Source organism: Macadamia integrifolia, chromosome 14 (assembly GCF_013358625.1).
Source record: "Macadamia integrifolia cultivar HAES 741 chromosome 14, SCU_Mint_v3, whole genome shotgun sequence".
Taxonomy (NCBI): Eukaryota; Viridiplantae; Streptophyta; class Magnoliopsida; order Proteales; family Proteaceae; genus Macadamia; species Macadamia integrifolia.
Window position 1 is genome coordinate 10,213,486 of NC_056570.1, and position 64,607 is coordinate 10,278,092.

Below are 64,607 nucleotides of genomic sequence, written 5' to 3' on the forward strand. Positions count from 1 at the left end.
ATTGATACGACAAATTCAGACATGCACTCTATTATGAAAGAAGTTGACGAACTCCCATAGAGAGAATTAGCCAACAAAGGGCAACGGGTTTTTCCGGTGTTATAATCCTTTGATGGTAAAGTTACAACCACGCAACAATAAATCTTTTTTTTCTATTCTCTAAAATCCGGTCCCCTGTCTCAGAGGCTTACCTTTGATATTTATAAGGGTCACCTTCTTCGTGACCCTTGTTTCCACATTTTCCCTGGACTCCTACGGGAGTGGGGGGAATATTCTGAATATTTCCAGCTTTTCAGGTGTTGGAGGGCGTCAAGACTCCCAACATTGTGCTTTCGTGGCACTCTTGGAGGGCTAAGAACGAGGCTTCCTGCTCTTTTCAGCATCCACTACCTCATTGGGCCATCCCCCTAGAGTCCTGGCTAAACAGGTCTCCTAGCTGGGGTGGCGTGAATTTCTTCCCCTGGTAGATCCCATGAACTAATACAGGTCGGTAGAGAGCCCAATCGAGGCATCGGCTCGCCACTCTTTGGCCGAGGTGAGTGCTTGGCGAGGCTGAGACAAGGCGGAAGCTCAGTCCCCAGTGGCCGAGGTGATGGCTCGGCAGAACTGGCGCATCACTTTTGGGGCCTGCAACACTTATTGGCACATCAAGAATCTAAATTTTGGAATCGATTGATAAATAGAATTGCCTACGATGGATCTCTTAATGATTTTTGTTCATAATCTAAATTCTCGAAGTGATTAATAAATGCAACTAAATGGTTTTGTGATGGATCTCCTCATTGATGATTTCCGTTTAGAATCTAAATTTATTGGAATCGGTTAACAAATAGAACTGACTACAATGGATCTCATAATGATTTTTGTTCACAATCCAAATTCTCAAATCGATTAATAAATGTAATTGAGCTGTTTTGTGATGGATCTCCTAATGATTTTTGTTTAGAATCTAAATTCTCAAATCAATTAATAAATGTAATTGAGCGGTTTTGTGATGGATCTCCTAATGATTTTTGTTTAGAATCTAAATTCTCAAATCGATTAATAAATGTAACTCAGTGGTTTTGTGATGGATCTCCTAATGATTATAGTTTGTAGTGACAATTTTGGAATCTACCATATTTCGGACCCTTTGAAACATGTTTTAAACTCGCATTAAATTATATATGAAAAAAGGACTTTGTTGGGGTTTGTGGTGCTTGCACCCAGACTCAGGAGGTGCCGAAAATGACCATTTTTTACTCAATGAAAGGCAAAAATTCTGTTCCTATTAATGTTTTCCCGTGCACTCCCATTGATCACTGTGTTAGTGCAATGCCCACGCTTCCGAAGAGAAAACTCTCCCCCTAATTATATATTTAGTGTTGGTGATGTAGATTTTTTATTTATTGATATATTAATGAAGATTTCATTTTGAACATTTTAGTTGATATTTATATTTGTATGCTTGTAAATGGATATTTAGTTATTTCTGTTTTTCTCTTAAATTTAGATTCTCTACCCACGTGGGGTGCCTCCCCACATGGGAGAGCACCTTCCAAAGCCCTTAGAATCAGCTGCCCTGGAACGTTAGAATCAAGATCAATGATGGCCAATCTGATCCCCGAAACGGTGATCCAATTCTGAGTTTTTTAAAAGAAGATAGTGACGAACTGATGGACGAGGATGAGACCCACCGGGTCGGGTCTTGCTTGGCAATGCACAAATCAAATCTTCTATAGATCAGAATCGGGGTCTGAGATTCTGAATCAATCCCAGGAGATCTCAAGATTAGTTTCCGTACATGGATATACCAATTCGAATCGGGTAGAATCGGGTCTCAATTTTGGACCGATTCCAATCCAAATTGACAATTCTAATCAGTTCAATTCCAAAATTTAAGAGAGAGAAAATAGAATACTCCATATCTCGCTCTATCAGTCAAAAAAACCGGAAGACAACTTTCATTTAGGAAGAGTCACCTCACCACCATGGACGCACTTTCCTCGGTTGGTTCGCGAGATTAGACGTGAGAGATACGAAATGAAAAAAGGAAGGGAGAAGAAGAAAAGAGCCGCATATGATAATATATGAGTTGGCATCACGGGTTGGCTCAAGTCTCTAACTAAGGCAGGCTCAACCTCATTAGAAAGGCCGCCTGAGCCCTCAATGAGGCTTGCAGTCAAAGGACAACAACCCCACCGTCACTTAACAAAATCCAAGACCCAAGACCCAAGACCCAAGACCTAAAGGTCGAGAGAAGTCTATTAGGGTTTCATGCGTGTTTAATTGATATCGGTTGATTCATTGATCTTAAGTAATTATAGATTTATTTTATTTAAAAAATTTCTAGTTCAATTCATTTCATTGTGGGAGTCGAATATTATTTTAAGAATTATATCATAAATAAAAATTAATGATCACTACAGTCATTACTTAATACCTTTATGATTTGGTGAAATTTTATATTATACCCAAGTATTTAATTAGTGTCAAACACTCATATAAGATAGATACCTGCGTATGGGACAAAGAAGTGAAAAAAGTGTCCTTTTTCAGCTGGAATCTAACAACTATGTTAGAGAGAGAAGACTTTAGACTCTAGAGAGATTCCATATATGAGCTATGATGATGTAAGCAAATACGTAACTAAATGTATCCACATATCCAACTGGAACCCAAAGGAAGGGACTTTTGGACTATGTCAATTTGGTAGGGACCGAAGAAAACATTTCCTCTTTTACCCGGAACTCAATTCATTATCCGACTGGGACTTGAAGCCTCAACTCTCATAGTGTGAACACCGGAAATTCTACTCTCTCTCAATAAATCGATATCGGATCATTCAAGATTGGGGATCAGTCTTAGTCAATACTGATTCGATCCAGGTAATTTTGATAAATTCGATCCAATTTTTAAACTGTGATTCCAACTGAACCAAATAGGACAGAGCCCAATTGAACTGGTAATCTCTAACATGTATAGGTTGATTTTAGGTTTAAGCTGGCTGATTCTAATAGATCAGATTGGAATCAGAATCAGCTAGGACTGATTTCTAGATCCATCAGAATTGTTATAGAATCAGTTTAAATCTATCAATCAATTCCAATCAAGATTGGCTTCGAAATCGGCCAAAATTGATATAAAACCATCCTAAGCCTAGTCTTATGCTGGATCGACTAGAAGTTGGAGCAATCTAGAGTCTCCACCATGGTTAGAGAACTTGGTATTAAAAATGCGATCAGTCATTGCAATGGATCACCTTGGATTCAATAAAAATAGTCATAATTTTATGTTTAAAATTATTATTATTAATTTTTTTTATCATTTTAGCCTTTATCCATATAAATCCATTGATATGGCATCCACTAAAAATCGAGATCAGTTAAGCCCAATGGCAATTCGATCCAATTGATTTCAATTGATCAGATTCAATCATATTCTTAGGGAATTATTCTTTGACAGACTCCTTAGCTCGAAAGGCATTGTCTATAAGGCAATTTGGCCGAACACTTTCCGTCATTGAAGGAAAATTGTAACGATTTTACTAACACGTTTTTCCGAATTAGCAAAAAAAAAAAAAAAAGTGGAAATGTACTAACTTCAGTTGACTGTTGACTACACGAGTTTCGCAACTCTTGCTTCTTCTAATCGAGCTACCGTTTCTTTATCCCACGTGGGTTATTAAGGGCTTTCCCAGGAAAAGAGAAGGTGGACCCAACCGGTTGAGGTGAGAATCACGTTCGACCGTCCATCCGATGTGACTGACGGTTTTATAGCCTTTTTTTCAGCTCCAAACGGCGGGCAAACGGATAAGATTATAAGAAAAGAGTCTTCAGAATGCGTGAGGAAGAGAGAAGGGGAGACTATTGAATTATTAAAAAAAGAAAAATGGATATGTGGAATCATCTCGTGCTTAGATACAACACGTTATACATGGACACATGAGCCCCAGCCTTAAGGATTTTGCTACCCTCACTGCCGCACACGGATTTAGGTATCTATACTCTCTTTGTCTCTAGGTCGCACCTACAATCATAGATTTAGGTATTGATAACATGTCGGTTGATATCATTCTAAATTGAAATGAATAAAGTTTGAAAAAAACTGAAGTGGAGAAAATAGGGTTTAAAACTCAGATTCAAACCTCTTTGGTCGTTAGGATGTTCAACGAGGCATCCAACGGCTGAGAAGATCTGGGCATACATTCAAATGGTCAAATGCATGGGCATGCACTTTCAGATCCTTTCATCCATTGGATCTATCTAGGAATCCAAAATTGAGATACTGATTGAATTGATGAGGAATTGATCTTTTTTTTTTTTTTAATTTGAATATTATCTGGGATCGGGTAAGCCCCTAAAATTTTATTAAATAAGAGAAACAAAATAATGAAGAAATAAAATGGGATACAGCACGCCTTATCTCAACCCATAAGATATAAATCACTCTGACACTAGCAAAATCCAAAAGGAAAACATGCAAAAGATGAAAGATTACCTTCTAAAGATTGATAATCCTGTTTTATCTTCCCGAATGATGTAACTAATATTAGATTGAAGAGCATTATCACCATAGAAAATCGAATATATAGTAAATTCACATGAAAAGTTGGCTAACCAATCCGCTATGCAATTGCTTTTCAAAAATGAAAATGAGATCCGTGCTCTAAGAGAATCGCAGAGATTGATTACTTCCTGAAACTAATACCAACAACTCCACAAGATACAAGATCTTTGAATGATAGATGAGGAATCGATCCAAACTTGTCTTAATCCTAGATTTTGGAATGAGATCAACTAATCCGGATTAACTAGAATTGGAATAAGATGCTTTTCCAGGCTTATGAATTGGTTGTAGACATGGGAAAATAAGGTTGTCTGACAAAAAATATAGAGTAGATGATCTCACTAGGGCTATTAATATCGGTATCAGATTAGGCATGTCAGCCTCTTTGTATCGATATTTGCCAAACCTGATATCAGTGCGATCCTGTACTGGTGGAACAACACTTATTAAGGGTAAATTTGTCCAAAAAATAAGATTTTTACTTAAAACTGTGATATGTATCGATATTGATTCGGCCGATACCGATAAGGATCTAATACCGTTATTGATAGTCATGGTCTCATGGATCTGTACCCCCAACCGATTTTTGAAACCCTGCCACCCGTCAACGGTTGGGCGGGCGGTGGGACATCACCTGGATTCTCCTCTTTCTTGGCTCTTTCAAGACCGTTGGACTTGATTTATAAAAAAAAAAAAAAAAAGAACGTTGAACTTGAAACGTGATAGATTCCGTGGAGATAATGCCTGTTCATTTATCTATTCAAATTTCTGCCCGGAAAACTCTACACTTCTCATTTTTCTCTTTGTTTGGTTCTATGGTTGTCTTTTCTGTCACAAGTTCTCATTGTATATGGATGATTTTTTTATTCCACATGTTATGTATTGAATGATTGAATTGAAAAAACAAAAAAATGTAACCAATGCATGAGGCTCCTGACATGAGTGGTTATTCTCTCCAACAAGTGTGACTACGCGATGAGCATCAGATGGCCGAGAGCATCCGGGCTCGTGTCCTAAGGTACTCTCAGCCATCCGATGCTCACCGCGTAGCCACACTCACTGCAAATGATGTTTTCACTCCTACCATTACAAGGTCTAGGAGGGTCATAATGTATGCAGTTATACAGTCTGTTTCCAATTGAACGCGTGCCCACTAGATAGTAACATTATTTGTAATTTTTAATGACATAGGGAATTGTGAAGACGGTTTCACAAGAATGTTGGCTGTGTCTTAAAATAAATTTTTGAGTTATTTCCACTTAATGCCTTAAAGTTTTGAATTAGATCCTGGAGGGGTTTAAGAATTGGGATCGGATTGGGCAAGAAGGCTTATACGTACATTATAAGGAAACTAGGGTTAGGGCATGTTTTGGTTGATTCTGGCGGATTTCTCGCCGATCCTACCACAACCAATCCAAATCCTTATTTCAAATTTTTAAACCCTAATTGAAACCCAAATGATATTTCGTGGGTTATCTCACTTTATTTACAGTAGTATCAAAGTCATGCCCATTATTTGTTATCTTCCTTACGATATGTATATATATCTACGTGTTAAAAAATGCTTCGATCTCACACGAATCAAGATCAATATAGGAATGACAAAACAAGACAACCATTGAAGGAAACATAAGAGCACTTAAGGAAGATCTTTGCCTGTTGAAGGAGATCTACAATCAATATCACTTGGTGTACTTGAATTATGATTCACTATGCCTTTAAATCAAAAACTAAGAATCAAATATGAAATGGGAAGTGAAGTATGAACCTGTGGCTGTTGTAACTTGTAAGTGGGCTTTTGGCATATGCAAGTTGATGGATGGAAAGTTGATTATGTAATAGGTCTTTTAAAGGTAAATGGAGTAACCTAAAGACAAGTTCACCAAAAGTCTAAAACACTGGTAGTGATAATATATCAATCTAGGGATTGTGGTTCAGAACAATATTCTATTTTCTCTTTTCGCTTTAGCTTATGTCACAAACCTTACTTCAGTTAATAAAATAAGGGAAGATAAGATACAAAAAAAATGCTATTTGTTTTGTTTATTCTACAAACCCATTCCTTTGAAGTGGATCCTCAAGAAAAGTACAAGGATGGGTAATTTTAAATTTTGCAATTTAGAGCCAATCAGGAGAAGCAGAGTACTTCTCAAGACCTAATAACTAAAAAGATACCTAATTTGAGATGCTTAGAAGTGTTTCTTGATGCATCAATGGCGAGGTTGTGGCTGCACGGTGGCCATAGGAGAAAGATTGGATAGAAAGTAGAAACGATAAGGCATAATCTCTCTCTCTCTCTCTCTCTCTCTCTCTCTCTCTCTCTCTCTCTCTCTCTCTCTCTCAGCAAAGCCCTTATAGGGATTTTGCGATCCATTCATTTGGTCATTCCTCTATTAATTTTAAGTGGCTTTTATATTTTTCCATGTCCACACACTTAAGAGTCTAGACTATTCTAGTCAAGGTTTAAAAGCTTGGAATTGGGTATGAGATTGGTTTTCAGTGATTCTAATTCAATTTTGATTGAATCGTCACAAAGCATTCGTAATTTTCTGGAATTGGCCAAACACAATCAGACTCGATACATTAAGAATTAGGTTAAGTCGATTAGAATAATTCGTTCAATTCCAGGCCTTCGAGGATTCTTTTGGCTTCTAGAATTCCAAGATTCCTTTGGGTTTGGACTCAGTGATGAGAATTGTGTTTGAGTGTCGAGAGGGTTATATTTTGATCCCATCGTCGTGATCCAGAATGTGCAAAGCAAAATTTTCTCTTTCTTTTCCTAATTTCTTAGTTTGGCTCAAAAATCAGTTTTATGTCAAATGCAATTCTGTTCCCAAATTGCTGCTGAAGAATATAAGATTAATAGAATCACTTCCTTAGAGTAATACCAAACGGAGCCTGAATCCATGACATTGGTCTCGGGACTCTCAAAAAAGAAAGATCATGGCTTGTCTTGACCGATAAGATGATGCCAAGTCAATAAAAAAAAACAGTCAACAGACCAAGTTAGATGTTGACGCGTGGATAATGCTTATCTTTAAAACGAGAGGGAATCAATTCCACACGTGGCACTTCAAACGTGGAACACATCCAATGGCACATCCTCCTTCCCATTTTGGAATCTAACATTGATTCGTGAAGGAAGGCAAGCGGGGCTTTTGCAAGGCCAATGGACAATAGTGGGGTATGTCAAGAGACTCGAACCCACGATCAGCTAACTCAAGCGGTGATGGATTAAGGGCATTTTCACCACTAGGCTACCAACCCCATTGATGGTAAAATATTTGGAGTTAAGGGTGTCAAAAATGAGACTAGATCGATGCAAACAATTGAAAACTGACATTTGTTACGTATTCTCAGACTCTCTCTCTCCCCTAACACTCTCCATGTTGACATCTACCAGTTGCAGTTTGGTGTTTGTATACCAAACACCTTATCAGTTCGGTTTCATTTTAGTCCAATATATACAAAAGCCAAAAATATCAACCAAAACTGGACCAAAACGACCACTTGACACCCATTTATGGAGGTATAGCAAGAGAAGATAATCTCCACATTGTCGGTGTCATGCATATTCTCATACACGCACTCTCTCTCTCTTCAAACACTCTCCACGCTAACATCTACAAATCGTGTCTCACGCCTTTCCATATTTCCATTGGCTTGGCATGAGAGATTCCATTCACACCATCAACTTATCAATCTCTCCCCTTATAATAAACATGAATCACCAAGATTAATCATGCATTAAATAAGGGGTTGTTAATAAAATCTCAAAGTTGAAATAATTGGTTTGCTTTAGATCTCTTTGCCATGAATTGGAATCTAAGAATTATTTGAGCTTTGGTATCCAAATAATGCAACACAGTTGAAGCACTCTTTGAAATAATAATTTACCAGACACGAACATATCTTAATTGGAGTCCATATTCTTTATGGCCTAACTTCTAACCTATGGCTTTAAAGCTGATGGAGAATGGAGATGCACTTTTTATCTATTCTGATGAGCTTCTTCTTCATGATCACCACCACCTTCTTTTTATTCTTTTCTCTTTCGGTGGAAAATCTTTTTGTTCTTTCTTTTTTGAGTCTTAAGCTTGAATCGGTGCTGTGCCTGCCATTACCACATATATAGTGTTGCAGGAGATAAAAAGTTTCTGATTGTACACCCCTCCCATCAACATCATCATGGTTCAATTACTAAAACCATGCCCGCAATACCGATATGTATCAATCGATATGTTACCAATATAGATCGACTTGTATCGAACGATTTTAACCTCATTCTTCTTTAAAATTCTGATTTTGAACCATTTTACCCTTTGTTTGTACCGTTACATTGATATAAGATTGGTCAACACCAATTACTAAAACCATCATTTCCGGTATCAAATACCAATACGAATATCGATAACATAGCAGTGGTATTACTATAGGGAGGGTAAAATGATAAAAAAAATTAAGGTATTGATTTTTCGAGGAGAAAAAACAGTCCGATACTATCCAATACGCAACGATACCAAAATCATAGTAGTCAATTTTTACTAAACTTTTATCTTGATACGGTTAACCAGTTTGAAGGGGATGAGGGTCAAGAGCAATGTTATAGTTATCGATCTCGATTGATACCAATATGATATTTTGAGGTCGGTTCCAAGCATAAATTTAGAAAGTAGATCACTTTTTGGCTGATACAAACCCATCCATATCAATATCGTTCTCCGGAAATACCAATAGGTAGTGACATATCGGCCAACATAGTTAATCAATAACAGAGAGACTGTAATCCCAAAGATTAAAGAACGACTGGCACAGTGAAACAAGAAGAAGAAGAATAAGATATTGTGGTCTGGTGAATTAGTGAATACCTTTTGAAATGGCAAAAAAAAACCCTCCCCTTTATTGTATAGGTTGTTGATGGGATTCAGATGACCGTGCATGAATCCCTTCCCTTTATCATATTTAGTAAAAGTATTAGTTATACATCATGATTATAAGATAATCAAGGGGGTAGCGCAGTTGGTGAACAACGAACTTGGTACGAACTGTAAACTTGGACGTCCCAAGTTCGACTCTCACTAAGCACGTCTTGGGCCACTCACACAAGGGTGTTTAGTGCTCTTCACTGCTTTTAGTGAAAGTTGAATAATTCTCGTTTAACCCCGATATGACCCGATCTATACGATTGTGGGGTCAATATGGGGTTAGTGAATACAAAAAACAATATAATGTTGTTGCATAACATGGTTTCTTCTTTTTAAGTCACTCAATTTGTTTCCATTTGTTGGGAGAAAGAGGGAATATCTTCTATGGATAGATTAATATACAACCCAAGCCATCCATCGATATCTTTTAGTTTATCGCTCAAGTCTTGTATGTCAAATAAAAAAAAAGGACTAGATTCTCTACCACCTGAATTGGAGGGTTTATTCCTAGTTCAATAATGCTAGTCTGAGAGTGACTGTGACATTATAGCTTCATCAAATGTCATGTTTATTGGGAGAAAATTTTATTCCACCCGGAGTGTACTCTAGTCTTCACCCACATATCTACCATATAATTAATTCCATGTTCCCTACATGTTAAAAGGTCCGAAATGTCTTTTCATTATTCCTAGAATCCCATTCAAAGACAATGCCAGCCATGTTATTTTCTATGAAAACCATCCACTCCAATTTTATGCAATGCATGGAGTGACATTTATTCTTTCACCCTCATCTTTCATAATCATAAAATTTTAAAATGCCAATTTATTATCCTAATTAATAGGGAGCAATTTTTTTAAAGGAGAAATCAACACGCCTCCTACTTATATTGAAATAATAGATAACTAACCAATAGCATGGAACAAGAGAGAAGAGTTTCAGTGAATATTGATTCATATATGGGAAGGTAATGTCATTACATGAGAGAGGAGCGTAAGAGATTCAGAGTTTGTGCAGGAATTGTTCACCGTAGTGGCTACCTGACCAATAGCAGGGAACAAGAGAAAGGAGTTTCAGTGGATATTGATTAATATATAAAAAGGTAATGTCATTACATGAGAGAGGAGAGTGAGAGTAGGAGAATCTGTGCAGGAATTGTTCACTATAGTGGCGTGCCCGTCGTTTTCTCTCCACATGACAACAAAAAAGTGTGTGTGGATGAAATGTCTTAGGCCGTCTTTGATATCAATTTTTTTTTTTCATAAAAATGATTTTTAACTGTATTTGGTTTCATTTATGCAACTTGTTTCTATTTAAAAAAAAAATGATAAAATACAAAAATAAAAAAGAGATCAAGAATCATTTATGTGTTTTAGTTAAAATTGATTTTCAATTATTTTTGCACTGAACGTTAATGAACACATGCTTAAAATCCCAATATGAAGAAGGAAAAGTAGTCATTTACTTTGTAATTAAAAATCTAAACCCCTTGCCCCTTCTTCTTCAATCTGAAGTGAAGAAAGAGAGTTATAAGAAAAAATGGGTGAAAATAATCTATTCACCCATTACTTCAAAAAACCATTTTACATATAGAGATATCAAACTATTGCTCACAAAAAACCATTTTTGTCTAATAGTTACCAAATCATTTTTATATTTTGATAAAAAAAAAAAATAGCTTTCATTAATGATTTTTATTTAATAGATTAAAAAAAAATTGATACCAAACATGCTTTAAACGGTAAGAAAAAATTTCCAGAGTCGGTGGAATCTTCAATGGAAAATTGTCCATCACCACCACCAAGCAACATACAGAACTACCAAGAAACCTAGAAATGCGTAACTAATTATTCTAGTGTCCTTTAACGTCAGTTATTCCTGCAAATTTCTTGCCCAAGTCCCAACAGCGGAAAAAAAATCGTCTGCAATTCCGATCTCGTACAATTCCGTGAAATACCACCTTCAGAGAGTAACACGTGTATTGATACCAATGCAATGATCCAGATCTGATTTAAATGCCTCTTCACTGATTTAAGGTTTTATTAGTTGTACCAGATCTGGACCATTGTATTGGTATCAATACAATGGTCACCCCTTGAAGATGGTATTTCACGGAATTGTACGAGATCGGAATTGCAGACGATTTCAACCCACCAACGGCAGGTGCTTCCTATTTATAGGGAGCACATTAAATGAGCCAAACACAAAATGGGTACCACCCATAACATGAATGAACAAATCATTCCTTTCAATTACCTTATAATCTGCTACATCATAGGCACCCATAACATGAATGAACAAATCATTCCTTTCAATTACCTTATAATCTGCTACATCATAGGTACAAATCATTCCTTTCAATTACCTTATACTCTGCCACACATTCCTTTCAATTACCTTATACTCTGCCACAACACCCAAGCAATAAATTGAGATAATTTTGTGGGACCTCCTAATTATACTAAATGGCTAAGTGGAGGAATTGCAGGGGAGGAGAAGAGGGAGAAGGATCCAACTACCAGCGCTGGTTGGAATAAGACACTACAGCTATTGGCATCCACAAACTTTATGGTTACCTAGGAGAAAAAGTCAGAATGAGTACAATAAATAACATTCATAACAGGCAATTGATTCTGAGTTTCTACGCCATCTATTACCTATATCTGCATAGTACAGCAACCGATAAATGAAAAGTTTCATAAGCTTTATTTTGGCAAGAAACTTCTTAATTCTATCAGCAGTACAAATCAACCACCAAATGAAGGCAGTGAAGCAATCATATTTCGAGTGTAGATGAGAAGACGAAACGTGCCGAACTATGAATCGAAGAATAAGCTTCCAAATGGTACCAACAAATCACACAAGAATAGCAGGTTCTCCTCTTTCTCAGTCTGCTCTGGACTGACCAGCTCGGGAAGAGAGGATGATACCAACAATGAGTCCATAAAGAGCCAAGGCTTCAGCAAAGATGAGAATCAGGATCATTCCAACGAAGAGTTTTGGCTGCTGTGCATTGGCTCTGCAAAATATTCAAGAAGACAATCAGAAGAGAACACTTTTCCTTTTTTATATTGTTTAACTAGACAACAATAATATGAACACGAATCATTCCATGTTACAGGACAACTTTTCTCCCTCCCTTATGGAAACAAGAATTCATAATATATTGAAACTGTATTGCTTTAATATGGATTTGAAACCTCAACCATGTATTGGTGCGAATATAATATCCAACTATTTTAATCTCTCACACTAATCCTAATCCACCATACATTCCACAAGTTTCCCGAAAGATCAGGGATTGAATCCAAAGGACCTTTCTTGAACCATTCAAATTTTAACAGAACTGTGATGCATTTTCATATTTTTGTATAAAATAGCACGAAGGTATTACTGATACCCAAACGTGTTAACCACTGCCACATCCTAGACATTGATCTAACCCCAACCTACTCTTCTGACAAACTATTTCTTTTATCCCATATTAGAGGCCAAACCTCTACTGAAGGAAGAAACATAGGCATATGTTATTCAGGGGCATGTGAGTGTGAGGATACAACAAACTTAATACACACACACGTATGAAATACATCAATGCATGAAAGAACAGCATAAATGAAAACACACATAACACAGACACGTATGAAATACATCAATGCATGAAAGAACAGCATAAATGAAAACACACATAACACAGACACTTATGAAATGCATCAATGCATGAAAGAACACCATAATGAAAACAAACAAGTGCCTGCATGCATGATAAAACACACAAGTGCCTGCATGCATGATAAAACACACAAACGAACACACACACATAATGTAGATACATAAACTAATAGGGCTTATGCAATCAGATCAATGAAGGTTGTCAATAGGTTCAGGCTAATCAGATTGGGATTTCAATAGGATTCACAACGTCTCCACATTCTTCACAGCCATATGGCTCCCTTAAAACCTTGATCCTTCAAAAGCCATGTCTAACCAAAACACCTTCATGCAGCTTTTTCTAATTCTTTCCATCCTGTCCTCTAAACTCTCTCCCCCTTTTTCACACCAATTCATCAACCAATTGATGCAAAACCCTAACAGCCCAACCATGATTCTCTGCCTCTGATACTCTCCACCTCCCATAAAAAACCCTGCACACAGCATTGCGTACCCGGCCCTGGTTATCTCCTTGAACCTTTACATGACTGAAATTGGCAGTATAATCCCCATCACTGTGGTCTAAACTGACTGAACCCATCCCAACTGAGCTACCAACCCCTCTTCAAACTCTCAATGTTTCAGCATAGAATGGAATCACTCCAGAAGTTTTTCAACAGAAGGGTTTCATTTTAACACATCTATGGTTTCGATAGGCTCCTCAGTGAAAAGAAACACAGTATTACCATGACCCTTGATGACCATACCAAAGAGTAGAGGAAGGCACTGATGATAATAAAAATTGACTAGACCATGCCAGCATGATATGAATGTGTATCAATGACTAGCAACCTAATCCCTCATCCACCTGTGAAGATCCTGATATAACCAGGTGCATAAAGATAAGATATTATGTAGCCAATAAAGCCCACCCAGATCATATCGAGATGTCAATATTGAAAGCATTGTAACAGATGCATAAAGATATCAACAACCTGAACCCACCTTAGTTCACCAAGCAAAGGCTAAGTAAAAAGATTGAGAAATGAATCAGAGGACTGCACCAGTTACATCCTTTTTTTTATTGGAGTGTGTGTGTATTTTTTTTTTTTTTTTTTTTTTTTTGGTGGGGGGGGGGGGGGGTGGGGGTGGGGTGTGGGGGTGGGGTTTGAATTTCAATGGAAAAAAAAAACAGAATCGAGTAGGTTAGTTAATGAGTTGAGCCCAGTCTCCAACCAAAATGTTGATGGGACCCTAAGATAGGTTCCTGATTGTAGTGTTTCAAATCCCTAGGCAAATAGTCATTCATTCCCATGCTATAAAAAATAAGCAATCAGTAGCACTAGATAGGTTGACCAATTGGGAGAAGTTAAATTTCTCAATGGATTTTGATTGTTGGCCTAAGTGTAGAAAAGCTTCTCTAGAATTCTTCATAAAAAGAACAACGGGTTGGATGTCACTGATGTAATAAAATACCAGAAAATCAAATAATGAAATTGACCCAGGCCCAGCTTGGCAAGGCCACATCAGCAACCCCTCCTTGCACCATCAACAGGCTTACTCATCAGCCTTCTAGAAGCCCCCATCGATTTCGCAGAATCGCAGAATCTTCAAGGATTCTTTACTCGACTTTGGATATTGCCACCTCAGCTTCTTCTGGATTCTTCCATTATATATTTTGGTATGTCTTTGCTAGCAAGCATAGAGATTTGGGAGAATATATAGAGATTCTTCAAGGGGGTACCCAGTGCACGAGACTACCACCATTGCGGGGTCTGGGAAGGGTCATCATATGAAAATTCTTAAAATAAGGAAACAGCAATATTTTTGTCTCTTACTTTAAAATGTGATGTTAGATTGGTAGCCATTATAGAGAGTACCAACTAAAGAATATTTCCAGAGTTAAGGGTAAAAACACTTCAAGGTTCCAAAATACTCAACAGACTAAACTTTCATTAATCAGATCTTCACTCTATCTTTGCTATTGAAAGCCTTAAATTTAAATAGAAAAGAAAAATCATAATCTCAAGCCCTAATTGCTATTAACCTATGGTTGAGATTAAACAATTAAAACCTAGATACTACGCTTGAAAACTTGTAGATAAAATAAACCTTTACTAAGGTAGGTTTCTTTGCACAATTTATTCCTAAAAATAACCTAAACAAAATATGGAGGAAGCAATAAAAATCATCCTCTGAGGTTGCTCTACAGTTGGCAGCTTCTAACTTGCTCCTCGAGTCAATATTTATTCCAAAATTGAAGATATGGAAACATTCTTTAGCTAGCACTCACTATAATGGCCATCAAGCTAAGGTCACCTTCTAAAAATAAGATAAGGAAATAGCAATTTTCATATTTGAAGAATTTCCATACTATAACCCTCCCCAGACCCCACAGTGGCGGGAGTCTCGTGCACTGGTTCTTTACTTTCCATTGTGACATGTATATGTTAATTGTTGTTTCCTTATATCATGGTCGATGTATTAGGTGGTGCTAATAGGTAAGGCGTGCTAATGTTGATTTAGGATCTTATTGTTGCTTCCATTTCGTATTCTACCCCATGCATGGAGGGTTATTATTGTACCATGTAGATATTCCGCGTCAAATCATATGCGTACCTCTCTTGATTAGCATAAAGTAACCTATTTTCCACATGAGAATGAATTATCTTTCAAGGATTAACCTTGCACTACTCCACCATTAGTGTCCTAGTATCCATTTCATTGGTGTCATTATACCAACTATTGTTGTATTAGCTTTGCAAATAGTTGCTTTATTGTCTTGATTCATTACACGTCATATTGCATTCTAGCACTTTCAAGGTCTTCATTTCCTTATATCTTCATTATTTAATATCTTACTTAATCATGTATGCCAATCCTTGTCTTATAGTGCCTACGTACAAGTAAGTTTGCATTTCCCCTCTCAATAATTTCCTTGTATTTTATTTGAATTCTTTTTCTATTTTATATTTCATACTACAGATTGATGTGTATTATTATTTAATGGAATATTCATTATTTCATAAAATTCCAAATAAATAGGAAAACTGATTTAACTGGTTGGGCCGGGGTGCCTGACACCTTCCCTCGACCACAACATGATTATAACCTGACTTTGTTTTGTAGGACTATAATAGCATGAACAAAAAAACAATAACAGAGGAGAGACACGGTGAGCTCTGATTTTCGTGGGCAACTGCTATCGTGATATTGACCAAGGTTTTCCGTATGGTCGCCGGTGGCCCTCCTCCGGTGGCCTCTGAGCCGGTCAGAGGTTCAGGAACCCATGGAAATGATAATGGACGTTCATGGGCTGGTTTATTCCAAGGCAATAGGATGTTCTCGGGAGAAAATGCTCTTCCTTTCATTGCACCAAAGACCATCGACGGCAAGAAGTTCGCTTGTTGCAGTAACAAAGATCTGAATGAGGAGAAAAACAGATGGGAGGCAGCGTTGGTAGGCTATGTTTTTGGGTCAAAACCGTCTTATGCCTCTATGCAACGTTTCGCACCGGAGAAGTGGTCGCATGTGGGAGCCGTGGAGGTTTTTGGTCTCGACAGTGGCATCTTCATTTTCGACTTTCAAGATACAGAGTCGAGTCGACAGATCTTAGACGAAGGACCTTGGTCCCTGGGTGCTCGTCCATTGATCTTACGCCCGTGATCGCCAGAGGTCTCTCTAACGAAAAAGAGACCCAACTTCCTTTATGGATTCGCTTGTATGGACTCAATCTCCAGTTTTGGGGGAGTCGTAGTTTGGGGAGCATTACGAGTGTGCTAGGTACTCCGTTATGCATGGATCGTCGTACCGCAAATAGGGAGAGATTATCGTTCGCTCAAATCTGTGTTCTCATGAAAACGGAGGATAGTCTTCCCTCCTCTATTCCTATCAAGCTTGAGGGCAGTTCTGTTATTGATCAAGAGGTGGATTACGACTGGAAACCTCCTCTGTAACTACTGCAAATCCTTCGGGCATACTGATCGCCAGTGTGTATTGTCAGAAACTGCACAGACCGGTATCATCAATGAAGGTAGAGGTAATGAGAACCATATAGAAGAGGATGAATGGCAGGTTACAAATCGTCGACGAAACAAAGGAAAACGCCATGTCCCTCCAGATTTTGAGTACAACGGCAATGTTGATGCTATTCCTATTGGTACTAACCAATCCAATCTCTTCGAACGCCCTCGCCAGAAGGGGTCGGATGCCGGTGGAAAACGCCGGGCAAACCAGAATCGTCCTGGCAATGCTCCAAATCAAATCGTTGACCATGCCAATCCCGTGAGAATTTTGGACAGAAACGCCAATCTAGCAAACACATCTACAGGGTTGCCTATTTTGCCAGAACATACCTCTTCTATTGTGGAACAATATAGTGCTGATTTGGATACCGAACCAATGGGTGGTGATGTCTCAATTAATGCTTCCTTAAATGGAGAAACTGAGATAGCAACCTCCTTAATTAGAGAGAACGTTACCAATGCGCAAAATCCTACTTCCATTCCTATTGCTAACTCGGAAAATACTATGGCCCAAACTTCAGATGTCTCTCCATCAATTTCTCCTCGTGCAATTAGTATTGGCAACAGATTCTCTTGTCTTCATGATTTGAATCATGGGTGTGTCATAGCCCATGTGGAGGTGGAGAAAAATGGTCGGGTTCGGGATAGACGTCCGGGTCGGGGTTACCAATTGCAAAAACCCAATTGTACCCCTTCTAAATGATTAATATCGAGGCGTGGAATTCCAGGGGTCTCAATGACCTCGGTAAGCGTAGAGCGGTAATGGAGTGGGCATTAAACAATCAATTTGGTGTTTTTGGTCTTATTGAGACTAGGGTAAAGCCAGGTAATATTGATTTAGCTTCGAGGCTCTTTAGTGCCAAGTGGAGGCTTATCTCCAACCATTCGACATCTGATGCAGCAAGGATTTGGTTGCTTTGGGATGAAGATCAGGTTATGCTTCAGCCGATCAATATTTCCTCTCAAATTATCCATGCTCTGGTGACTTTGAAATGTAATCAACAGGTCTTTTATGTTTCGATGGTGTATGGAGAGAATTTTGCTCTGGACAAGGAAGCTTTATGGCATGATCTTCGTCAGTTGAGCTCCTCTTTGTCTCATCCTTGGATTGTCCTTGGCGATTTTAATTCTATTAAATCGCCAGGGGAAAAACGAGGTGGTAGACCAGTTACTTTACAGGTTGCCCAACCGATAGCGGATTGCTTATCTGATTCTGGTCTTAGTGACCTTAAGTGGAGTGGGAATCTCTTCAGCTGGTGTAACAAAGCTTTTGGGTCCGATGGGATTGAGCGTAAGATTGATCGTGTTTAGGTGGATCAGAATTGGATGGATGCTTTTCCTAATTCCCATGCGCATTTTCATAATCCCGGTGTTTCTGACCACTCTCCGATGGTTGTGACGATGGGGAACACTCCTAAAAGGCGTGGTCGGAAATTCTATTTTTACAACCACTGGATTGATCATGATGAGTTCCTTCCCTTAGTTCGAGATGTGTGGAGTCAGCCAGTAGATGGAAACCCCATGTTCATTATCCTCTCCAAGCTCAAAGCTCTAAAGGGTGTTCTTAAATATTGGAGTAGAAGAGTGTTCCATCCCCTAGATAAAAAAATTGCAGAGACAACTGAGGAGGTTCAGTCCTTACAGACCATGCTTGGTTCTGGTTTAATTGATGAGGGGTTGGTTTCTCGCGAGCTGGTTGCAGTTCAGCATCTTCAGCGCTTGATGAATGCTCGTGAATCACAGCTCCGTCAAAAAGCTCGTATAAGATTCCTACAGGATGGGGATGGTAATACTGAATTTTTTCATCGCTCATTGATGACTAGAAGAACCCGAAATAAGATCTCTTCGATCCAATCTTCTAATGGGGATTGGATTTCTGATGACGATGCAATTCGAGAGGAAGCTGCAAAGTATTTTGCTGACGCTTACATGGGCTCTCCCCAAATTGGTTGTGACTCCCTTGAGCTCCCTACCGATAGATCTTTATCTAGGGTGGATAGAGAGATGCTTGTCAAGGATTTTACGATGGAAGATGTCAAAAACATTGTTTTCGCTATGGATAATGATAGCTCGTCGGGCACCGATGGTTTTGGTGCTTACTTCTGCAAGTGCACTTGGGACATTACCGGTCCAGATGTCTGCAAGGCCATCCTTGATTTTTTTTCGGAACCCAAGATTTCCAGAGCAGGTAAAACTCTCCAGACTGACTCTGATTCCTAAGGGTGATACCCAGAACTCTTTCAGTGATTTTAGACCCATTGTTGTTAGTTCTTTAATTTACCGATTTATTGCTAAGCTAATTGCTAATAGGATCAAATTAGTCTTGCATTAATTGGTGGGCTTGAATCAATCTACTTTCATAGAAGGGCGTCAGATTTATGATAATGTGATTCTATGTCAAGAGATAGTGCATGATTATTATCGTCATAAGGGGATGCCTCGCTTTGCTGGTAAATTGGATCTTCGTAAGGCTTACGACTCAGTGCAATGGAGTTACTTGTTTACTCTCCTTCTTCGCTTGGAGTTTCCTCCTATTTTTATAAACCGGATCATGCAGTGCATTACTCAGCCTGGATATGTGGTTTTCCTCAATGGTGCTCAGTCTTCCAGGTTCTCTGCCAACAAGGGATTGAGGCAGGGATGCCCTGTCCCCTTTCTTATTTAATATTGTATTACATAATTTTTATGATTCTCTTACAATGGCAGCTCGAGGGGGTACATTTAAATACCATCAATCCTGTGAGAAATCTGAGATCACCTCTTTGTGTATTGCTGATGATTTGTTTGTTTTTAGGAGAGCCTCCGAAGCAAATGCTACTTGCCCGGACCAGATTTTTGGTAGATTTTCTTTAGTATCCGGTCTTTCCATGAACAAGGGAAAATCAAATATTTTTTTCGTAAATTGCTCTGATATTTCTCAAGCTTAGATTTGCAGTATTACAGGAATTGAGCCTGGGCATCTTCCAATTAAATATTTGGGGGTTCCTCTACATTCTCGGTCTCTACGGTCTCATGAGTTTACTGGCTTGATTGCAAAGATTGAATCTCGATTGTCGTCCTGGAAAGCAAAAGCCCTCTCTTATGCCGGTCGTTTGACCCTCATTAAATCTGTGATTATGGGCATTATTGCTTATTGGCTCAACATGTTTCGTATTCCTCAGACCATTCTTCACCAATTGGAGCAGATGATGGCTAAGTTCCTTTGGTGGGACAATGCTGAAACAGGGTTGATGCAGTTTGCCGATGAATTTAGGATATCTTTTATTTACTTTCCATTTTTAAAGCTAGAATTAGTTGGTAGTAATTTTATTCAGATTGAATTTTTATTTTAGTTGTCAATTAGTTTAGTTTCCATTTTAGTGAACTCCCAATTTTATTGCTTTGGTTTTCTTTTATAAGCTATGTAATACACTAGTAACAGACAGAGTTTTTGGAATGAAATAATTTGAACAACTGGTCTAATGGCTGATGACTGTGATTGTGTGTGACCCCCCCTACTTTTCTTCTTCTTCTTCCTTATATTCTTCATCTTCCTCTGTTATTCTTCTTCTTCTTCTTTTCTCTTTTCTGGTTGTATTCCCTTTCTCTGTTACTGGGCGGTAGTTGCAGTCCCAAACAAGGGGATCAATCTCCCTCGTTCTTAAACTGTTTGGACTGAGATTTTAGTAGAGGGTTTTCCTTCCCTAGGCGACTCTAGTCCTAGAATCTCATCTCCACAGGGTCGTTCTATCAAGAGGTTTGAAACCTGGTTCAGATCTAGTTCTGTGCCTTGCGTTGGAATCAGTTGCAGGTGAAGTTAGTTGCTGCTGGCATAGTTCATCCCTACCGCTGACTTGTGCATCTGATAGGGTGGGAAGCTTCGACATAATTATTGAATTCACAGTACCAGTAGAAGAGCCCTCGAAGGGGTTACTGGGCTCGAACCAGAATTGCCTCCCGCCTCCATTATTGAGCGCAAGGTTGAAGACAACCTAAAACTAGGACTTCTGGTCGTGGGTTGGTATTCACAATTCTTTTCCAAAGTTGCCCTTACCTTTGTTTACTGTAACCACATTATCCTTTACTTCTGTTGCTGCCTAGTTTATCTCCACTAAATATTTATTAATTCTCTTTAAGTCCCATCTCCTAAATAGCTCACAAATAAGTCCCTCCAACTTCTGAATTCTTTATTAAAGACACCCCTCTTTATTAGTTTGCAAAGTAACCCTCCCTTCTTGGTTTTATTTCAATTTAACCCCACTACTATTTTAATTCTAGAGTTGCTCCTTTTTCTTTGAAGTTAATTCCTTTTAAGTCCTTAGTCACTTATTTCAATCTATAAAGCTCCTAAATCTTATCAGAAATTACATTATTGCCCCTAGTTTGCCTAGAGTGAACTATTTGGTTCTTTAGTGGGCTCTAAGCGATCCGACTTTCTGGGATCCGCATCAAGGGTCCTATAAGGTGGCCTAGAGCTCGGTGTACGCCCAAAATAGAGGGGGGATTGGGTCTGCATCGTCTTGCCGATTGGAACATGGCTGCGCTCATGAGACATGTTTGGAGTATAGCCTCAAAATCTACAACTTGTTGGACTTGGTTTGTGGAAAGTAGGTGGTTGAGATCTCTCTCTATTTGGTCTCTGCCGACTCCCACTCACTGCTCCAACACGTTTAAGGCTATTCTCCTATCCCGTGATTATGCTATGAAATGTGCTAGGAGCTTGATTTGTAATGGGAGTGATATTGTTCTATGGTATGATCCGTGGTTCCCTAATGGCCCTCTTTACACTCATGGCACCTTGATTGTGGAAGCGCTGGGGCGGCACAATACTGATACGGTGGCTGAGTTGTTATTGGATAATGGTGAGTGGGTTTCTAACATTACCAATTCTTCTATTTGTAGGAGGTGGTCAGAGGTCACCGCCACCAGGCTTCATCCCAGGTTGCCGCAAGACAGCATCGTCTGGACTCCCACTCCTTCAGGCCAATTCACGCTCAAGTCGGCTTGGGAAGTTGTCCGACCTCGGCACGATATGGTTAGTTGGCACTTTTTGGTCTGGTTTGGATGTGCTCAACCCCGCTTCTCTTTCATCACCTGGTTGGCCATTCGGCGTCGGCTTTCTACCAAGAATAGAATTGCATCTTGGGGTGTATCTGTTGACTCCACATGCATTCTCTGCAAGGATTCAATTGAGGATCTTGATCACCTTTTTTTCAGTTGTTCTTATACTTCTGTGTTGTGGCCCAGAATCTTGGACATGTGTGGCTTCAAACGGAATAATTTATCCTCTTGGAAACAATGAGGTAGAGTGGTTGTGTCAGCATTGCAAAGGGAGTTCTATGATTTCCTTTGTTCGACGTTTTTGTTTTCAGGCCACGGTGTATCGGATTTGGTCCGAAAGGAATAGTAGGGTCTTTGGGAAGCAAGAGACTGATTTGGATGGATTATTCCACCGTATTATTTCTGATATCCAAGGTCGATTTTCCCATCTTCAAGGTAGCGCTACTGATTCCTCCCTCCACAAGGATTTTTTCCATAGGTGGAAAATTAAATTAAACTTTTCTCCTCTGAGGATAAAACTCTTTTCATGGCCGTTCCCTCCCTCTTCTTGGGTCTTTGTGAATTGCGATGGTTCTATTAGAAATGGAATGGGTGGCTATGGAGTTTTGGCTCCTGATGCTAGTGGATTTCCCCTCTTTGCCTTAGCAGGTGCTATGGAGTGTGGCAATATTCTCTACATAGAGCTCCTTGCCATAAAGAAGGGGTTTGAAAAAGCCCGTCTTATACATTGCTCCCATATTCAAATTCGGTCGGACTCCCTCATGGCTATTCAGATGATTATAGGGCGCTACCGGCCTTCTTGGTTTGTTTTGGATTTACTTGATGACATATTTGTTTTGACTTCCTTCTTCCAGCAATGTGTGTTCTTCCACCATGTTCATGAGATAAATTCTTGTGCCGATTTCTTGGCGAGTTTTCTCTGTGGCCCTCAGGAGATTGATCTTCTCCCAAGTGACCTTCCTGCAGCCCTGAACGTTTTGATTCGGGATGATGCGGTGGGAAAGGTGTATCCTCAACTGTAATTCTTTTCCTATTCATTAATTAATTATATTTCTCCTTGCTCCCAAAAAAAAAAAAAACAGAAAAGAGTTCCATTGAGGAGACTCTCTCCAGCATTTTATGAAGGGAAAAAATGGATTCTTTTGTATGCCAAGACACAAAAGTCGGGGGGTGACACCCCTCTCCCCCTCTAAAACCCCCTATTTACGATTCATCAACCAGGCTTCCCACATGCCCGAATTAGTACTCAGGCATCGTGGAAACGCTTATATTAAATAAAGGAACTATTTTTTTAGGGGGTAAGGGAAGCAACCACATGCTTTTTATATTCCATAACTCAAATCAACTCTTATTAGAGGCTACTTAAGGTCCCAAACAACCAATCTAGACCACTAACCCTTCACCAAGAAAGAAATTACAGAAGCCACTTTTCAATTTAAGTCCCAAAACCACTATGCTAAAAATAAAAAGGACAAGTTCTCTGAGCAATCAACAGAGGGTATGCTAGCACGCACATGAAATGAAATCTCTGCTCCTATTTACAAAGCCATTCCATCACCCCTCACTGGTATGCTCCTTATGCTGCTTGCCTAGAAAACCCCTTCCCAAAGAAAAATAAAACAAAACTGCCTTACCATGATCAAGCAGCTTATTAATATGGCCACCAATATGGAAATACAGACAGCTTTCACATGGGTAACCAAATGCATATAAACAGATAATGAAGGATGATTCAACATTTAACTATTCTGATTTATCAGTTCCTCCACACACACCCCTCATACCTTTACACAATTAAGTGACGGATTGTAGGGTGAGATTGCAACCCTCAAAGCTTATCAACCACAGAAAGTGAAAAGCGCAAATGCCACATTCAAGAGAGAAACCATGAGAACATGTCAATATCAGGAAAGGAAAAAAAAAAAAGGCCATCTTCAATTCCATCACAGGACTTTAGTAAGAAGAGATCAACTGTGTGAAAGCAACAGATGAAACCCCAAGCCTAGACGTTGAAGCAGTTTCGAGAAAGAAAAGAGAAACTTGCAAACACAGATATCCAAGTTCAATCAAAAGGAAACGACAAAAAGAAAGAAGACGAAGAAATCAAGCGAAATATCACAAGGGAAGGGAATTTTATGTCTTCGATGCACAAGCTCAAATTAATCTGTATCTCTATACAAAGTCAACGGCTACGTATCACACCATTCCTTGAACGGTTGAATAAATCTATAACATCTGAGAACAGCCAGGGGAAAAAATTTTCAAAAGACAATATCGATACAAGGAGATCAAAATGAAATTGTAAAAAGAAAGAGAAATCAGGGGAGAACGATACCTAACGCCAGCATCACCAACGATCCCAATCGCCATACCAGCAGAGAGTCCAGCAAGACCACAGGCAAGACCAGAAGAAAGGTGTGCGTAACCATCAAAAAGGTAATAAGATTTGGCCTTGGGGTTAATTCCAGTACTGATGATGACGGCAATAATCAGTCCATAAATACCTAAAACTCCAGCCATAACGACTGGAACGATCGATTTCATCACAAGCTCTGGCCTCATAACACCCATAGAGGCCACACCAACACCACTCTTTGCGGTTCCATAAGCAGCTCCCATACCTGGAACAGCGATCAAAACCCCAGATCCGCATTAAGAACTTAAGAGAAGCACAATCCAAATTCACAAAATGCTATGAGAAAAAGAAAAAGAAAAAGACGCTATCATAATAAAAAAATTAGGGTTAAAATTCGCCTACAGGAGAAAACTAGAGCAGCTGCAGCACCAAGGAAGCCGAAGAAAGGGGCAGTTTCATCGCCGCTGAAGGTAGAAGACATTTTCTCTGCTTATTATGTGCAGAAACTACAATTAGATCTGAGAATTCTTCTCTCTACAAACTACAGAGAGAACTGATGCAGGGTCCTTCTTCCTCCTCTACCTGACCCTCTTCTCTCTGTCGAGGCAGATTTACAATGGGAATCTTTTGCGACTTCGCTCAGATCCATTCCCTTCCAAAAGAAAAGAAAATATCTAAAATACCACTGCGGGAAATTATATAAAAAAAGGTACAGTACCTATTTTTATTTACATGAAGCCCCTGATGATGGAATGTAAAATGGTAAAAGTAACCCGAATGTATTCCATGCTTAACCAAAGATATCCTACTAAAGAAAATTGAATTTATCTAAATTTTTTGTTTGGGACCATATTTTCATGGAAGCATTAACTAATTTTCTTGTAAATCGTTCACCAGCCATGTCCTTTTTATTTTTTATTTTATTTTTTTTTTAACGATGATCGAGACCATATTAAGGTTGAATGAGAACCATTCAACTTTCACTGAAAGCAATGAAGAGCATCAAACACCCTGTGTGAGTGGCCCAAGGTGTGCCTAGTGGGAGTCGAACTCAGGACATCCTATTTTACGGCTCGTACCAAGTTTGTTGTTCACCAACTGCGCTACCCCCTTGGGTTGGCCATGGCCACTCTCATCTTTCCGAAGTTGAAGCCAAAGCTATTGCCCAAATTCCTTTGCCTATCTCTCTTAAAGAATATTTTTTTACTTGGAATTTTAATCGATCTAGTGTGTTTATTGTTAGATTTGCCTATTTTTGTCCTTGGTCTTCAACTTTTCAGGCTTCTTCATCTCAAGGCCCTTTTTTTAAACATTTGTTGAAGTTAAAATTGATTCTTAAGATTCAATTTTTTGTGTGGAGATGCTATAACAATGTTATTGCTATGAAGCAGCTTCTAGTAAGGCATTATTTGGTGCCTTCTTCTACCTGTCCTTTATGTTCAAGAGTGGATCAATTAGTAGCTCATGCATTATTCCAATGTTCTTTTGCCTTAACAATATGGTTTGTATCTCCATTATGTTTTGATACATTTTGCTTTTTGAGTGAGAGCTTTAAGGATTGGCTAAACTTTCTCTTTGTTCATTATCTCATTTGTTCTACTTTGTGGCAGATTTGGAAGGCCAGAAATAATGCAATATTTAATCATGTAGAGCCTAATCTTCTCATTATTTCAACAGCAATTTCAACCTCCATCCGAGAAAGGTATTTTTGTATTGGAGCTGTTGGCCATGAAGAGACGACTTTTTCTCATCGAGAAAGCAACATGGTGCCCAATGTTATTGCTATATCTGATTTTTCTGCTCCTCTGTGGACCATTTTATTTTAACCACTGATGGTGCCTAGAGATCCTCTTCATGCAAAGGCGAGCATAGAGCTATTATTACAACATTAGCGGGTGGTTTTGTCGCTGCCAACTGTAGAGCAGAGATTAGTTTTTCAGCAGCTGCTCAGAAGCTGATGCAGTAAGGGATGAGATCCTCTTGGTTAAATTCTTAGGCATTAACTCTTGTTATTTGTAATGATTGCATAGCTGTAATTTTTGCTTGTAAAGGGCTTCCTTCTTCATTTGATTGTGCTAGCCCATTGATTGTCAAAGACATTTTAGTGTTGCTAGAGTCGTTTTATTTTTTTCTTTTCAGATTTCTACCTCGCATTGACAATAGAGGGGCACATTGTTTAGCTCAAGGAGCTGTAAGGTTTGGTCTTTTTAGATCTTAGTGGTTTAAACCACCTCTGTGTCTTGTAAACCATGTTTTTGTGGGAAGATGTTTCACCTTCTCTGATTTTGCTTAATAAAGTGTTTGTTTATGGTAAAAAAAAAAAAAAACCAAAGATATCCTACTACAGAAAATTGAATTTATCTAAATATTTAGTTTGGGACCATAGTTTCATGGAAGAATTAACTAATTTTCTTGTAAATCGTTCACCGGCCATGGGAAAAGGTATTGGGGGAGAGTTTTTTGTTTGGGAGCACAACCCATGCCTCAGCACAGAAAAAAATGAGAACGTAGAAACATCAGTAGATGAGGGATTTAGGTCTTTCATTGGGGATAGGGTGGTCATTTTACCCACTTATAAATTTGGACATGGACTCTGCCAGGGGTGCAACAGGGTCCGATTGCGCTGGGCTTCTTAAAACCCTAGCCCAACCCTGAGTCCCCTTAACTAGGCCCAAACACGCCCTGACCCTGACTCAGGGCTGCAAAACTTCAATCCAGGCCCAACCCTTTAGGGTTCAACCCAACCCTTACATGGCCTGATTGGCCCTGGTTTTTCAGGGTCGGGCCGAGATGACCCTGATTTGACCCTGGTTTGCCATCAAGGGCCAGATATACCCTGAGCCTGAGCCTGAGCCTGACCCTACAAAATATAAAATAACTAAAAAATAAAGAATATTCATAATAAAGAGGAGATTAGAAATAATAATAAAAAAAAAAAACCACAAGATCACAAATTACTTGTCATGAGGAAAACATCCTAAAGCAAGCATTCAAACAATACAAATAACTCCAACTATGATGATAAACAAAGAGGAAATTATCCATAGAAAGCAAATAATGCAAAAAATTTCAATTATTTGTCATAATAAACAAAGAGATCATCTTAATAAAGTAAACAATCGAAGATCTCAAAACCCTTGTCATGTTAACCAAAGAGGAGAACATCCTAAGAAAACAAAAAATCCAAAGTTAACATCATGGCAAAAACCAGGGCCAGGTCATGCCAAAATTCAGAATAAAAAAATCAAGCCCAAGTTCAGGGCGGGCTGGGCCAGCCAATGACATCAACCCTTACCCACCAAGGCGGGCTGGGCCAGCCAATGACATCAACCCTTACCCACCCTGACTTAGGGTCAAACATTTCAAAGTCGGGCTGGCCCTCAGGGCTAAACTTGCAGCCCCTAGACTCTACACTCCAAAACAAATTCTTTTTTTCTTTCTTGGGTAGAAACCCAAAGACTTTTTTCTTCTCGGGGGAATGGTTCCCAAAAATATTCTTTAGGAACGTCTATGATTTTTCTTTTTTCCTTTGGTCAATTTCCAACCGATTAAATCGATGCCAGGATTGTCAAGAGAGATCCATCCGTATGGTGGAGGCTATACCGATGATGGGGTGCACAAATTAGTACCCACCAGGGTTTAAAAACCCGGAATCGGGATCTGGATCCTGATCAGTCTGGATAGGATTTATTGGAATCCGCCTGAAAAACCCTGCAGACGCTGGTTTCATCCCATTTTCTGCTGCAGTTGTCACAGATTAAAGATCAATGGCAAAATGTCAAGAGTCAAAACAGTAAAGAAAGCATCAACAGGAACTACAATTTCATTTCCTAAACACAAGAAGAGTATGGGAGAAAAGAACACCTAAAAGAAATTATAATAAAAACCAAATACAAATTTTGAATTCCCATATAGGATGTGATGCATTTTACTAACCCAGTACATGAGAGTTATAAAACAGGTGGAGCCAATCAAACGACCTTCATTTAATATAATTTCAGTTTACACTCATCTAATAAACTACTTCAATGAACCAAACCCTTAAATCTCCAACAGGTCTCAATATTTACAAGCTATGTTTCTCAGCCATTTCAAAATTAGAATTATAGCTGTCCTGATATTTTAATTATTCACTGTAAACTATGTATTTGTATCATACCAATGCAATATCTTTCCGATATATGTAAACAGTCTAAATGAAAACCAAAATTTGGAGCAATGTCTTGCTGGTGATAGCTTACTTGCCAGTATCAAAACTGTCAAGCAATGAAGAATTGGCTCCATGATACCCGAGGTAGTAAGTATGCTCATCCATGCAATTTGCACAAAGAAGAAAATGAAGAAGCAGAAGCTCCAAACATTCTTCACATCTGGCAGCCAATTAATGTAGATCATCCCTTCAATAACCAGATACAAAGTTACAAAGACTGCTGTGAATTTAGAACTGTCTACAAGGGGCACAAGAAAGAACATGTTAAATTGTTAATGGAAGCTTGTTCATGTCAGAAACAATCTTGAGCTGTACAAAAAATTAAATGAAGGAAAGGGAAGCAAGAAGATCTAAGAGCTCATATTTGAATCCCCAGATAAAATTTAGGGCTCAATCTCGTAGCTAAAATTATATCACCACTGATGGGTTGGAAAAACAACTGCTGTCAGCAATCGAAAGTTTATCTTGGACTGCAGTTTGATATTGGTTTTGTCCATCCAGATCGGCACATTAAAGCATTTCCTTCAAGCCGAATAGCGATGAACCTCCGAACACGGGAGGCCTCTATCGCTCAGCCTTTCACCGTACTTTAGACTCCAGGCCAAAGTTGCAAGTGGCCAAAGTTCTACACATGATGAAAGGACCAACCACTGCAGCATGAATGAGCATATGATCTCAAAGAAACTGTCCCTTCCCCATTTCCAAGTTGCACTGCACTTGTTGGATCACTGACTGTTCGAGGGGCAGATTATATAACGCGTCTTATGCAGCTGTCTGTCTGGAGTTGCACTCTAGCGCCCCACCACGTCCAACAAACACCGCTTTCAAGCGGTTGAGCAGGTACTGAGGGCACGACTCCATGTCATATAAAAAAGGGTGCCCATTAGACCATGGCCATCCCAAATTTCCTCACTCTCATGATTTCGCAACTGAGTTCATCGCCATATGCTTCTCAATCAACTTATCCACAAAGGAACGGATCTGCAATTTCATGAACACAACATAATGAGAAGGTTCCAACCTAAAGAGGAATAATTCAATAGAGAGGTAGAAAACTTTCAAGTATAATAGAACTATAAAACACTAAAAAAGGGAAAGGCAAGAGAAATAACGAGCCCCATTCAAATCCAAACTAACCACAGGAACATATTAAAACCCTACCTTATTCCTCCTCTTGAAGTCAAGAAACTCGGGAACAGTCATTGCTTTCTCTGCATCTGTAGTCTGCTCCATAACCTGACAAGACCAAAGAAGAAAATAACATGAGGGGAAAAGCAGTTGAAACCTCCTTCATGGTATGGAAATATGCATCATCATCAAAATTCAAAGAAACCAAAAATAAGAGTTCTGACAGATAAAACAAATAATGGCCAGTACAATGGTCTAGAGCAGAACAAGAGGTAACCTTAGTTGCACTTTTCTTCATCATTGACTTGTAACCTTCCTTATCAATCTTCCTTGCTTTATAGAGAGGCATGAGCAATGATGCCACATAATCGACAACAGCCTGCTTAATACGCTCCACTCCTCTTCGCTGATTTTCCCCCAACAACTTGCTTTCAGAGAGTTGTGAAGCAGAGCTTTCTTCTGCCCGTCTCTCATGCGTTCCAGAGTGTAGTTTCATCCCAGTGTTTGAGTCCTCCTCATCCCTTAAGTGTTCAGTTGAATGATAGAAATTGGAATCAGCAGCTGCTGCTTGGGACCGCCACCTCTCAATGGCATGATAGTCCTTCACCCCTCCACTCCCAGCAGAATCAACCCATGCCTTTGAAAATCTACCATCAACGGCTACACTTTCCCCTGAATGCTCTCTCAGATTCAGTTGGTATGCAACCTCATTTGAGAAGCTTCTTTGAGTATAGTCATCAACCGACATTTTCATACTGTCAAGGTTGGCACAGCTGGCAAAGAAATCTACAGACCAGTTCCTAACTTTGCAATTCCTAGAGTCTATTTCTGATATACAATCTTGCCTTCCCAAAACATCCCCTGGCCACTTTTTTCTCCGAATATCTGAGTCATCCATTTGGGCATATTGTTCTCGTCTGGCAAATTTGTGAAATGATGGTATCTTAGGAAGCTCAGGTAATGTACTACATTCTGCTTCTGAAGATGCATATGCCTGCAAGATATTGTAATCACTTAATGTTAAAGATATATATATATATATATATATAACACAGGTCCACAATTAAAGCCACTGGGGAGAAGGAAATGGATTAGGAAAAGAAGAATCAAACAATATGTACTTTTAGGGTAATCGGAATCAATATACACCGCTGCTGTAAACATAATAGCTGTACAGACAGCACACAAGGTGCATCAAATCACCCAGGCAATCTTGTACACAAATTATAAAGGTGATATCCTAGCCGAATATCACATAATCAGGTAATAACACCGTCCCATCTAACGGATCCAATAAGCCAGCCAAAGGAATCAAACAAGTGATATGACCCACATAATTTTCCATTTATATTTAAGCAGCCAGAGATTTACTATGGTATTTAGGACATAGTGGAGAAAAGAAAAACAGACCTTTGCAGCTGCCATAGCGGCAGCACGAGCAGATTCAGCAGCAGCAAAGGCAGCAGCTTCTTCTTCAGACATGGCAGCACCGCTGTCATCCACCTTAAAATCCAACCCTTGTACAGCATCTTCTGACCGTGATGAAACCTCTGATTTTGAGTCAGTAATGGTTTCCAATTTGGATGGTTTGCAGCTCGGCTTCTTATTGTTCTTACTATTTACATTGGAAGGAGAATGACTTCCTCCTGATGAAGGAACCTGAATGGCCCCTTTGTTATCAGGTGTGCCATGAGTAGTGCGTAAAGGTGGCTTTCCTGAACTAAAATCTTTCAATGACTTTGCCTTTGATGAATCCATAGTAGTTGCTTGCCTCAGTAATTTCAATCCACCATTAGAAGCCTTTTCCTTGCGGAACACTTCAATCCACATGCTGACCAACTGGCTTGCCACAGCACGAATGTCACGGCTTGTATGTACACAGACTTTCTCCTTCACTGTCCTTCCAATACCTAAACCAGAAAAGGGAAAGCAAAAGATAATTTGCCATAATTTCTTCTATTATTAATAAATGAGATCTCAATAATTTAGAGAACACCAGGGGAGGGGAGAAAAAACTACACTGCAGTATCCATAAGAGCTATGTTTCCTGGACACTTCTGACCTACATGGACACCAATGGCACTGATAGTGAAAATTGCCAAAAGTTTTAGAGAAAGTGCAGCCCAACTAATCATAATGAGTTATATCTACCCTAAACATATAAATATACTATGCAAAGACGGTACAAATAGCATTGTCGTATACACAGATTAACAATACACTTACAGAATCTTGGACATAAATGAAAATTAAATCTCTAAAGTTTTTTTAAAAAATCCTATTTTTTGGAAATTGCATCCCCATCCCGGTTAAATTCTGATACTCGCACCCATATCCATTAAACATAGTAAAAGAACAATGCATGGGTCCAGAGAAGATAAAGCGGTGCAACCAAGAGTACAACACTCAGTTTTTTGTGTTTTCACTAAGAAAAGAACTACAAATGCACTTACCTGATAAACGTACAGCAAGCAGATCAGTTGACACAAGCACAAGCAGGCGAACACAATGTCGCAGCAGTTGAGTCCCATCTTTTCCCATTGAATCCTGTTTAAGATGAAAAAAAAAATTATATATATATATATATATATATTCTCCGAAATTTTATTTTCCAGATCAAAGCATGAACAAAGGGTGGAGAAGAAGAAAAAGACAAAAAGAAGAGAGAAGGACAGAGGCAATACTTAATTCCAACTAGGCTCGATAACAGAATAAAAAAATTGCAAGAAATATGGATAAAAAGTTACCAGTATCCATGAGTTGAGTGTGCTAAGGCCTTCTTTAGTCCCAGCAATGGATTTCTGGACTTCGACAGGAAGATTCAGCAACTCCTTAGCTAAGTGTAATCGACCTGCAGTAGTCTTCGCATTAAAGAACATATCCTTGAGCAAAGCCTCCTTGGTCAACATCTGTTCTCCATCCAATGAGCTCTTGTATAGGACACCAGAGAGTTCAACTGCATCAAGTCTCCTCAACAAGTCTCTAACTTCATTTCTTTCACCGTCAGACTGTCTCAGTGCAGCTTCCATTGCTTCCACTTCTGCTGCATAATCATTTCCAGTACTTAACATGTCAATTATCCGTACAGCCTCTCGTAGCCCGCTCATCATCGCACCACCTACAGTGTCTGGATGCTCCTTGCAAGTAGCTTCACCAGCGAAAAATAAACGGTTCTCAACAGGCCTACCCAATATGTCATAATCCTCCCCTGATGATCCAACAGCGACATAGGAGTAAGCACCCCGGCTAAAAGGATCCTTGCCCCAATTTGTTACAACTGTTGCAACTGGGTCAGGTACTGAGGACTCCCCAAAAAGTTTACGAAGAATCATTACAGCATTATTAACATGATCGGATGAGCTCAAATTTTGTCCATCCAATGCTGCCTTACCAACCACAAGGGCTATAAGGACAGGAGCTCCAACAGTCTTCTTGACATTCCAGAACATAAAGCACTGGCCCCGACGATCAGTTTCCTCAGCAGTTGCTCCAAAGTAATCCACAGTATCATCCCAAAATACTTCTGGAAATTCTAAGACCACTTTGTTAAGAACACCAAAGCCAAGTCGTTGGATAGAAGACTCTTTCCAATCTGGTAGGGCTGGAGAAAATTTAATGGTATTTGCTTTTAAGCACCCCAAAGGCACAGTGATCAAAACCGCATCTCCCACAAACTCACCACCATTTGATGTGGATACTTTGACTTTGCTCCAATTTTCATCATTTTCTCTAGAGTCCCCTGTGCCATAAAAGATTTCTGTCACTGCATGATTTAAGAGAACATTAAGCCCTTTACCTAAAGATTCAACGACGGTGCTGTAACCCCCTTTGATCATACAATGGGCCCCCCCAAATCCTCCATAAACGTCATCCTGATTCCAGTAAGGAAGAGACACTGCCTTCAGCGAAGCTGCACAACCATACTCCAAGTTGGCGAAGTGCCAATCCATTACTCTCCTCTCAAGAGGACTCAATATCTCATCTTTTGACTTGGTTTTATCGAGGTCTTCATTAGTGAGAGAATATGTTCCAGTTTCAGAGGAAGCATTTACTGAAGTATGCAATTCAAATTTTTCAGCATCTGAAACAGATCGAACCATAAGACGCCTCTTTAGAGCATATTCCAACCCATCCTCAAGTGACATTCTCATTGCTAGTTCTCCCTTCTGAGCAACAAGAACCAACATGTCATCAAGTAGGCTGTTAAACTCTGCTTCAAGAGCTTCGTCCAAATCAGCAGGAACTTTCTGGCCCGTCACAAAATCATAAAGTGGGCAGTCACTGTTCAACACAGTCAACTCAAGGCCCAACTGAGCACAGACCAAGGAGGATGGGTCTGGTCTTCTTTCAGTTGCCACATCAGCCTCAACACCAGTGATAATGCTGGCCCCAAGATCCACAGGGACAGAAAGAGATGAGTGATCTGTATAAACACGACCCCCCATCCTATTTCTAGCCTCAATAACTGTAACAGAGAAGCCTTGGCGCTGCAAATGGCGAGCTGCAGTCAAGCCAGCAGGGCCAGCTCCTACAACAATAATTCTCTTGCGAGCTTCTGACTCACATTGCATACTATCATTTCCTTCTACAGGGTGGATTACAGCAGATTCAACCCCACTTGAGTCTCTTACATGCTCTGCAGCTAAAATAGAATCTGATCCACCATCCACTATATCACTAGATGGATCAATGCTCAAAGCATCCACACAACCATCAGCATTGCCGTTATCAACCAGGCATTCGTCTGACTCCAGAGTGGATAACTCAGGTCCCAACACTTGTTTTCCATCTTCAGTGGCTTCTGAGATCAGTTTTGCATCGTCAAATAAGACATTGTTCTTCATCTCCCGAAGATTTTCAGAACACTTAAGCTGACCAAGAATGAAGGCCACTCCGTCCTCCGAATCAGCAACACCGGCCCCAACCCTTTCATTTCGTATCTTCTCCTCTGAAAGTCTATAATGTGCCTTAGCATGAGGTTCTGCTTTATCCTTTTCAGAAGCAACTCCTACATTGATATAACCCTGTTCAAGAATTGTCAGTAGTTGGAAATTAGCCAGAACTACAAAAGATGAGAATCGATACACCAACATAAAGAACAAGCAGGAAACTTACACTCTGGTCTAGAAATGAATATATTTCCCTAATGAGGGATGCACTTGGCGTCTCATCCTTGGAAGAAACATCAGTAACTCCACACTCTACGAGAGGTAAAATGCGACTCGTATCTTTACTCCAAAGGCCTAAGATTAGATTCCTGCATAGCAATGATCAATTCATCAAACTACAGATCAGAAATTACAAATATGACATGTAATTCCAAAAGTGTTTATGCCTCACCGTGGATTTTTCATATAAACATCTAACAAAGAAAGAGTTCTGTGTGATACTTGCCAACTTTCATTAACAGAATCCAATAGAATCTTCACTGAATCCATTATACGTGGTGCAAATGCAACATTAGTTCTTATGTTGATGCAATGTCATGCACGCAATAGACCTAGTTTGGATATAATCATACAAACAAACTTAAATTACCTTTTTTTTTCTCTTTGAAAAAGGGAGGTGGGGGGGATAAATTTGCATTACCTGAAAAAACTTGATCCCCCATCAACAATGAAGTTTGAATACTGAAGCAAATGGATTAGTCCACCACTGTAACTAAAAATCCCAAATCTTCTAAAGGGATGAGGAGTATATGTATAGTCGGACACGCCTACCAATGTCTTAAAGCTCAATAGGGACAAAAAGTATTCTGGGGCTATTGCATACAAGTATTGAAGTATTACTTTTAGTTCTTATTTGTCTGGGTTTTTTATATCAAGCTTAAACAGTTCCAAAGGGTCTCTTTTTAGCAGTAATTTGTAACTCCCTAATTTTGAATAGCCACCAAACCCTTCTTTACCTGGAATGTCAACTGTTTTGGGAGGCTCTTCTCCCCTATAAATACAATTATTAGATCTCCAGAATAAGACAAATATAGAAGATCAGGATTAGGGGGGAAAATCAAATGCATCAGAAAAGGTTATGTGGCAATCCAAAACAGCATATCATCTCCAGCTAAGTGTCAATAGAGATGCTACAAAATTAATTGTAAAAACGCAGCCTTAAAACGATGCAGAAGATAATGGAAAAACAAAACAAACAATGCACCCAGATTTTACGAGGTTCGGCAAGGTTGCCTACGTCCCCGGTGAGATGAGATCCTGCTTCACTATCAATGGAGAATAGGGTTATAGCGCTCGTCCTCACACCTCTCAGTATTGCTTGCATTACAGAGAAAGAAATCCTCACTATAAAAAATATATAGCGAAAAAACTCTAATCCGAAAAGTACACAATTGCCCTCAAATAAAAAATTCAAGCAGGGGGCTGCGCCCCCCTACACCCCCTGCTATGCGCTATGCAGGGGGGCCTCCTGCCCCCCTTGCAACCCCCACGGCACGCTAACCGGCTAGTGGGACTACCGTCCTGCCTGTGTAGGTGTTGCACCAGTACTCCCTGGATTAAACTGCGACGTAATACAAGACATCATACACCAACATTAATATGAAAAATAAATTCATATCAATCATAAAATTAACCATCACACCATAACACTACCAACAAAATAGCACAATAGACAAATTGACTTGAGCCACTGAAAATAAAAATCATGACTGGCAAAAGCATAGTAACACTATTAACACTTCAATTTTTCCAGTCACTCCATTGTACCTTCTGCCCAACCGCAAGACAGATGAAGAATGGGTGTCAACACCAGGGCCATAAAGTTGGAAACGAATAAAGAAGAAGATTGACTTGTTGGTTGTCTGGGTAATAGGAAATCATGATTCGAACAAAACTGAAAGATGCAAAACAACCACAACACAGCAAGCAAAACCTTAAGAGTAAAATGGCTTCAGATATGAGAAAAGAAACAAACCTGCATTCCAAGTACTCTTGAAGTCCACCTCTGCGTTTTAGGACCTCCCTGAATTTAATTTTCTCAACTGGACCAGCTATACGGGCTTTCAACCCAGCGGCCACTGCTGCCAAGCCCTTGTCAGCCTCTGAAACCATAAATGAAGGTGAAAAGGACTTGTCTTTAACTCTGGAAGGCCGATCTCCATCAAGGATATAATTATTTTCCAGAAAACCATGCTCATGCATAAGAACCTTCCAATCATTATCCCCTTCATAAGCCATATCCCCATGCCTACGTTTTTTAATCTTGCGCAAGGCCCTCTGCATCATTGAAAGTTTCTTATCCTCGTTTTCAGGATCAGGTTCCACTTCTGCATCTTCTGGACATATTTCTTCTGGATGCATAGGTAGGGATGGAGAACAGGTTCCCTTGGCTTCTTCCTTTTCATAGACAGGATCATAATTTGGAATATTTATCGCTTTCAAGGCATCATCAGAAGGTTGACTGTGCTGCTGAAAACAGGTATCAGAACCAATCATAGGCCCACCAGAGAATAACCTGGGATCATTAACATTATCTGGTGCTTCTTCCTGATTCACAGCAAGTGAAAAATCGGATTTTCTAACTATATCAGAAAGCAGTGAAACTGAGAATAACCCACAATCTGGTACAGAGGTTTCTTCTGTGCGTGTAGAGCTTGAATCATGGTGGTAGTCCGCAAAAGTATCCAGAGATTGATTTGGAACATCATCATGTCCGTATGTTCCTTCTTTCCTCGTTGAACCAGAAGCAGAAGAAGATGGATGGAGTTGAACAAGCTGGCCTTTTGAAAATCCATCAGGAAATTGACCAAGCCTGTCTTGAGGTTTCAGGATTTCCTCCAACTTCTTCTCACTGAGAGGCCAAAATGGTTCATCGCATCTTTTCGTTTCCCCATTCTGAGTTTTGCAGTGTGCAGAAGATAACTTTTCAACATGATTGCTCGGTTCATTTGAGTTATTCCCACAAGGCTGGTTCAAGCAATTACTATGATCTACACTGATCCCTTTACATGTTTCTTCCAATGACCTGTTCAACTGATCATCTGTTGAACAAGAAACTAGGATTTCTTTGACTGGTGTTGGAAGGGAAAGAGAACAAGGTTCTGGGATCGCACTTGAATGGCATATTTTTGGAACACCAACAGCTGATTGATCATATTCATTATCAGACCCGGCAGATTCCTCAGCTGTCTTTAAGACATCAGAAGTTCCATCAAAAGCTCCATCAAATTTTAGGCTCACTCCAGCAGAACTTGAAGCAATAGAAGATGGAAGATCTTCAGGAACATTCGAAACATCAGCAACAAGCACACCACTCTTCTTCATCAGTTTTGAGTCAGATTCAATGCTTGATTTTTCAGTAACGTCATGCCCCGAAGCACCAGACTTTCCCTGTGAACACTGCTTTAACCTACCCTGCAAACTCCAAGTTTCCTCTGTAAGCTTTTGGACAGATGCTGCGTAAGATTCTTGGACATTGCCACATGGAAAGTCTCCAGAAACACCACAAGAAAGTTGGTTTGAATTATCCAGGTTCTCCCTATAACATTCCAATCCACGGCCTGTCGAAGCCTTTTCTTTAATGTGTGCCACTGATTGACATCCCTGATCCTTTGGAATTCCGTCAGGGGTTTTATTATATTCAATATCATTAAATCTCACAATGTCTATCTCTGGAGCAGAAGCAAGCTCTTGAGATGGACAAGCTAACGAGTTCCCTTGCATCACCTTAAAAGGCATTATTGTATCAGCATCAGATCTCTGAGTTTCCAAAGACTCCTTTTGAACCACTGGATCTATTTGACTTACACCAGAAACCATATCAATCCTGCCTTCAATTTTGTGTATTTTCCTGGCTGACTTTGAACTAGAATTCGACCGTGGTCTCTGGGTAATCATGGATAGAACATCCTCGGAAACCTCAGAGCCTCGAATCAAGGCATCACCAGATGCTGCAGATTCCTCTCGATGTTTCCGAACAGAAGAAGATCGAGCTCTCCTGACGGAACCAGGCTGAGACTTCCTAACAAATGCAGAGAGTGAAACTTCTAGGTTTTCATCAGAAGAATGACTGGAATCTTCATTTTCTTTCTTTCCTTGAATCAATGTCCCACGAGATCTCGGAAGACGATGATGCTGACCCAGACCCCCATTAAAATCTTCTGTCTTCTTCGGAATTGAAGCAACCCTAGAACTTTTACCCCGGCCTTTTGGCCTGCTCTCCAACTCTCCATTCAAAAGAGGACTCAAGCCATCAACACCAATTGCAGGGCTTTGCTCCACTGGATTCTCGTGTGATTTTGCTTCCATTGCCCCATCCTTCAAAGGCTTATGAGAATAACGACCCTTCATTACCCCCGCACTCAAAGCAGAATCTGTTCCCTTTACCCTACCAGATTCACCATCCTTGCCCATCTTTGGACCCTTCAACTTCTTCCTAAAACTTGCCAATGTATCATCCATCTCACCCAAATCCTCATCTCCATCCATTGAATACTCTGCTCTAACCTGAACCGGTTCAACGTCCCCACTGTTTAATACAGGCTTAGCCCGCTTAGGGTTCCGACCCCGTTTCAATGTTAACAGAGACCCAATGGGTTCATCATCGTCATTAGAATGGACTCGTACTTCAACAATCTTTGATCTCCTCTTGGAACTGGAGTTCTTTCCTTCTTCAGACATCTTGGCATCCCCTGCCCTAGCTCTCGAAGATAGCGACTCTCCTTGTAACCCTAACATATTATTGAACTCCGACGCAACATGCAACCCTTCTGATGATTTAGAACCCAATTCCTCATCTGATATCCCTTCCCTAAAAGACAGATAGCCTTCATCGTTCATATAGTTTCTGGTCTTCAACGATACAAAATCACCACCATAAACCGTCAAACTTAGACCAAAATCATAACGTCCATCACACGAATGCACGGAAATGATAATTAAACTAAAACAAGCAAAACAAATCCTCTCAATCAATCAGTTTTCCATGCGAATGCTCTTGAGGGTTTCTCTTCTACTGTCCACACAATTCTGGGGGAAGAAATTAAAAAGAAAAGAAAAAAAAAAAATCGCAAATTTATTAAATAAAACAGGGAAACCCGAGGGTTTCGTTCGATGTATGCTTGAATGTAAAGGATTTGATCAGACGCACCTGTGTGTTCGGGCGTTGAAGCTCCGGCAATGGAGTCGTTCATGGATCTGCCGATAGCGAGGAAGTGCGCACGTTAGCCTGTTCCGGGGCCTTTGGCTTAGCCGGTCTAACAAGGCGCGCAAAAGAAAACTTGGATGGGCTTATTCGCGCGAAGGGACTCGTTGAGTTGAGTTGCTGACTCTAATGTGTCTCTTTGAGATGGTAAATTTGGGAACCCTTGATTTTTAGATCGTCATCTTTAGGGATTGTGTCATGTGTACCAACTGCCAAGTACCAACAATATCCTTTGGCGGATTTGGGTGAGATGGATGATACATTGGCAAATTTTAGGAAGGGAGGAAGAAGTTGAAGAGTCCAAAGATGGGTAAAGATTTTTTTTTTTTTGTTTGGATTGAGGTGGAGGTGGAGGTGGGGAATGAGAAACAAATATGCATTATGTAATATCATAATCCACATTGACAAAAAGATATTTAATGAGGGAAATACATCACATATATAAATACTCCGCAACAAGATCTTCTTGATCATTATAGACTATAAACATATTAGAAACATAAACGACCTATATCTGAATAATAGCTATAGGATTAAGCTTACTATGACGAAAGACACTTATTATGAGAGAATCATATATAATTACTAGTTATAGTTACTACGTATAAGAAATAATGCTTCTCAAATTTAGAAAGGTTGGTAGCTGTAAGAAAGTAATCCAATAATGAAGCAAAATAAATAGATTTAAATGTTTCAATGCGCAAATTGTAATGGTTTTACCATCCGAATATGCTAAGCGAGATCACCAAAAATTAAGAGATACCAAGCTGTCTCCTGCTTCTTATGGTAAAAACACAGTGACGATCAACAAACAAGATGACGCTTAACGAAATCATAAGAAATAAAGAGATACCAAGCCATCTCTTGTTCTTTTTATGGGAAAAACATAGTAATGGTCTACATACAGTACCTTAGCCACCTTATATATAGTCATAAGGCCATTAATTCAAATTTCCCATAATAAAAGCTTGGGAAAGGTTGTGCACACTGCTGGGGTGCCAACCAATGTCGCTATCTCTCCCTCCCCTTTGAAAATGACCCCCATGCCCCTTGCATCTCAACTACACTCTTATTGGTTGAGCTGCTAGCTCCAATAAAGTCAATGGCGTGCCTATCCCTATCCCTAAAAGTTGAAACTCGGGATGTATTTTGAGTTTTCAAATTAAACCCCATACCTTCGGATTAAAGATATATGTGGAGATATATCATTTTGCTAGAGCAATAATATAGTTGCAATATGAGTTGGTTGACTTCATTATTTGTCAAATGAGAATCCAAATATCACTTTGAGGTGTAGGACTCAAAAAGAGAAACAATAGCTGTAGCAACATTGATCACTCTTAAGAATGTTTATTCATTATTTAGAGGATAAAGACAAATTAGTAAAGGAAAATGGCTTATGTGGGGACTATAGCCCCTGTGCCTAGAAACAGGAGGCGAAATGATTGCCCTGACCCCATGAATGGAAAATGGCTCGTTTGTTGATACTTTCTCATGTATTTCTATTGGCCCTCACACATGCACAATAACCACACTCCCTAACAGAAAACACTTCCTCAAATGATAAATATTTGATGTGAGGAGATATTATGTACACCTCCTGTTCAAAGATATGACAGATAGAGTAGATTGGGTTTAGATGGACTAAGAATACATGGGCTTGCATGGCTGAGCTCAACATCTATAGGCAATGCCCAGTTGTATCTTTGGACAATGAACAACGGAAAATCTAATCAAGCTTCATCATATGCTAAGAGGATTTCAAAGTGATCGACAAGAAAATTGAAGACATTCAAGTCAGACATGAACAAGATTTGGATTCGTTTTGATTTGATACTTTTGTGTGGGAGAGATGGCTCAAACATTGACCGGCGCCTGTGTTGCCATAACCCAGTTTTTGCTTATACATTAATTTGCACTACGTCTTTTGAGGCCTTCTTCACTTATTAGGTTGAAGCTCAAAAACATACAAGTAGAATAACTTCAAGTCTATTTTTATATGCCTAAAAAAGCAACTCAAAACCCAAGTTTGATCAAAGAAATTACGATCTCAAATGTGGATGTAGCCCAATGTGAGAATAATATTCTATATATTTTGGAAGAATATTGATTGCATCTGCTAACTTTGGATATGATAATGGCATACACCAATCACATGATTAACACAGAGAATGTTGGGCAAGAGGGATCTTTTTTAAAGAGAAGAAGAGAGGATGACACATGCCAAATGTGACCAAAACTGAAAGCATACTGAAAATAATCAATTGGAAAAAATCAGTAAGTACTCAAACCAAATCAATCGAAATTGATTTTCAAACTAACGATTTGATTTGGTCTGAAATTGTATTTGATGAATACTCTATCTGTGAGTTTGGAGAGAAACGGTAGCTAGTTCCAGATTCATGGATTTCATTTATTTATTTTTGGTAAATTTGGAATCCATTTATTTATTTATATTTTTTTGTGTGCAATGAAAAAAAGAAGAAAATAGTGGAAGGTCAATACCTCTTCTTGCATATGTGCTCGCACATAATTGGCAATATACTAGAGGGGTATGGGGCACGATGCCATTATAAGCAAAATGATACCACGGCCTCCATCTTGCCACATTTATCCCGAAAGAAATTCTAATATCTTTGTCGGATCGGTCCTACTCCTTATTTGGTGGTGATACCCTACACCTCATTGAATACTAGGGGGTCAAAATCCAACTAAAATCGGTTGGACCGTTAAAAAATGATCAAACAAAATCAAACTGACCGAACCAAAGCAAATAATTTTTGGAGATCAGTAAAAAAATTGAATCAACCTGATCGATCAAACCAGAAGCGAATTGAATTGAATCGAATCAAACCAGAAGAGAATCGAACTGAATCGAATCAAACCTGGAATGAAACCAATAGGAAGCCGTTAAGAAATTGAAAAAAAGGAACCGATAATAACCTGATATGAGCTGGGTTTGAAAATTTGAAACAATTGGCCAACTCAAATTCAGATCAACTTGGATCGGACAGATCCTAAATGAAACTAGTAGGGTTTATGATTATTTTTAATCTGATTCCACTGATTCTAACCGATTCCAATTAAATCAGGATAAGAACGGGTCAGAGTCGTCAGACCGATATGAATCCAGATTCCTAAATTGATAAAATTCAGATCGGAACCACACTTCAGCTTAACCATAGTTTTGGTTTGAGCCAGTGCTAGACCGAAACAGGACCGAATCGACCGTTTGGCATCCCCTGATCCACCATAGACAAGTGTCGCCAACATTCCATCCATATCAAATCAAGTCGTACACGTGTCGTAAATATTAAGGATCAGTTGAGCCTGTTACGGTTTGCCATGCAGGTGATAAAAACTTTATTGGCTATGTGGTCCCTCAGCCCCCACTAGCTCAACACTCCCCCACTCCCTCACTGAGTCGCTCACTCTCCATATATTTGGCTCTTCGCAGGCCAGTCTTCACTCTCTCTCTCCCTTTCTCTCCGCCTCACACAGGAGACTTGCTGTTCAATCTACGGCAAGAAGGTCGATACTTGAGACATAAATGGCGGCGATTACTCTTAACAATGGCTTCAAGATGCCCGTGGTCGGTCTCGGTGTGTGGCGGATGGAGGGGAAGTCCATCAAAAACCTTCTTACCACCGCTATTAAGATCGGATATCGTCACTTCGATTGCGCCGGTAACTTATCTTCATCATTTCATGCCTTTATTCTTAGCCGTTCCTTTTAAAAATTTATTGTATTTTGCGAATATTCCTTGGCATTTTGTTTTCAATTATTCTTAGTCGTTATCCTAGTGTTGTTAACTTGTTATTCATTAAAATTAGTTGGTATTGAATTTATAGAATTTGAAAGAGATGGAGCTGGGGTGTTTTTTTTTTTTCGTGTTTGTGAGGGTTTTAAGTTGTTTATCATCGATCGGATTTCACAAATAAGCTGAATCCGGTGAATTGGATCCCTTCAGTGACAAAGTCGCATAAAGTCTCGGGAATCTGCTTGATTGTCATGTCAAACAACTCCTCACAGTATCCGGCCGTTATTTGTTAGGCCTCTAAAGTTTGATCCTTACAAATTGTGTGTTTCTTTGCAAAAAGTTATTTAAGCTATCACCTCCAGGGCACCGTTCACCCATGGGTTTTCATGGCACCACTACATCTTGTCATGTGCAGAACAGTGTCTCCGGAGATACGGATGGCCAATCAGTTCATCTATGATAGTGCTGTTCTCATATATATATATATATATATATATATATATAGGGTGGGTTTGAATTCCCGTCATCGCTTTGACTAGTAGCATAAACTACCTCTTTCCATCAACAAAGATCAATAGCCCTGTGAAGTATCAACAAAATTAAGAATTGAAGAACATAATACCAGAGCATTGCAACTTAACGAGTGCTGGCCATGTATACCATAATAGTGATACACATCCACTTGCACAATCATAGGTTCCAATCACTCTAGGGATGAAGGCAAATCTTCTACATCGTTGTAACACAACTGTACATTCCAAAAGTACCCAAGAGATAAGGCACAACACCCAAGGACCAGCTGTATATTCTCTGCACTTTAGGAAATTAATTGTAAATCAGCAATATGTTTTTGTCTTGTAATGTGTATTTAACTATCAGGAATGAAATAATAAGTTTGAATTCCCAAAACCATTATCCTCTTTATGGTATTAGAGAAATTTTGCTCAACCGAGTTATAGATCTGATTTACTCTTGACTTTCTTATTGACCATGGATGAAGAAGATTTAGCTTCATCCCTTGAGTGATTGGAGCCTATGTTTGAGAGAGTGGATGTGTATCACCATTATCCCAAGGTGCTTTTTTTTTTTCTGAGAGTGTAAAACATTCATCTATTACTCGTAGATTCTTTATCCTCACTTCACATGAAAGACTCAAAAGTAATGACCCAATTCTTCACATGAGGCCATTGAATAGATATTTTACACCCAGTGGAGCAACTTTGCATCCTAAAACTTAGTAAGGTTATTACACCTATGAAAACTCTGGCATTTTACTGCCTACCTCCTGTAAAGCTATTCCCCCACCTCTTCGCCCTTAAAGCATGTATTTCCTTCAGAAATGCATTTGCTATGTAATAAATGTCTGGTAGCTGTTCCATGCAGCTGATTACAAGAACGAAGTAGAAGTTGGGGAGGCTCTCAAGGAAGCATTTCAGACTGGCCTTGTTAAACGAGAGGACCTTTTCATCACCACCAAGGTCAGTTTATTTGCAACAGAGATAATGGTCTACAGTTTGCTTGTTTTTTCTGTTGTCAAGAGTTCAGTTTCATCTAACCCTATGACAAATTCTTTCCTCTATTGTTCTCTGGTTACAGCTTTGGAGTTCAGACCACGGACATGTTCTTGAGGCCTGTAAAGACAGTATGAAGAAACTTCAGCTAGAATATCTTGATTTATACCTTGTTCACTTCCCTGTAGCCACAAAGCACACTGGTAGATTCCCTGTCTTTTCATAAATTGCATTATTATGTGCTGTAGTTTCTACTTTCAGTTCTGGTGGTTGATAATACACTTGAGGCAGTTCATGTACCTCTAAATTCAGTTAACTTTTTAATGATCAACCGAAGGTTCTCTTGAATGGCACAAAGTCTGAAAATCAGAATGATCAGAGGTTCTTATTATGTAATCCTTGTGACAGTTAAGAGGAAAATATAAAGTTAATTTACAGGATACACCAGGTGGGTGGATTGTATCTGACTCGGGTGGTTTTCACATATAGCCTGTTCAACAATGTAGCTTACTACCAAGATGAGTTGGCTGGCCATGTATGTGGTTGGGGTTTTGTGGTTCACTGAGGGGTGTTCTTGGGAACCATGCCCCGTTAAAGGATGGGGTGGATGATAAATTTTTCTGGTGGAATCTAAAAGATTGTTGCTTCAACCTTATTACAAGGCATTTGGCGAGACATAAAGTGAGAATGGCAGAATAGGATATGACCATCCCAAATGATTACAAAAGGAAACTAGGACTAGGCTTATTGTTTGCGTTTGTGTGGTTCAGAAATCCATTTATATACAAGGCTACTCTCTGTTGTCTGGAAGCTGAGGCTCAGGCTCTTCTCATGTAAAACACCAGAAAAGAGAGCTTGTCATTAAAAAACTGATAATGAAGTTTCTTAATAGGAAAGTGATTGTGGGTGTCACCTTGAGCTCTTTCTAGAAGTCGGCTCATGAACATATTTCGAAATAAACATAATCCATACACCTGAATTACTGAATAGTAACAAAGGGACATCACTCCTATAATAGAGCCTTCGGCTTACTTGCCCTTGTTTTTCCACATCATCAGCCACCTCATTAGAAATTCCTGATTTCCACTGAAACAAGCCACTTTGAGGAAAATGTACCAAGGGGTCTGCATGGTATAACACCATTTGCTCTGCTCTGATTGAATCCCTTTCCCCAATTGGTTCTAAGAAGACTTAAGACACTACTGTCTGATAGCCTTTTACCCTTTTCCAGTGTTTTCTGTTGGAAATTTCTTATTTTTCTGACAACCTAATGTAGTTCCAATTGAATTCGTTTCTCAATTTATGATGGCTTCATCATGAGATTTTTTCTTTGCATTGGCTATCTGCACAGGCATAGGTACAACTGACAGTGCTCTTGGTGAAGATGGTGTGCTGGACATAGACACTACCATTTCCCTGGAGACTACCTGGCATGCTATGGAAGAGCTGGTTTCCCTGGGTTTGGTCCGCAGTATTGGTATCAGGTACACTGACCGCCGGGCATATCCAACCATATTCTGACCGTCATTTAACAATACTGTACGATGGTTATATTGCATATTATGTGGCTCTGGTTACTAGTAATCTGAGACAAACATCCCACGCCCATCCCAACCCTTCCAGAAAAAGGAAGGAAAAATGAGCATCATGAATCTGCATATTTTACTTTATTAGGTATATAGAAACACCCATTGTAAAGTCACACATTAACCAAAAGCTGGCAAGTAAAGAACATCAATTCATGAGACTATGCATTATTGCCTCTTATATTAGAATTAAAGTGATCCAATCAGATCATCTGAACCTTCCATTTAGTCCAATATGTTGGAATATCCTAGTTTAAGAGTGCAGTTTAAGAATGCCAAATAGTTGAAACTAGGCCTGGATGTTATTACCTGTTCATGCCTGCTCCATCTCCTGACTTCAAGCTTTTTGTATAAGAATCAAATTATGATTAATTACAATTATAGTTGCTCTGATCATAATTATTTATTTGCAGTAACTATGACATCTTTCTCACGAGAGATTGCTTAGCCTACTCAAAAGTGAAGCCTGCAGTTAATCAGATTGAAACACACCCCTACTTCCAACGCGAATCTCTCGTCAAGTTCTGTCAAAAGCATGGCCTATGTGTTACAGCACACACTCCTATTGGGGGCGCTGCTGCCAACACAGAATGGTTTGGTTCAGTCTCCTGTTTGGATGACCCAGTCCTGAAGGTATTTTAAATTATTCTTTCTTGCATAGATTCATATTGATAAATTTATATTTTGTCAAGCTCAAAACTTGCCATAAGCTTTTTACCAGAATTTGATCCAAGATCGTTCTGTTTGATCAGGGTCTGGCTGAAAAATATAAGAAAACTGTGGCTCAGTTGGTTCTCCAATGGGGCATTCAGCGGAACACTGTTGTCATCCCAAAGTCATCAAAAGTAGAGAGGTTGAAGGAGAATTTTGAAGTGGGTGATTTTGAGTTGACCAATGAGGACATGGAGTTGATAAAGAGTTTGGACAGGAAATATAGGACCAACCAACCAGCCAAGTTTTGGAACATAGATCTTTTTGCATGAGCAGTTCTTATAATTCTGTAATCATGGGATGAACATTGTTTCCTGGAAAAGTAGGTTGATATTTGGGGAATGCTGTTTGTAAACTCAAAACATGTTGCTCTTATTTTTGAATGCCTAATAAATCTATCATAATCCTAAGTACACTAAGAAAATTATGTTTGCTTCAGGACCCTGCATGTATAAGAAACTGCTAGCTCAGTTGGTCAAGGTGTTTTTCTTGTTGAAGCAACTGCCGCCATGGCATGTCTTGAGTTTGAGTCCCCCCCCCATCCCCAAATTCCTCCTTCCTGGAGTTGGGACGCCACCTTGGTGAAAAATATTTCTGCAAGTGAAGGTTGAAGTATCATCCCTTAGAGCCCGTTTGGTAACGATCTGGAGATGATCTTTTCTGTTCTAAATTCCATTTTAGAACAGAATCGGGAAAAAAAAGTGTTTGGCAACTCTTCTCTCGTTTCTGGGCCCAGAAAACGAGCCGGTTCAAAAGTCACCCCGAGAGTGGGGATTTGAGGTGTTACTTCAATTTTAAGATGATATTTAGGGAAATAAAAAAAGAAATAAAAACCTCAAAACCCTCTTTTCATAAAACCTCCCGTTTCTCACGCAGCTCTCGCCATTCACTCCCGTCGCTCAGGCAGCTCTCGTAGGTATGTCTTGCTCTCGCTCTCTTCTCTCTGTCGCTCGCTCTCTCTCTCTCTCTCTCTCTCTCTCTCAGGGTTCTGTTTTAGGGAAGTCTTGAAAACCAAGGTGAGAGAGGGGACAGTTGCAGGAGTACCTTGGTGTGGATTCTAGGGATGTTTCTGTGTTTTCTCTTTGTTCTATCTTTGGATAACAGAGCTCGCACAGGTAAGAGACGTAATCCAAGAATCATTCTCCATGCCTGCAAACAAAATTTTGATCTCAGCCATGGAAAAATCTCTCCTTTATGCTTGACTTCCCTCACCTACCTTTCCTCCTAATAAACTGAAATCGAAGACGAAACCAACGTTAGGGAGACTAGTTCTGTTCATATCTAAGGGGGAAAATAATTGAAATCCTTCTAGTTGTTATTATAATAAATAGAAAACGACGACGATTGACGAATGATAACAGATTTGGTTCTTTAAATTAGAATCAGAAAAAAAAAAAAAAAGGATTAGAAGATGTGGCCATCGCCGTGAGGAAGAAGAAGAAGAATATATATATATTTTTTTTCCAACTGACCAAACATGAAGCGAACACAAAATCAAAGCCGGAGAGTCATTAAAAAATACTAACCTGAGTTACCTCGGAAGAGAAAGAAGAGAAGAGGAGAAAATGGATGAAGGAATGAAGGAAGGAGGATCAAAGTTTAAGTTTGTAGCAGTAAGAATTTTATTAAAGGAGCCATTCTTGGAGTTTCTTTCTGCTGCTTCCAGAATAGATGTTGGTAAGGTTCCTTGATGAAGCAATCCAATACCTGATAAAGGGGGCTTTACCAGTACTAGTACACTAGTTAGTGGTGGCTGTGTCATATGATCTTAGTGCAGTGTTGGTATAGTAGTGCTATTAAGTGGATTTGCTCTTCTGGATTGTATGTACCAAAGGTCTGAAATCCAAAACCAGAGAAAGAGAAAGGGTGGGGATTGAATTGATTAGTGTCGATTCTGATCCAGTCGGTTATAATCAGTCTCAGAAACCCCAGAATTGACCCTCTGATCTGAAAACCAAACGATTAGGTGAGAAAAACCATAGAATCGACTCGATCGGAACATCCATCACGGGAAATTCTGATTTGATGATGCAATTCCCAATTTTTGACTGACCAGGAATCTTCCGTTTTGGAAACATGTCATTTTTTCCAAATGCTATGGCTTTCCAACAAATTTTCAAAAACTTATACTGCAACTGTAATCTATCTGGTAGAAACTAACATAACTCCACAAGTAGAAAGTGACTTCAGTTACTTGTGGACCATTAGGGGGTGCCAGCTAAGCTGCCATGTAGTCGATACACAACAGGTAGAACATGTAGCAAAGAGCACAAGGCTCCCGTTATTGTAGGGTCTGGGAGGGGCAAATGTATGCAGCCTTACCCAGCTTTGCATGAGAAGCTATTTCCAAATTTTGAATCTATAACTAACGTGTTACAATAGTAATAAATGAGTGAAGTGGAAGTGAAACATAACCATCAAAAGAATCACAAGTACATTGATCCTATACAAAAATTGACAAAATAACAGGAATTTTAACTGCATGTGTAATCTAACTAAAGCAAATGGAAGATAGCTGGTTTTGAGAGATAAAAGAGATAGTTCAAGGAAACATGAAAAAGTATGGAACAAGAAACACTAGATAAATGTAACTAGGAAGGGATTAGAACATAATTTGAGAGATATTGACAATAAGAACAACAATTAGCTTAGATATTACAACTAAAAGCATGATTATGCATAGTTGATGGAAGCCCTTGAATTATCCTTGTGGTGTTTGGGGCACGATGTAATGAAATCGTACCATTTTACATCATATGTAAATTATAGAGAAAGAGAAATAGAACTTTAAGATGAGTCAGTATACATATTAGAAAGAGAAATTGAACTTTAAGATGTTCAGTTCTATTTTTACCCTCCCCCCCCCTCTCATTATGATCCTTGTTTCTGTCTACAATCCTGCTAATCTGTGAATCCTGTAGTGTATTATTTCTGAATTGTTTTCCTATTATATCATTGTTTCAAGGATTCTATGGATATGTTCCTTTAAATCTGCATATTAGTTTAATTTCAAGAAATCTGTCTATTCCTTCCATCTCCCATACTGTAGTTCTGTTGGCTATTTAGAAAAAGTAGTTAGGGAGGTGGTGAGTTGTTTTATTGGTTGAGGGAAAACAAATAGTATCTATTGTTTGTTCCGAGTTCTTTTTGTGCACTGATTTCAGGTTTAGATATATCATAGTTATCAAGGCGAGAAGGAAAGCAAAGCGATAGAGGATGGTCAAATATCAAGGCGGCGCCTTGTCGCCTAGGTGCCCAAGGCATCAGTCCAGGCTAAGCCGCCTAAGCGACGCCTTGATAACTATGATATAGATTAAGTCTAACGGTATTTTGTTGAGGTTCCAGAAGTACTTCTGTTATTGTGCCTTCCAAACACGTTTTTTGTTTATGTTTTGATTCAGAAACACTTCTTACCGAGGATTACCAAACCCGTTGAAATATTCCTGGTGGAGCCTGGAATAAGACCCCAAGTTATAGCTAAGACCTTAGGGACATACTAGGGAGGGGGTTTAAAGTCTGTAGTCTTGAAGACAATGTCTTTTTTGTTCAGAAAAGAGAGAAAGGAAAAAAATTAAAACCAATCTAGTGATCACGGTTAAAGGAATTAGATGAATCAGATTTAGCTGAGCCCCCAATCCGATTCCAGCCTTTTCCTGCAACCCTCTTTTGAATTGCCTGTTATTCATGGTTGATCTTCATTTGTTTCCATTTGATTTTTTTTTTGGGATGAAGTTTTGCCTTTGTTTCTTTCATTTAGTTAGTAAAATAACAGAAAAATCAATGTAACTTATAACTTGTAATGAAATCCCTAAGTTTATTGAATCAATAACCTAAAAAAAGCACAGATTTTGGGAAATCCTTGCTGCTTCTTTCTAATTCCAAATTTAGGGTTTCGGTGAATATAATTGATTCTGGCTAATTCTGAACTGATTCAATCTGGTTCAGATTGGAATGGATGCCGGTCCCATGTCCAATTCGGCAATCTTACTCCATGCTAGTGATTCTTAACCAAGGCCCATAGCTTTGGCTGTGGACTTTAGTCTGTTCTATGTAGACACGACAAAGAATTATTTGAGCGGCGGCGAAGGTGGCACTAGGCACACATTTGACAAGCTTCCATCGCAGGCCATGCTGGGTTGCCTCCTGGTTCATCAGGCCAACCTGATGAATGATTCTTCTTCGCATACAGTTTTCGTATGTTACATCAAGCTTAGTCTCTCTCTAGTATATTCGTCTCGGAAAATATTTGTCTTATCGTTTCCATCAATTCCATTCAATTGAAGTGCAATTGCAACAAAGAAAAATTTTAACTGCTGCTTCTACTCTTGATATTTGCTGGTTCCGGTGCAAGATTCTGTGTGAGTGACTGGAAATTAACAAAGGCAGGAGTGAAATTCCCATTCCTTAATATTTACTTTTATCTACAAGGTTCAGTGATGAGCACAATCAGGCAGGGCTTTTCTTGAAAAAAAAAAAAAAAAAAAGTGCTTATTGACGATTTTCCTAATGGCAGAACTGGAGTCGAGATTGCAGAATGGACACAAAACGCTCCCCTCCTGACCCAATTGCAGTGCTGAGAGGTCATCGAGCTTCTGTTATGGATGTTTGCTTCCATTCTTCTAAGCCCCTGTTGTTTACTGGGTAGTTTTCTAATCGCTTCAGGACAAAAGCTAGTTAGAAATTTGTTGTAGATCTTAGGAGTTTTTCAGCTTGAGATGTAAGAAGAAACTTTCCTAGTATCAATACACTGATGTCTATTGGTGGATGGTGTCACAGTGCCACCGACGGTGAGTTGCGGATTTGGGATACAGTTCAACACAGGACAGTCTCTTCTTCGTGGTAAATTTTTTCCCCTTCATTAGCAGGAGATTTTTTTCTTCATTAAGCTCCTTAATTTCCAATGTTGAGCATATAATGTGACAAACTTTCGTATGAAATGGATTACAGGGTGCACAGCGCTGCACATGGGATGATTGGTGTTGCTACAAGTCCTTTGATTGGAGACAATAAAGTTGTTAGGTCATTATCTTCAGTTCCATGTGTATTTATCTTAAGAACTTGTGCCTTGGACTTCTGATGTATGCAATAGAATCAATTTATCATATCCCTTTTTCTTTTAATCTTTTTGATTTTGAGGTTCTTGGCATATTTATACCTTAAAAGTTTGTGTCCTCACATGCATGTAGCCAGGGTAGGGATGGGACTGTTAAATGTTGGGATATTGAAGATGGAGGCCTTTCCAGGTACTTTCCTCCCACCTGCACAACCCCTTCCCACCCCAATTCATTTTCGTATTGTTTTTACTTAAAAAAGCTTCCTTAAGAAAAAGGCTGAGAAGTGAGCACAGGGACGTGTGCTATCTACTGGTTAAAGAATTATATAGTGGTGAGGGATGCTGGAGAAAATAGAATCTAGGGGTTTAGTTTATATGAAGTTTTTTTTTTTTTTGGGTAGAGGCCCTATAAAGTCATTGAGTGGAAGGCAAAAGTAAATGCAAAGATCTGATGAACTCCAGAACTTTGGCAAAATTGTGTTGCCTGTTCTGGGAAATGTCTCTATTCTGTTATTTCTTAAGGTAATCTATAATAAATGGTGAAAGGGAGATTGGTCACTGGAGAACATGTACTAGAGAGAGAGGCTTTCCCTTGCACTGAGTGCCAATGATCCAAGGCAAGTGAGTTCCATCAAGCTGGGATGCATGATCCACTGATTCCAGAAAGTTTTTAATGCTTGTGACCACGCTATTCTTGCAAAGGCTAAGGTACAATGAACGAGGTGGTCAGCAGTATCCTACATCCAGTGGAAATACAAATCATATATATTTATATGCTTTCTTTTTGAGATGATGTGATTACGATAGAAATCATAGAATCTTGTCTAGTTTTTCTGTATGTAGGAAGAAGTCCACCTTAGTCAGGATTGGAGATCACCTAGTGAAATTGGGGGAAGGTATAGGGCGACACGACTTGAAATAACACAAAATGACAAGAACATGACAAAACACGGCGAAAAGTTTTGATATGAGTTAAAAGCGATGGTAATAAATATGGGTAAATTTTGCATTTGGTGAGTCCAACATGAAAATGACCTTTTGCCGATTTAGAGTCCATTTCATGTTGACAATGTTGACCTGAACCCAAAAATACCCGACCCAAATATTTAATGGTTTTGTGACAGGTTGGCATGTTCAGTCAGATCTTGTGCACAATTCAGTTTGTTTTGGTTAAAATGAGTGTGGGGATTTACACACATTGGCATACAATCCAATGGGTTTTTATTGTAACGGAGGTTTTAAATGGCTCTACAATATGGATAGCAAGTAGGCATTACAAGTTTTATTTTAGAGACATAGTATAATTTCTAATTTCTTTTAGTCTCTAGTTATATGTTTCCTAATAGAAGTGGGGCAGCTTAAAAGCTTAGTTTCGTGGAGTTTCTATTTTCTGTTTATTTATTTATTTTATTGCAGATGTTTTGTACGTCATATTGCTGACCCAAATATTTAATGAGATACCTATATTTTCCTCATGAGGGATAATTTTCTATGCTGGTCCCATATCAGTTGGTGCCTTCCTATGTGGGTTCTAAACTCTTGAGATTTTACTATTCGCAGGACACCATCGCTTATCATCAAAACAAATTCTTATCATTTCTGCAAATTATCCTTGGTGAAGAAGCCTTTTACTTGTTTGGTGCAAACTGAAGATGCTTCGTCTGCCAATACTTCTGTCGAGAATTTATCTGATATTGACACTAGGGAAACCATTAATGCAGCAATGCTACATGGAGTTGGTGGAGGAAAGACCCAAGAAGGTATGATAGAGAGTTCCACTCAAATGCAAGGTTTATCTATTTCGGAGTGAAAATTGTTCGTGGTTGAAATGATTGTGATTGAATGCATTTATTCTATTGAGATATTTTGGATTAAGAAGAACCTTTTGGCCATGCAATGTTCTCTCATAGGTGCCCATAACTATGTACTTTTTCTAATTAATTTTTGGGCCTTGGCAAATTAGACTTATTCGGGTTTGAACTACATATCATAAAAATGCCTTTTAACATGAATGTGGCATGGTTTGAACCATATGTTAGATGCATGATCGTCTGATCAGGTCAAGTTTCACTAAATTAGGTTAACATTTCATATTAGGAGATTGATGCTCTTGAGGTTTTGTTTTCACGAAAGTAGGATGATGGTAGCATACAGAGTTAAAACAGACAACATTAATTAGTTAGATGCCACTCTGGGGGACTGATACAAGTTAATGTTGCAGGTGGCTTAGCTGCTTAGTGTTTTTATCCAATTAGTTCATCCAGGGTTGGAAAATTCAAGGTTTTGACAATTAAAAATTCCATGGTTTAACAGGATTGGGCTTCAGTCATATTTTTTGAATTTCTATAGAGTTGTATTTAGGTTTTAGATATTGTAGGGCTGGATTTGGACTATGAGGATGATAAAATTCCAATAGGATGGTTTTTATGCTCTGTGTGGTATGGTTTGGAATGGCCATGTTAAGGTTTAGAAAGATGACCCTGTGGCAGGTTGCGTTGCATCAGTTTATGAATTTAGGATCTTATAATTCTTTCAACTTATATCTCTCATCCTCTATTTTATTTTCTTATCATTTGATTTGGTTTTTCTCCTTTGATTCCTTTCCCATTCCGCAGTGCTGCCTGCCTTATTAATGGCCATGCTGGTTCAGATCAAATGGGTCCCCTTTTTCTTATCATTTACCTTCCTGAAATGTAGGCTTTTGTAGTCGAGAGCTACTCGGTCCAATTATTTTAGAAGTTATGAGCTAAAAATTAGAATTATAATTGACTTGAATCAAACTGCTTAAAATTTAGCACTGCCTCCTTAATGTGTGCTTCATAGCAAGTTGTTCAATTTAAATTGCACCAAAAATCATTTTCATGCATTTAGCCTTCTCTTCTTTTCTACTTGTAGTGTTTACTGCTTTATATTTTTTTAGTTTTTCAGTTTTTCAGTTTGACAATATCTGTTGCTCTAGTTAATGATATGTGCTTCATTTGTTGCTTATATCCTGTAAAATGACCTGTCAGAGGCAGTAAAATAGGTGATTCACCTTTTTAATTAATCGACAGATTCTGTTTCTACTGAAGGACCGAAATATGTGGCTATAGCAGGGGAACAGTCTTCTGAGGTGATTAATTTTATTATCATAGTTTTTATTGGTCTCATTTCATCATCCTATTATTACATAACCTTACCAGGTGATCACTTTTCAAAGGTTGAGATTTGGGATCTCACTACTGCAGAAAGGTTAACACACTTGCCTCAGATCTGTAATGAAAGCTCACCAGGTCATTCAACAAAGGCAAGAGGTCGGATTCTGATACTTGTATCAACTTTTGACCTGTAACACAGTTTTGTTATCTTGGGATATGTTTTCTACATCTCGATAATTACTTAGTTATTTTCAGCAATTTCCGTCACCGAATTTAAAACTCATCAGACAACATTTGTCCCTATTCTTGGTACTGGACTTCAAAAACAAGAAGGCTTTATCCCAACGTAATGGGGTTGACTACATGGATCCAAACAAGGACAAGTAAAAGGAAAAGTAAAAGTGGAAGGAAACAACCGATGGCAAAAACTATAGTAGCCAAGTAGTACATAGCTATATGGGGTCTGCTATCTGGATCTGGTAGTGGCTTCACTGTCATTAAAAACCATTTTTCCCATACTATTTATTCTGTCTCTGCAATAATATTGTAACCCTACTCAAGATGGATCTGAAATGATTATGGGGTGGATGTCTAATTGTCCATGCGGTAATGATGGTAGCTTGTATCTGAACCTGTGGCTCACTTTTTCAAAGTAATAGGGAAGAGGACTTGCGATTGGTCTTTATCCCCAAAGTCTCTCAGGTCTTCTCAAGTACAAAGAAAGGATTTACTTGTCACTAGATCCTTGTTTCACACTGATAGTATCTTAGATCGGGATGGGTGCAGAAGAAATGAGCACTAGCTAATTGTTCACCCTTTCTGAGTGTGATTTCTATGTTATGTATGGCTGTGCCTAACGGCATATCAGTTGAAGTAGAATCTTCTTCTTGATCATCAAAACCCCTTCCCAAACTGTGTAAACGGTACTCTACGATCAACTTACTCAAATAGGGCATTCTTCACTTCCTCACTTCCAGCTGAGGCTGTAGTTTACTAATAAGGACTATGGTGACTAATGACGCTGTCCCACAGAGAAGGAAGACCACAAACAAGAGCATATTTTTTAGATAATCCCAAAATTAGAGCTATTAGCAATGCTGGAGTTTTGCTTGGCCACTTCAACTTTGTTTAACCTAGTTGGAGATTAGTACCCTTTCTTTCAAGTGTGTTAAGATACATTAGTGTCACAGTTGGTTTATATGGGATTAAGTGTGTGTCGGTTTCGCAAGGTATTCTCTTAAATAGTCAGTTTGTTATGTCCTCCACTCCAGCCTTGAAAGGATACATAATAAGAATGAAAAATAAACAAAAGCACAGTTCTATTCTAACCCCATGTTCAATTTTTGAAAACCAGAAACTCCCAAACTGCAAGGTCTAATTTGAACTGAAAAAAAAAAAGGCTCAATGATGAACTGCAGACCTGTTTCTAGAGCTGGCCTGTTTCCAGTCTGCTTGCATGTTCTTTCGAGAAGTTCAGGGTAAGCTACATGTTCAGAGAAGCTATTTAGGGTGCTGAAATGGTTGGCTAAAGAAGCAGTGTCGAACACCAGTTGTGGAGCGAGGCCTCTTCTGTATCTCCTTTCGCCAGCACACTATCAGCAGCTAGTACTACTGGATTTCTTCTGTTTCCCTTATTGAAAGTTCATGCCCGATGACAACACTCTATTGCTCATAACCGAAAAATGAAAAAAAGAGAAAAATATAAGGTTCATAATTTTAAGAAGCTGTAACTGACAAATAATTACAGGCTTGAGCACTCATGTTCATCTTGATAAGAATAGGTTCATTCAAATGATCCCGGTCTATGGGCTCCTGTTAACGGAACGGAAAATCTATAGTGAAAGAGTTTATCCATTAGCCTCATTTAATTGTTTTGCAGCCATATTTTCTTTGTAAATGTCAGATGTGTTTGTGCCTGCATGCATCTTTGGATCACATCTTTTGCAAAGTTTTGGGATGAAGACGACCAGGGTGTTGAAAGGATTATTTTTTGTATCACTGTATAATTTCTTATTGGGACTGATAACTAGTATGGCTTTGAAGAGAGCTGATTGGTGAAAGTGGATCCATGTAGCCAACCTATTTAGTTGGGAGAAGGGGGAGGTGAGTTTGAGTTGAGTTGAGGCTCTCTCTCTCCCCCATAAGAAAATGCAATGTATATTACATTATTACTAAGTAAAATCGAAACCTGGTGCACTGGTGCCATTCCTAATCAGATCCCTCTGCATGAATGTTTATGAGTTTAAGCTTATGCTTCAATTTCAGGAATGTGCATGGCTGTTCAAGCATTTTTACCACCAAAGCTGCAGGGATTCCTAAATGTTTTGGCTGGGTGGGTTATTATCTTCACTATGATTAGTATGTCTGCATGTGTTCCTTTCAGTTATAAGCTACTGGCATTCCCTTTTGTTTAGTTTTTTTTTTTTCCTTCTGTTTGTTATTGTTGAAAATCCTACAAAGGTATATATCTACTGGAATAATTTTGGTGTTTCTTCTATGCATTTACAATTTAGATAATGTTTTAGGACCATATCAATTTAGAAATCAAATTTAGCTTGGAGCTTAGAAATTCTATACCCTGGTGATTGTTGGTTGCTGACTCGCAGATTTAACCCAAACATGATTGAGTAAAGTTGTGGCATGAATGCTTTACATCAAGTACTTGATCCCATCGAATCAAGCAAAGTTATAGCCCAATTGAGTTTGCCAAGTGGCAAAATGGAGCTTTGAAAATTCAGGAAATGGGAGAGTGCATCATCATACTTGGCAATACATCAGGCTTGTTACAACCACTTATCCCAAAGCTCGAGCTGTTAAGGGCTACACAATGTATATCAACACCCCCCCACACACATGACACGAACCCCTCTCACTTACCAGGGATTGGACACCCGACCTTATGGCTCTGATACTATGTTACAACCCAAAGCTCGAGCTGTTAACTAAGAGCTACAACCAGATATATTAACATGAATCAACAGGGTATAAATAGTTGAATTTAAGCCTGAAATTTGACAATTGGTTGCCTATCCAGATTGTCCCTTGTCTATCAACTCTATCCAGCAGTGGGAATTGCCACATCATCCTGCCACATGGCAGATGGACAATGTGAAAACAAAATCTCGTCAAGTTTTTGTTTGCACATTCCATCATAGGATTCTATTTTGACTCTGAATTTGTTCCAATATGAGCTCTCTCTCTCTATATATATATATGTATATATCTATATTGAACCACCAATTAGATTTCAGGATCTTTTTATGCATTGAAACAACTAAAAGATGTATACAGCAACTCTGCAACCAATTTTATGTCACATTTTTGTTTGCACTTTCTATCATAGAATTCTAGTTTAATTCTGAAACCTTTTGTTTCCACTTTTGAACTATGCTGCTTGTCATTCATATATATATATATATATATATATCCCTACCATGTTTTAGTCATTATTGAAAGGTCCCACTATATGTATTTTTCTATGTTGCACATATTTTCATCTTTATTTTTTGGCAGAAGGTTTGGCAGATGGTGGTCCGAAAAAGTGGTCCAAAAAATGAACCTTTGGACATGGATGAGTGGATCTAGTGTAGTTCTTGGAAATTTTGACAGTTGGATATCTAATTGAATGGTTTGGATTGGCCATGTGTCGAATTTTGTATTGGCATCTTCCCTTGTTTTTTCAGCCATCCATGTATTGACATGCACCCTCCTCTAGTTCTGGAATTTTATAACTTTAATTTGCCCTGTGGTCAACTCCATTTAGGCTGAAACTTGACATGTGAGAGGAGACCTTGGGGTCTACCTATCCAAAAAATTTCAGCCCCATTTGAGTCACGTGGAAAAACTAGGTATCTATACAAAAATTGCTGTTCTGGACTACTGTCCACAAAAACCCCACCTTGATTTAAAAAAAAAAAAATTGATATTTGAAAGGATTTTAAGTATTTCATGTGCTAAAGTTGGTGAGGGTATTATGTATTTATTTTCTAACCTCTTCAGTAATTTATTACTAGTCAGTACTTTGGGTTTTGACTTTATTTGTGGAATCTAATAGCATATATGATGCAGATAAGTCACTTAAAGGGCTTATTTTATTGGAAATAAGCCTTGGTTTGGGTTATGTAGGTGTTGGGATTTTGATCCTATGAAATTTTTTTTTTAATAGACCACTTTAATGGGCCTGAAATATGGGTAGAAAGTAGGAAAACGAGATTTTCTTCATTAGTTTAGTTAGAGTCCTAGACTCCTAGTCTTGATATGTTTTGGTTGTTTTGTTTGAGTCCAACTTCATGTTGGAGTCTTTAAGTGTTTTTTAGGAGTCCTATTATGAGTCCAATTATGTTTTTATTTGGTGGACAAATAGCTTAAGTCCTAAGCTAAGTAGGTTTCCTCATTTGAGTCTATTTTCTTTGTTATTTCAGTTTCCTAGTCAGTTTAGGTTTTCCAATTAGTTATTGATTATTGGGTTAGGCCTTTCTTTTTTAGTGTTTGAGTTTGTTTTTGAGTCTTCTATATATGTTTGTAAGGTGCTACAACATTCTATATGAATTTGATTGAACGAAAGTTTATTTTTGCTGTCTGCAAATTATTTCCTGAGAAAGGATGATCTTCCACTGAGATAACTGAGGGTGAGAGACCCAGGCTGAGATTGGATCACTTTTGATTCAATCATGCATCAATATAAGATGTTTTATGTTTTATCTTCATGTAGCAGTCCTTGTTTTAGGCTTTTAGAATGAAAGAGGGGTGAAACTTTTAAAATTAATGCAGATTTGTTGATTGATATATTAACTTTTATGTAACCAGGGAACTGAAAGCACTCGCTAGTAGATGTCTAATTCTGTGGCTTAGGAAGACACAAAACGAAAACACATCTCTTCCTGTTGGATATGTTTCTAAAATGATTTGGTAAATGTAGGTATTTTTGAATGTACTCTGAATTTAGCAACAACAACAAAGTAGCCCTTTTGGACATCCCACTCACGACCCGTCTGCAACTCGAATCCTAGCCCTCCAGGCAACTCTGTTAGATGTCATACTTGGGTGAAGACTTAACTTTTGCATGTCTTTACTAATTAACTCATCAATGGTCAATTTTGGCTTGCCTCTAGCCCTTTTAGCTCCATTCATCTGCATCTGGTCACTCCTCTGTACTGGGGCATCCAAGGGTCTCCTTTGGACATGCCCAAACCATCGTAGCCGACATTCTCTGAGCTTATCTTGGATAGGGGCATCTCCTAAATCCGATCTAACCTTGTCATTTTTTATCCTAGCTCTCAGGGTTTTGCCACACATCCATCTCAACATCCTTATCTCAGCCACACTCAATTTGTCTATGTTACGCTTCTTGACAGGCCAACATTCTGCACCATACATCATAGTTGGTCTTATGGCAGTCTTGTAGAATTTTCCTTTAAGCTTTAGAGGAATACGTCGATCACATTACACTCCAGACGCCCCTCTCCATTTCATCCATTCTACTTTAATTCTGTGGGAAACATCATCATCAATCTCACCTTCTTTGTTTAATGTAGAGCCCAGATATCTGAAGCAGTCACTTTGCGGGATCTCTCTCCCAATTTTCACTTCTTCGCTATCAATCCTCGATCTACTGAAGTTTCACCTCATTTATTCCGTCTTCGTTCTACTTATCTTGAGACCTCTTGATTCCAAAGTATGTCGCCATAGTTCCAACTTATTATTAATCTGTCACTGTTTCACCGACCAGAACAATATCATTTGCAAAAAGCATACACCACGGGACCTCTTTTTGAATATTCTTGGTTAAATCATCCATGACAAGTGTAAATCGGTAGGGCTCAATGTAGATCCTTGATTTAACCCGATATTAATTGGGAACTCAACACCTTGACCTCTCACAGATCTCACACTAGTCACTACATCTCTATACATGTCTTTAATAATATCCACGTATTTACTTGACACTTCTTTCTTCTCTAAAACCTGCCAGATTAAATCTTTGGGAACCCTGTCGTAGGCCTTTTCTAGGTCAATGAAGACCATATGAAGATCCCTCTTGTAGGTTATGGCTTTTTCCATAAGCCTCCTAAGTAGGTAGATTGCTTCAGTAGTGGATCTTCTAGGCATGAAACTGAATTGGTTCTCAGAGATATAAGTTTCTCTTCTTAGGCGAGCTTCTATTACCTTCTCCCATAGTTTCATAGTATGACTCATAAGTTTTATGCCTCTATAGTTGTTGCAACTCTGGATATCTCCTTTATTTTTGTAAATTGGAACGATAGTGCTTCTCCTCCATTCATCGGGCATTTTTTTCATGTTCATAATCTTGTTAAACAACTTGGTTAACCAAGCGATTCCAAGTGGTCCCAAACTCTTCTACACTTCAATTGGGACCTCATCTGGACTTGGTATCTTCCCTACTTCCATCTTCCTTAAGGCCTCTTTAACCTCGATCACTCCTATCTTACGTACATACCTATGGTTTATGTTGTGGGACCGGCTACTCGAACCACTCCTAGTAAGGATGTCTCCATTAAGCAGGTGACAAAAATACTCATCCCATCTCCTCTTTATGTCTTCATCCTTCACAAGCACTCTGCTATCCTCACTTTAAATACATCGAACCTAGTCGAGATCCCTGCACTTCCTTTCTCGAATTTTAGCTATCTTATAGATAGCCATTTCCCCTTCCTTGGTATTTAAATTGTTGTAGAAATCATCGTATTTTCTCACCCTTGCTATCTCTAGTCTTTCTTGCCTCATTTCTGGCGGCCCTATATCTCTCTGTCTTCATCTTCCTTAGTCCTTTGCCAAATTTTAAAATTATATTTCTTAGTTTTGATTGCAGCCTGGACCTCAGCATCCCAACAAGTCTCTTTAGGGGCTAACTTAGTACCCTTAGCCACTCCTAGAACCTCCTTAGCAACTTTCTTACTGCAGTCTGTCATTACATTCCACATCGTGTTGGCGTCCCCTTCCCGATCCCACTTTTCATGCTTCACCACCTTATCTCTAAAGCACCCTACTGACTCTCCTTTCAATCTTCACCACCTAACCTTAGGGCACACTTGATTCCTCGTTTTCTTCTTTGGTAAACTGAAGCACATGTCCAAGATCAACAGTCTATGTTGAGATGTTAACTCTCACCAGGTATGACCTTACAGTCCTTACACATTCATTTGTCATGTCTTTTAGTGAGGAAAAAGTCTATTTGACTAGAATGCTGTCTACTTTTGTAAGTAATTAAGTGTTCTTCCCTTTTAGCGAAAAACGTGTTAGCAATGGATAGATCATAGGCGATAGAAAAGTCCAGAACTGAGGTTCCCTCATTTCTCTCCCCAATTCCAAAGCCTCCGTGCACCTCTACATAATCTCTCCTATCCTTGCCAATGTGTCTGTTCAGATTGCCTCCCATAATAATTTTTTCATCCGGTCTAAAACTATGCATCAATTCATCCATGTGTTCCCAAAATTGTAGCTTGTAACTCTCATCTAATCCTGCTTGCGGAGCATAAACACTAATAATGTTGACCACTTCTTTATCTAACACTAGCTTTAAGGATATGATCTTGTCCCCAACTCTTTTAACATCTACCACATTGTTCCTCTAGTCTTTATCCCCCACTGTGCCAACTCCACCCCTTCCACTTTGGTCTCCTAAAGACCAAAGATTAAAGTCATCCAACATCTTAGCTTTCATCCTTTTCCATCTTGTCTCTTGGATACATGCAATGTTAATCCTTCTCCTCCTCATGACATCTATCAATTCCAAACTCTTGCCAGTTAGTGAACCAATGTTCTATGAAGCACATCGAATCCTTCTTTTATTACCAACATTTTGAACACGCTCCTGAACATGTTGCAAAGTATATTGACATTGTGAGTCGTTTGCGTGGGATGCCCTGACAATAGGAAAAAAAGACATAGGACACAAAAATGGGTAAAATGCGATAAAAAAATACGGGTATCCATGCAAAGGGTGGATTGGCTAGAGATAATATGGTGCCGGCTGCCTACCTGACGCACCAAAATAGAGCTAAATAAATATAGTAAGAAAGAAAACAAATGAATATAGTTAATGATGGTGCCTAGCACGATAAACAAAGGTTCTCAGAATATAAAAGAAAAGCACATAGCACCCGACCAACGTAGAGTGTACGTAACCGCAAGGTTCTAACATACCAAATCCACTAGTACTTTTTGAATGCCAATAAATCTCGATCTCTTTTTTTTTTTTTTTAATCTTTTTATCAATTATACATAAAGGGAGCACAAGGTTCACACTAAAGGAGCTAGCAAACAAGGCAAACACTATATGGTAGTCAGACACAACCGATTAAAAAGCCAGGTGATGCAACATGAAAGATATACAAGCAGACGTATGTTCATGTACTAAAGCATAGAGAAGACAACTGCTAGTGAACTGAAAGTATATGTATGAACATACAATATCAATGTAAAAAGAGTGAGCGAGGGGTATCCATTACAACTTGGGTAACTTATAGCCTGTGACGCTGTTGACCAGATAAAGACTCCACTGAAAGCCTAGAGTAGTGGAATGCACCAGGGGTAGTGTCTCAACAGTGGTGGTGCGGCGTTGGGGCTCAGCACAACATCAAGCAGGTAGTAATGGGTATGGGAGAAGATAAAAGAAATCAAAAGGAATCGGTGGTTTTTCCCCTTTTTTTTTTTTCCAGGATAGAGGAAATCGTTTGGGAAGGCTGCAGGTGTCTCGGTGGTTTAAGGTAGGGTGTGTGGTAAGGGAATAAGCCTTGGTGTTTCTGCAATAGGAGAGTAGGAAGGAGGGGGCATAAGAGTCGGTGGGGTTTTTTT

General features: G+C 39.0%; 4 protein-coding genes across 12 annotated transcripts in view; 2 read left to right on the forward strand and 2 right to left on the reverse strand.

The window, feature by feature from the left end:
* Positions 1-12,023: 12,023 nt before the first annotated feature.
* LOC122061701 (V-type proton ATPase 16 kDa proteolipid subunit) lies at positions 12,024-25,211 on the reverse strand. The gene is made up of 3 exons (XM_042625118.1): positions 24,948-25,211; positions 24,525-24,810; positions 12,024-12,492 (listed from the first exon to the last, which is right to left on the reverse strand). The coding sequence occupies exons 1-3, from the start codon at positions 25,024-25,026 to the stop codon at positions 12,360-12,362; spliced, it is 498 nt and encodes a 165-aa protein (XP_042481052.1). The 5' UTR covers positions 25,027-25,211; the 3' UTR covers positions 12,024-12,359.
* Positions 25,212-28,877: 3,666 nt separating this feature from the next.
* On the reverse strand, positions 28,878-40,171 carry LOC122061544 (lysine-specific histone demethylase 1 homolog 3-like). 3 transcript variants are annotated; one of them, XM_042624849.1, is made up of 9 exons: positions 39,982-40,171; positions 36,808-39,678; positions 34,999-35,140; positions 32,631-34,907; positions 32,337-32,430; positions 31,294-31,793; positions 30,161-30,877; positions 29,917-29,991; positions 28,878-29,736 (listed from the first exon to the last, which is right to left on the reverse strand). In XM_042624849.1, exons 2-9 carry the CDS (start codon positions 39,669-39,671, stop codon positions 29,671-29,673), a joined length of 6,735 nt encoding a protein of 2,244 aa, XP_042480783.1. In that variant the 5' UTR covers positions 39,672-39,678; positions 39,982-40,171; the 3' UTR covers positions 28,878-29,670. The 3 variants fall into 3 exon arrangements, with proteins under 3 accessions (XP_042480783.1, XP_042480782.1, XP_042480781.1); XM_042624848.1 differs by having other exon boundaries at positions 36,808-39,683; XM_042624847.1 differs by having other exon boundaries at positions 36,808-39,860.
* Positions 40,172-43,458: 3,287 nt separating this feature from the next.
* LOC122061640 (NADP-dependent D-sorbitol-6-phosphate dehydrogenase-like) lies at positions 43,459-48,027 on the forward strand. Its single transcript, XM_042625046.1, has 6 exons — positions 43,459-43,721; positions 45,179-45,273; positions 45,392-45,509; positions 46,658-46,790; positions 47,306-47,525; positions 47,645-48,027. Exons 1-6 carry the CDS (start codon positions 43,586-43,588, stop codon positions 47,873-47,875), a joined length of 933 nt encoding a protein of 310 aa, XP_042480980.1. The 5' UTR covers positions 43,459-43,585; the 3' UTR covers positions 47,876-48,027.
* Positions 48,028-48,120: 93 nt separating this feature from the next.
* LOC122061639 (protein DECREASED SIZE EXCLUSION LIMIT 1) overlaps positions 48,121-64,607 on the forward strand; it is a 53,233-nt gene continuing 36,746 nt past the window's right edge. For 3 of the 7 annotated variants that reach the window (XR_006134696.1, XR_006134701.1, XR_006134699.1), the window contains exons 1-10: positions 48,121-48,519; positions 51,549-51,797; positions 52,117-52,244; positions 52,380-52,442; positions 52,551-52,622; positions 52,790-52,846; positions 54,217-54,416; positions 55,710-55,768; positions 55,856-55,949; positions 58,059-58,125. Coding sequence is in view for 1 of the 7 variants with exons in the window: in XM_042625044.1 (XP_042480978.1) it covers positions 51,732-51,797; positions 52,117-52,244; positions 52,380-52,442; positions 52,551-52,622; positions 52,790-52,846; positions 54,217-54,416; positions 55,710-55,768; positions 55,856-55,949; positions 58,059-58,125 (806 nt within the window). In the remaining 6 variants the exon portion in view is untranslated. The remainder of the gene's footprint in view (positions 48,520-51,548; positions 51,798-52,116; positions 52,245-52,379; positions 52,443-52,550; positions 52,623-52,789; positions 52,847-54,216; positions 54,417-55,709; positions 55,769-55,855; positions 55,950-58,058; positions 58,126-64,607) is intronic. The other 4 variants (XR_006134697.1, XM_042625044.1, XR_006134698.1 and 1 more) reach the window with 4 other exon arrangements.

Bases quoted from the DNA above. Each gene is read 5' to 3' on its own strand.
- LOC122061701 (XM_042625118.1), bottom strand. From the start codon at position 25,026: ATGTCTTCTACCTTCAGCGGCGATGAAACTGCCCCTTTCTTCGGCTTC. The intron at 24,811-24,947 runs GTAGGCGAATTT...TCGCTGTTCCAG, and splicing joins AGCTGCTCTAGTTTTCTCCT to GTATGGGAGCTGCTTATGGA. The intron at 12,493-24,524 runs GTATCGTTCTCC...AATATTTTGCAG, and splicing joins GTTGGTGATGCTGGCGTTAG to AGCCAATGCACAGCAGCCAA.
- LOC122061544 (XM_042624849.1), bottom strand. From the start codon at position 39,671: ATGAACGATGAAGGCTATCTGTCTTTTAGGGAAGGGATATCAGATGAG. The intron at 35,141-36,807 runs GTTTGTTTCTTT...ATTGCTATGCAG, and splicing joins CAAGAGTACTTGGAATGCAG to GAATCTAATCTTAGGCCTTT. The intron at 31,794-32,336 runs GTAAGTGCATTT...TTTCTGGTTTAG, and splicing joins GCTTGCTGTACGTTTATCAG to GTATTGGAAGGACAGTGAAG.
- LOC122061640 (XM_042625046.1), top strand. From the start codon at position 43,586: ATGGCGGCGATTACTCTTAACAATGGCTTCAAGATGCCCGTGGTCGGT. The intron at 43,722-45,178 runs GTAACTTATCTT...TGTTCCATGCAG, and splicing joins TCGTCACTTCGATTGCGCCG to CTGATTACAAGAACGAAGTA. The intron at 45,510-46,657 runs GTAGATTCCCTG...CTATCTGCACAG, and splicing joins TGTAGCCACAAAGCACACTG to GCATAGGTACAACTGACAGT.